This window comes from Dromiciops gliroides, chromosome 3 (assembly GCF_019393635.1).
Source record: "Dromiciops gliroides isolate mDroGli1 chromosome 3, mDroGli1.pri, whole genome shotgun sequence".
Lineage (NCBI taxonomy): Eukaryota > Metazoa > Chordata > Mammalia > Microbiotheria > Microbiotheriidae > Dromiciops > Dromiciops gliroides.
In genome coordinates this window covers 585468309-585540397 of record NC_057863.1, presented here as the reverse complement: position 1 = coordinate 585540397, position 72089 = coordinate 585468309, and the positions used below count along the sequence as shown (strand labels likewise).

Sequence of the window (72089 nt, the reverse complement as noted above, 5' to 3'; positions counted from 1 at the left end):
CCTTTCTGAAGGTTTGATTGGTATCCTTAATTGCAGTCAAATGTATGCCCACTCTGGTGCTTGTTGGCTGTAGGGATACCGTGGTGAATGTTTAACAAAAGGATCTCTTGGAAGGGTTGGGGGAAGGAGGAATGTGCCCACCACACACTAAATTTAATCTGCATTTTTTTTTTTTTGCAGGGCAATGGGGGTTAAGTGACTTGCCCAAGGTCACACAGCTAGTAAGTGTCAAGTGTCTGAGGCCAGATTTGAACTCAGGAACTCCTGAATCCAGGGACGGTGCTTTATCCACTGGGCCACCTAGCTGCCCCCTAATCTGCATTTTTAACATTTTCTAGATTACCTTTCCAGTCTATTCAAAGAAAACCATAAATCAAGCCCTGATTTGTAGCATCTGGGGATTTATGAAATACAAATGCTCACGCTGAAAATTTAACAATTGACTCTTGAAACCATGTTTTACCTGGTTATACCATATCCCTAGATGTGTCTGACCTAGAGCCCAAGATCAGCAGTGCAGAAATATATTAAGCCCTTGCTACTCAACCATAGGAACTTAATACCAGGGTGGTGGGTGACTGCTTAAGATACATAGAAAAAAGGCACCAAGCCAGGAGTTCTTAACCTTTGTATTATGGGACTCTTTGGCAATTTGGAAAAGTATATATGGGTGCCTTCTCATCATAATACTTTTAAAGGCATAAAATACATAGGATTACAAAGGAAATCAATTATATTGAAATATAGTTAACAAATTTTTTTTTTAACATTCAGGGACCCCAGGTTAAGAACCCCTGCTTAAGGCATTCAGAGGTGGGTTAGATGAATGGACATAGATCTTTAACTGGGTCTTTAAGGATGGATTATGTTTCTGGGAGTTGATGTGTTCAGTGGAAAGTAACTGATCAGTGTTACTGGAGAAGGGAGATTTTGACAGTTCTTTACATATTCATTTTTATCAATTTAATTTTTATAAATAATTTCATTTAAAATTAAAATTTTATTTTTTAAATTATGAACTAAATAAACACCAATGAAATGAACATTTCAATGTACAAGTTCAACAGAAAATGGTTTCACATAAAACTATAAATCTCCAATATTTACAGCTGTTAACCTGGAAATTTAGGAAAACAATCACTATAGGAGAAATAAGGTCTTTAATTGGGGCAGAAGAACTATAGCTTGTGGTATTGCAAAGCCAAAGCTAGGAATACCCAAAGATGGGAACTGAGGACAGGGTTTTTATGGGGTAACAGAACAAAAGGGAACCAAAAGATTGCTCCAGAGTCAAGTACAACTACTTAATGTAAATGAACCTTTAACAAAAGAAACAATAGAACTGCCCCTAATTTAAGTATATATGCTACTAACTCTAAATAGAAACTATTTAATGTAGATGAACTCTTTTACATAATAATCTTAAAGGCCGGGGAGTAAGGTGGGGAAACACTGGGAGAGGAAAAGTTGCTTGGAGGTGGGGGAGGTCCATAAGTCCAACAAGTGTGTGGAAATGACAAAGACAGTCAGCCCCAGGCAATTCACCTGCCTGGGGAGGGGGACTGGGTGGGGAATCAGTAAATTTTTAGTTATCACAGCTTTTTAAAAAAGTATATAACAAATTGAACATGTTGCTTTCAGTTGTCTTGTTTGTCTTTCTTCTTCATGTCTGAATATTTTAAAAATGCTTCAATAACCCCTCTTCCTTCTTTCCTCCAATAATCCCTCCCCTCCCTCCTCTTTCTTTTCCTCTCTTCCTCCCTCCCTCCCTTCCTTCTTTCCTTTTTTTTTTTTGGTTGGGGCAATGGGGGTAAAGTGACTTGCCCAGGGTCACACAGCTAGTAAGTGTCAAGTGTCTGATGTCAAATTTGAACTCAGGTCCTCCTGAATGCAGGGCCAGTGCTTTATCCACTGCACCACCTAGCTGCCCCTTTCCTTTCTGTTTTCTTTTATTTCTTGCCACACTATATTGGTATCTCTCTTCTAAGTCCTTATCCCTTCCTCCAGTGAAAAAAGAAAAAACACAATGCTTTATAACAAAGAGACATAGTCTGGCAAAACAAATCTACAAATGTGTCATGTCCAAAAATATGTATCTCATTCTTTTCCATGAGTCCATCAGTCTTCTATCTGGAGGTGGGTAGCATGGTTCATTATTTGGTTAGTCACTGCACTAATCAGAATTCTTGAATCCAAAGCTGTGAGAAAATGGGTGGTTGTCTCCTCTCGATGAGGATATAACAGTCAATCATACTCCTCCTGACCTGTTTGTAGGACCAAGGTCTTAGATCCTCTCCTCCCCCTCAGGCTAACAAAATCACGTGGTTCAAGGAGCCCTGGTCTTAATAAGGTCTGCTCTGGAGTTGTGTCCATATAAGGAAGTATAAGGTCCACTCCTGAGTTGTGCCCATATGAGGAAGAGGGGTGGGAATACTGCATTCTGATTAGCTAGTTTTTGTGTGTAGATTGTAACCCTTGAGTAATCGGACCAATGATGAAAAAGGGGAGGGTCCACACCCCAGAAGTTCTCTGGGGCACATCAAGGAAACTTCTCCTTGAGAAACTAAATCAGAGGATAGATAACACCTAGAGAGATAAGCTGAACCAAATCGGACTGAGCTAGCTTTGGATTCCTACCCTTCATTCTGGTCTCCCTTACCTTGGGGAGATAAATTTGGGTGTGGCTTCCGCCTTTGGTTCTGAAGAGGGATCTGTAGCCACCCCTCACCCAATTCCCCCAGCTACCACCAGTGGGGGATGGTCCTCCCTCACTAAAGGAACTTTTCACGGGCAGATAGTCCACCCCCATCAGTCCTCTATAAAAGTACCTTCCAGTCTCCTGTTCAATGAGATTTGGTACCTCTGAGCCATGTGCTTTATGCCAATCTCCCCATGAAAAGTCCAAGGATTTCTTTCATGGTTTCCCTCTCCCCACCCTTCCCTTCCCTTGCTCCTAAATAAACTACCACCTTATTCTAACTACTCGTGTGTGCAAGAGGGTGTAATTCTTTAAAGAGGAATTCCTAAGAACCCCATCCCCTACCCCAAACCTGTACCCCATTTCCCCCCATATCAACAGTGTCTGAGGCAGGATTTGAACTCAGCAAGATAAATCTTCCTGACTCCAGGTCTGGTGCTCTATCCACTGTACCACTTAGCTGGAGGGGCAGCTAGGTGGCACAGTGGATAGATAGAACACTGGCCCTGGAGTTAGGAGGCCCTCAGTTCAAATTTCACCTCAGACACTTACTCATTTTGTGACGCTTGGCAAATCATTTAACCCCAGTTGCCTTAAACATCTCCAATTGTCCTCATACATATCTTGCCACTGGACCCAAATGTTTCTGGAGGAGAGTGAGGCTGGTGACTCTGCACAGCTCTGCCTCACTTAAATCCAATTCACTGCAAGTTGTGACATTACCACAATGTCACAGTCCTCTTTAAGAACAAAGGACAAACAACAATGAAAATTCTTAAGAGAGAATTAAAGGGGCAGCTAGGTGGCAGGGGATAGAGCATGTGCCCTGGAGTCAGAAGGACCTGAGTTCAAATATGACCTCAGACACTTAACACTTACAAGCTGTGTGACTGTAGGCAAGTCACTTAACCCCAATTGCCTCACAAAAAAAAAGAGAGAGAGAGAATTAGAAATAAAGAAAAAAAAAAGCTAAGCAAAACTAATGAATTCCTCAACCAAGTATGCAAGTTCCCACACCCAAAGATGCTCCCTATCCACCCTCCCCCCTTTCAAAGAATGGAGGGAGGTGCATTTTTGTGACGACTTTGTACAAATAAAAATTTAAATAATAATAGCTGACATTGATAAAATTATTTACAATTTGCAAAGCACTTTACATACATTATCTCATTTGATCCTCTAAACAAACCCTGTAAGGTAGGTGCTATTATTATCCAGATTTTACAGACTAGGAACCTATACCTCAGAGTGACTTGCATAGGCCACACAGCTACTAAGTGTATGAAGCAGGATAACCATCATCATCTCTAAAACACTTTCCTCACAACCCTATAGGTATATATAGTGGAAGAATTATTAGCCCCATTCTGCAGCTAAGGAAACTAAGGTTCAGAAGTCTTGGGATCTAGATCTTGGGATCTAAATCAGCCTAAAGAATAATTTAGTCCTCATTTTACAGTTGAGGAAACTGAGGCTCAGATAAGTTAAATGATTTTCCCAGGGTCACATAGTGAATGTTGGAGCTAGATTGATGAAAATAGTGTTTTATGAAGATTAATCTGGTAAGATGCATTGGTTTTTGGTGGGGAAAGGGTGAGGAGAGAGTGAAATTAGGTAAAATGAAAGTCAGCAAGAGGAATTTAGATTAGGCATCAGAAAAAACCAAACACACATACACATACACATATACAAATACATACAGAAAGTTGAGAATCCTTTGAGTTCTCTAAAACCCAGAGAAAATTTCATTTCTTTGGGTGGGAGGAGGTCATTATTATCTGAAGTCACAGGATAAACTGGATGGTCAATAGAGAATTTTGAGTTCTTTGGTTCCATAAAATAAATATTTGTTCAATCATTAACTATAACCTTAGGCTGTGATGTGACTCTGGGCATATTGGGGTCTAGAGATGGAAAGAAGGGAAAAGGCCTGATATGGGGTCTGGTTGGTGTGATAACCAGGTTGAGGTGGGTACTTCAAGTGTAATTTGACCTCAGGCCTAATATGAGACAGTCAGGTAGCACCTGGAGTGAGGAAGACCTGAGTTCAAGTTTGACCTCAGATACTAGTTTATCTGTTTGACCCTGGGCAAGTCACTTAACCTCTGTATGCCTCAACCCTAAAAAGGGGATAATAACAATGGTAACCACTTCCTAGGGTATAGTGAGGTTCAAATGAGATAGTATTTGTAAAGCACCTTAAGTGCTATGTAAATACTACCAAAGATGGTGATGAAACAGAATGTGATGGATAATATAGGGGATGAGCTATGAAGGAGCACAGTCAATAGAGGAACTCAAACAACAGGTCATTTATGATTTGACCCTTTCTGAGTTGTCAGTTCTTCATAACTTCTAGAGACCCCAGGGCTACAATCATTGTTCCCTAAGATCCATTCCTGATAATTGGCTATGGCTACAGCTTCAGCATCTGGACTAAAAGGGGATTTGGGAGCTTAAACAGAAGAGGAGAGAGGATTCCATGATCTATAAAGAGTTTAGCTTTTGCTTTTATGGAGGGCATAAGGGGAACAGAAAGAGCGCACTAAGGCAGCACAGGGAATCTCTCTAGTCCTTAGTAGCCACATATGGCCAAGGTCCCAGCAACCCCAAGCCTTTCCCCACTGCCCCTGCTGACCCTGAAACTTGGGAATGAGTGAAAGATCTTGGAAATCCTAGCTATGAGCAGTACCAAGAGAAGGGACCCTGCCTCAGAGAAACTTAAATTGATCAGGGTCTTGGCTGAGAGGAGCTCTCAAATAGAAAGTACTTAGAAATGAGGAGTCTTGTCTATAGAGAACCCTAAGTAAGGGGAACCTAGTAATATTCCACCCTGAATTATGTATGGTGAGTCCTTGGATAAGAGGGCTTGACCATGGGGACTCATGAATGAGGTCACATACAGAATTCTGGAGAAGTTATTATAATAGAAAGTACCACTGAAAGTAGAAAAACCACTGAATTTGGCATCAGAGTACTTGGGTTTGAATCCTAGCTCTGCCACCTAATCAATACCTCTGTAATGGTGGGCAGATCACTTAACTTCTCTAGGATTCACTTTCTTTATTTGAAAAAGAACACTGAACTAGAGAACCTTCTAGCTCAAGATCCCATGAGCTCTGTGAATCCAGAATAAGCAAACACTAATCATGGGGAGCCCTGAGTGAAAAGGCCCTTACTTATTAGGATGAGAGGTTCTAAGTGGGAAGATTTGTGGTGTGATGTTTAAAATCTAAATTGTGGTCACCTTAAATTAAAAAGCTTCAGTACCAGTCTTTGGGCATTAAACATTTATTAAAGCAAACAGATATTTACAAGAAGTTCAGAAAGTTAAGAAAAAGAACCTATTTAGCCTAGAATTCCAGCCTGGTCTGGGTTCTTCCTCAAGTCTTCCTCCTGCTTAATCAGGAACTGTCCAGCAAGCTGACTGTGGAAGCTTTTTATAGTTCTGGAACAGAGGCAGTCCTTACACACTGCTTCAAGCTGATTGGTTGGCATCATCCAAATCCATTGGTTCTGAAGGTGTTCTCAAGGTGTGATTACAATCCAGTTAACTTGAAGTAGGCTAATCAGCAGTTAATCACTCTCACTTGATTCAATCAGTCTAGATTAATCTCCAGGTGGGTCTTTGAGTATCTGCTAAATCTCATTATTTCATCACTGTGGTGTTTGTGAACACTGAGTAAGGGATTCTGTACTGCAGGATGGTATAGTGGGAAAAAGGTATTAGATTTGGAATCTTGGAAACCCAGGTTGAAATCCCAGTACCTATCTATCACCTGTGTGACTACAAGTCAATTCATCTCTTTGAGTCTTGGTTTCTTTATCTGCTAAATGAGAAGGGAGTCAGACTATATTACTTCTAGGTTCCCTTCCACCTCTAATTCTATGATCATATAAACATAGTAATAGGAAACTCCAAGGTGACTATAGATACCAAGCTCCCTGAAGCAGCTAGATAGCACCAAGGACAGAGCACTAGGCCTTGAGTCAGGAAGACTGAGTTCAAATTTGATCTCAGACACTTGGCTGGATGACTCTGGTCAAGTTCCTAAAACTTTGTTTGACTGTTTCCTCATCTATACAATGGGTATAAAAATAGAACCTACCTCCCAGGATTGATGTGAGGGTCAAATGAGATCACATTGGTAAAGGGCTTAGGGCACACAGTAAGTACTTGATAATTGTTTATGCCATTTTCTTCCCTGAGGGGACCTTGGCTAAAGGGAAGCTTGAGAATCAGGGAATCCTGACCTTAGAGAGTTCTGAGCGGAGTGAGGGGCCCTGAGCAAGAGGGCCCTGGTTATAGAGAGGGGACTTATCGAGAGGGCTCTGGCTGTGAGGCCTCTGAATGAGAGGGCCCCTGGTGGGGAGGGCATTCAGAAGTGGGGAATCTAGTAAAGAGGAACTCTGATACGAACCTTAGCGGGGAACTCTAAATAATGGGAACCTAATTATGGGGAACTTTGAGTGAGGGGAGCTCATATATTGGCTGTCTTAAATGAGGAAACCCCAAACATATCTCCACACACCTTGAGTGTGTGCACATGTGTTTGGGGGTGGGATGGGGGGGGCAACACAGAAGGAAAGGAATCTAACTATGGATAATTAGCACTGTATGAGGAGATGCTTCTCATCCAGGCAGAGTTAGGGAGGATTTGGAAAGCATTCAGAGGACACCAGCCCAAACTCAAAGTTCCTGCTGTGGGGCTCCCATTTTTCAATTCTCCCTGCCTACTTTGCTTCTCTGGGTACAACCAGGTCATGTCTCATCACTTACAGCAGATGGCAGTGCAGCACCACACGAAATCTGACTTCTCTGCGGCTTTGGGCAGCTGGCAGGGGGTCCCTGGGGTGGGCTAAGAGCTCAACCAAGTGGGGAGTCCCAGATGAAGGCAGAGGCTGCTGCAGGACACCAAAGGGAGGAAGGATTATCTGGCTTCTCCTGGCTATAGTCTCAAGAGGTATGGGGATCCAGATGTAATGACCTCGAGATGGTCTTGTATGCCTAGTCTCCTAAGCAATTTTGAGTAATTGCTATGCCAAAGTCGACTTCAATACACAGAAGCAAAAGTTAGCCTTATTTGTTCCCCTAGTGGTTCTATCTCCCAGAATTCCTCACAGTCTTGGCCCATGCAGCACAGACACTGTCACAGGCTAGCTAAATTAACAAAATCACAGAATTTCAGAGTTGGAAGGAAACTTAGAGGTTGTTAGGTGTTTGAACAGCAACAACCCTCCTACAATAAACCAGACAAGTAGTCATTTAGTTTCTCCTTGAATAATTCTAGGAATGGGAAACCCACTGTCTCCCAAAGTAGCTCATTACACTTTGGTACAACTCTGATTTTTAGGATATTTTGCTTACATGTCTTGCCTCAAGGCTCTGCCCACTACAAACCATTTTTCATTCATCCATCAAAGTCATTTTCCTGAAGTGCAGGTCCAATCATGTCATCCACAGATTTAATTAACTCCAGTGGTCTCCTATTGCCTTCAGAAGCAAATACAAAATGCTCTATTTGCTCTGTTATAACCCTTCATAACCTTACTCCCTCCTACCTTTCTAGTCTTCCTATACTTTATGTCAGTGACACTGGCCTCCTGGCCATTCCATAAACAGACACTCCATCTCTAGGCTCTGGGCATTTTCTCTGGCTGTCCCCATGCCTGAAACACTTTCCTCCCTCTGCTCTGACTACTGACCTCTCTGGCTTCCTTCAATTCACAACTAAAATCCTACCTTCTACAGGAAACCTCCAACTCTTCCTTATTTGAGTGTCTTTCCTCAGCTAATTATTTCCTATTCATCCTGTATATAGCTTACTTTGTATATATTTGTTTGCATGTTGTTTCCCCATTAGATTATAAATTCCTTGAGGTCTGGGACTGTTTTTTGCCTCTTCTTGTAACCCCAGTGCTTAGCACAGTGCCTGACACATAGTAGATCCTGAATAACTGCTTAGTGACTGACTAGGGCACATTCTGACTTTGTGATCCTGGGCAAGTCACTTAACCTCTGTGCTCTAGGCAACTCTCTAAGATGCTAAATTGCAAAGCAGGTGTTGATCTACTTGTACCTGAATTGGTAGGAGTTTCATTAGCTGGTAGTTCCCTATTTAAATGAAATCATAGATCCAGTTGCAGTCCCACTAGCCTTTCCCTTACATAAATCGTAAATTCAGCACTTATCACAGTACCCGGCACATAGTTGGTGCTTAGTAAATATTTATTGATTAAGTGATTGAAATTCTCTAGATTATGAGCTCCTTGTGAGTAGGGACTGTTTTTTGTCTCTTTTAGTATCCCGGTGTCTGGTATATAGCAGCATTTAATAAATGCTTACTGACTGACTGACTGGCTGGCTGGCTGGCTGATTGAAATCTTTGTCTCTGATATTCCTGTATTTGCTTCTAGTTTCCTGCCCTGTGACCAAACAGAACATATCAAATCCGTCTTCCAAATGACAGCTCTTTAAGTATTTGAATATAATTATGGCATCATATCTACCCTGTCTTTTCTCCTCCAGGTTTAATATCTTCTTTCCTGTCATCAACCCATCAACAAATATTTATTAAGCCACTAATGTGTGCTTGGCTCTATGCTATGCTTTGGAGATAAAAATACAAAGAATAAAAACAGGTGTATTCTAAATGAACTTGCATTCTACTGGAAGAGACAGGAAGTACATATAGTACTTGGAAAGCATATATATATATATATATAAAAGCACATGTGTATATATAGCATATATAATATATACATAAAGTTAATAAATATACACATATATGTTATATATTTGTTGTTCAGTCATTCAGTTATGTCTGCTTCTTCATGACCCATGGACTTGTTCATGGGGTTTTCTTGGCAAAGATACTAGAGTGGTTGGCCATTTCCTTCTCCAGTGTGTCCCCATTTTTGCAGATGAAGAATAGAGACAAATAGGGATTAAGTGACCAGTCCAGGGTCATATAGATAGTAAGTGTCTGAGGCTAGATTTGAACTCAGATCTTACTGATTCCTAGCTTGGTGCTCTATCCACTGCACTATCTAGTTGCCCTATGTTGCCCCTATGTTATTTATACAGACATATATGTACATATATGCAGTAGTTTATATATATATATATATATACACACACACACACATACATATATATGCTGTAGTTAAGAACAAGGTACTATGGGAGTGAGGGCACTAGTAGTTGAAAGATTTCATGTAAAAGATGGTGTCTGAGATGCATCTCAAAGGAAGAGAGGGATTCTATGAAGCGAAGATGAAGAAAGAGTACATTTTAGGCATGGGAAACCACAAGAGCAAAGGCACAGTGATGGAGAAGGAGTGTTGTCAGAAACAGAAAAGGCCAGTTTGGCTAGACAGTAGAATGAGGAGGTGGGGGGCGGGGCAATAATGTCAGAGGCTGGAGAGTTATGTTGGACCAGATTGTATAGGGCTTTAAAAACTAATAAGATGACATGATCTGAAGTGAAGTGACTTGTTCGTGGTTAAGTGGTTTGTAAGTGGCAGAGTCAGGATTCAAACTCAGGTCCTTTGACTCTGGTTCCCTTTGCATCAAGTTACCTGTATACTTGATCATCTCTGAGGTCCCTTCCAAGCTGTTATAGCCTGGGATTCTGGGAGAGTGTAAGGGGCTAAAATTCTAGCTATACTATCTAAAATCTAATGAGTGGTTGCCAATAAATTATAAACTTTAGCAAGAGTATTTTTATTTATTTTTATTTTTTATTTTTTTGTGAGGCAATTGGGGTTAAGTGACTTGCCCAGGGTCACACAGCTAGTAAGTGTTAAGTGTCTGAGGCTGGATTTGAACTCAGGTACTCCTGACTCCAGGGCCGGTGCTCTATCCACTGCGCCACCTAGCTGCATCCTAGCAAGAGTATTTAAGTGTTTAAGTATAATTAAAGAGCATTAGGATCAGAGAGAAAGGTTAAAATCTAACTATTTCTAAGAGACCCCATCATCTGACCCAACATGGTGAGGTCAGGAACCAAGAGGACCCAACGCTTCCTCCTTCCTCCCAGAAGCTTACTGTGAAAACTAGGAACATCCCCCATCCACACACACACATCCACACACACACACACACACACACACACACACACACACACACACACACACAGCTCCAAGCTAATTGGCTGGTAGCTTTGATAGACAGTACCCATAAGCAAATGTTACTTCCTGATGCCAAGGACCTGACCGCATGGCTTGCCCTCAGATGCCTTCTCCTCATGGCGGAGCTTTCCTACAGTAACTCTCCAGCAGGTGGCAGCACTCCAATCATTACAAGAGGCAACAGAAACAAAACCAGGCATGACATAATAAGGTCCTGGATGATGGTGTTGGCTATATGGACAGAAAGCAAATATCAATATCTGTCATCTGAGAGATATTTAGTATAATAAATATAATATAAAATAATATGATATAATAAATCTGAGGGATATTTTGAAGACTCCATAGGATTTGGTGATAAATTGGTGTGTATATCTATATCTGTCTCTATCTCTATCTCCATAAATTAGTATGTCAGAGAGTACCAGGAAAAGTTCCTGGGAGTTGTATTAGCTCAAAATGTCCCTTCCTCTCTGAGGAGAGACCTTAATGATGATGCTTCCTTTGTTTTAAAAAAATAACAACAACAACAGAAATCATGGAAAAAAACTTTGATTCTTAATTTACTTTGACCCTAACTTATATGATTTCTCATCTATCCAGGTGAAGTTAAGCTTAGCTTGGATCAAAATAGGAACACATAGAATTCTGGGTAGGGTGAGGAAGAGAGAAACAGCAACAGTAGATTGAGCTAGAACAATAGTATTGGGGGTGGAGGTGGGGAATGGAATTAATACATGCTTCCTTTGTTTCTAGCAGAAGCCCTTGTGATTATTACCTTACTTCTTAGGAGCTGTAATTACCATGTATAGTAAAGTGGTATCAGGACTGAATGTCTTTGTCCAAGCATATCTCTCTCAATGAGAAACAGTGTGGTATACTAGATAAAGTGATAGACCTGGCATCAGGATGCCCAGGGTTCAAAACTCCCAACATTTAACATCCACTGGCTACATGATTCTAGGCAAGTCATTCAGCCTCAGTTCCTTTATCTGTAAAATGAACCTAATAGTAACAGTATTGCCTACCTCTTAGGGGTGTTGTGAGGATTAGATGAGCTAATGTTTACAAAGTACTTTGTAAAGTTTGAATTGCTATATGAAAGTCCATTTTTGTTATTGTGAGGAGCTGAAATTCCCAATTCCTAAAAGCATAGCCATACTTTGTATCACATTCCCTTTGTCCCAGCTAGCGATGTAGCTGAGGTCTCTTCACAGTCCATATTATCTAATCTGTCACTCTGTTACTCCCATGATCCTGACCTTGTCCCTCCTAGACCCCAGTATTACACCCACCTCTCATATCTGTTCCATTGCAGACCCTGAACAGATAGCTTCCGGATTCTGTCACTGCTCTAGATCTCATCAAACCTTAGTCCCCAATACATTCTTTTGTTTGTTTGTTTGTTTTTTGTTTGTTTTTGTTTTTTTTTTTAGTGAGGCAATTGGGGTTAAGTGACTTGCCCAGGGTCACACAGCTAGTAAGTGTTAAGTGTCTGAGGCTGGCTTTGAACTCAGGTACTCCTGACTCCAGGGCCAGTGCTCTATCCACTGCGCCACCTAGCTGCCCCCCCCAATACATTCTTATATTCCCAGTCCTAGATTCCTCAACCAAGACCCTTCGGGTTCCCTGTTCTAGAACATTCCAGACCCCAAGTCCAAGCCTCATAGGTTATCAGGTCTACATCTTATTAACCTCTATATTCACAAAACAATGAACCTCCAAAGAAGATTTCACAGAACAATGAATCTCTATATAGGATAAAACCTTATCCCCCTGCCTTCAGAAATGGATGTTCTGTGTATATATAGGAGGTCAAAGACAGCAAAGTTTCATATATATTCGAACTGAATGGCTCCTTATATTAGAATAATAATAGCAATACTTTTGTGATAACTAAAAAACCTGGAAATAAAGTGGTTTCTCATTGGCTGGGAAATGGCTGAATAATTGTGGTATAGAAATGTAATGGAATATTATTACATAGAAGAAATAAAAAATACATAGTGTTCAAAGAAACATGGAAAGACATACATAAACTAATGCAGAATAAAGAAAGCAGAACCAGAAAACAATATATGGATTGAATACAATAATAGAAGCAAAAACATCATTAAAAGGCAGCTGTATCCTAACTAATTGCAATGACTAATCTTGGTCCCAGAGAATGGATGATGAAACACACTTCTCTCCTCTTAGAAGTAGGGCAGAGGGCTTTGAGTAGGAAGTTTTATATATATGGTTGATATGTTGGTTAGTTTTGCTAAACTGCTTTTCTTTAAGAGAGAAGCTTCAGTGGTTGTGGGTGGAGGGGGAATGACATAAGCCAGGAAATGATCGTGGTTTAAACCACTAAAGGCATCAATAAAACTCAGGAAAGATCCAGAGATGCACTGAGAAACCCAGAGAGAGGTGGATGGCCCCTCCATCTGCCCCCTGCCACAGGCTTATACAATGATAGCTGGCTGGTTCTTAGAAATCTCTAGACAAAGAGACTCTACTGTCTCTGTGAGACAGTGAGACTCTCTTTAAACATTGTCAAGACATTCTTCCTGCTATGTAGCTTAAAATTTTTCTTGCTGACTCCCTTATCATGATTCCCACAGACCTGGAAGGGCTGCTAAGAAGGGTTTTGAAAGGAGAACAGGCAGAGAGTTGCTCTTGGGAAGTTCTGGTCTGTGTAGGGGTTCAGGATGCCTTGCTATATGTAGGGCTGAAGGGCCTACATGTTTCTTCACTAACTTCCCACCATGTCATACTTCCCTCTCATCCCCAACATCACCATCATTCTATATGCCTTTTTATCTCCCCATCAGTCAAGATTTATATTGTCCCCTCACCCCTTCTACCCTTCCCTTTTAGAAAGGGTATAAGGACAGGAGTGGGAGGGATTGTACCCCTGTTGGAGGGGCACAATATTCAATGACATTTCATCATAAGACAGGAGCTGTTCAAAAAGTGATACTATTAATGTCTCTCTCACTTCCTGAAGGACTCAGGGGGCACAAGGCCTGGACCTTACAGAGTTGTTACTTTTCTATATTGACTAGGGACTTCTAGAGTCCCCAAGGCTATACCAATTACTCCTACATGAACCATTCCTGCTAATTGTCTATGACCACAGCTGCAGCCACCAATTTGAAGGGCACCCAAGAGGAGGGGGAAATAGGAGTGAGCATTCCCTTGTCAAAAGGGCTCAGCAATTGCCTCCTTAGGAATTCTGAGGGGGATAGGGAAAGCTGGCTTGGGGAGCAATGCGAGTTTGCCTAGGTTTTGGTGAAAACAGGTGGCTAGTTTAGCTTCCCCCTGCCCCAACTCCCTTCACCTTTGTGACCCCAAGTTTGCTGGACCTGACAGTGGTTGGGAATCCTGAATGAGAGAGCACCCTGGTTTATGAAGAACCAGGAAGGGGTCCTGGACACGGGGAACCCTGAACGGGAGAACTGTAGTCATGGGGGGTCCTGAGCTAGGGGACATTGGTTGAGAAGCCCACCCTGAGAGGACTTTCAACATGTGCAGCCCTAGAATGTAGGAGGCCTTGGTTACAGACATTCTTGAGGTGCCTTAGACTATGAGCAGCCTTGAATAAAAGACCCTTCATGGTAGGAAATGATGACTGAGAATAAGGCCCTAGTTGCAGAACCCTAAAGGAGGGGATTCCCTGACAGGAAGTCTGCAGTGAAGGATCCCTGGACATGGGCAGCCCGGTGCCAGGTCACAAGCTATGCTGCAGCTGGGTGGCACATGGGTGGAGTCCTGGGCCTAGAGTCAGGAAGAATTCAATGAAAATTCAGCATCAGACACTTTCTAGCCATGGAATCTGGGGAAGTCTCTTCACCTCTCTCTGCCTCCATCTTCTCGACTGTAAAATGAGAATAATAGCACCTACTTCCCAGGGTTGTTGTGAAGACCAAATGAGATAAGATCTTTAAAGTACTTAGTGTATGACACATAGCAATGACTTAATAAATTCTTGATCCCTTATCGCCCCCATACCTCCTTCCACTTCCCTGAGTGAAGGGATACTGGCCATAGGGAGTTCTGAGTAAAAGAACTCTGACTGTGGAGAACCCTGGAGTGTCAGTCCTAGGATGAGAATATCTTGGCTTTAAGGATTCCTGAGGAGCCCCTGGATTTATTTAACTCTGAGAAGCCCAAGAGTGAGAGCATCCTGAGCCTGAGGAGCTCTGACTGACTTGGGAGGGGTTGCTTTTAGAGATCTCACTCTCAGTGAGGCAGCCCTGGCTGTGAGGACCACTGGGTAAAGGGGCTCTGGTTTAGGGAGGCCTCAGAGAGGAGGCCCTGGCTGTGAAGACCCTGGCTGTGAGGACCCTTGAGTGAGGCAGCCCTGGTTATAGGGATTTAGAATGTGGGGATCCTGGCTCTGGAGATTCTAGGTGGGGGATCTTGGATATAGGGAGCTTTGAATGAGGGGACCTGACCTTTGGGTATTCTGAGGATGAAGAATCTTTTTTTTTTTTTTTTAGTGAGGCAATTGGGGTTAAGTGACTTGCCCAGGGTCACACAGCTAGTAAGTGTTAAGTGTCTGAGGCCGGATTTAAACTCAGGTACTCCTGACTCCAGGGCCGGTGCTGCCCCAAGGATAAAGAATCTTAATAATAATGAGGTTCATGGAGAATCCTTGGTCAAAGGGAATCCTGAGTCAGGGAGGCTCATATATGTACAGACTTAGTGAGGAAACTCTGAACATGGGGACCTTTGAGCTGAGGGTGAAGAAGCTGGCTATGGCCAGTATTGACATGAGGGGACCGTGGATGCCTCTCACCCAGCCTGGGTTAGGTAGTATGTGGAGAGCATGTTAGGGCTGTCAGGTCAAACCCCAAACATCTCATCTGTAGCTTGCTCTCATTTCCTAATCCCTCCCCTCCCCATAACCCTCCCCTTTCCATAATGAGGTCATGTTCTTTCACTGACAGCAGATGGCAGTGCAGCCTTACATAAAGTCTGACTTCCTGGAGTCAGTGGGCAGGTGGCAGACGGTCCCATGGGCTGGACCAAGTTGAGGCCCCAGGTGAGGTGAGAGTCTACTCAAGGAGAGGCCAAGGGGAGGCAGGATTATCAGACTCCTCAACACTCCCCTCCCACCACAGGGACGCCCCCCCCTTCTCAACTTCCACTCAGTGGAGTCTCTAGGGGAGGTAGAGCCAGATAGGAAAGCACAAAGCCCATTCCTTCTGCACAGTTACCTAAGCTGCCTGTTACAGCCCCAAACACAGGCCACTCCAGACTCCTACATAGACTTAGGACCCATTATGGTCCAAATCCTTTCCTACCATACTTTGTCATAAACCTGGTTCACATGCCCCATCTCTACCCAGGCCCTGTAACCACTGGGATAATGTCACATAGTTCAGGCTCTGTTATGTCCCAAACTACATCATTACCCAGCTACTGTAACATTTGAGACCATGTCATCGCTAAACTTTCCATCCTATCCTGGGCTCTATAACGAGTAAGAACATGTCTCAGGCAAGGCCCAATCATTTACTAGTCAGGTCCTATAACTTTTTTTTTTTAACCTTTTATTTATTTGTTTGTTTATTTTTGGTGAGGCAATTGGGGTTAAGTGACTTGCCCAGGGTCACACAGCTAGTAAGTGTTAAGGGTCTGAAGCCGGATTTGAACTCAGGTCCTCCTGAATCCAGGGCTGGTGCTCTATCCACTGCACCACCTAGCTGCCCTCAAGGTCCTGTAACTTCTAAGACTATTGCAGCATCCAGGTCCGGTTATATTCCAAACCCTACTGCTACCTGGGTCCCATAACATCAGACCACATCACAGCCCAGATTTGTTCTTATCTCAGGTCTCAGATAGCCAGCCTTAGCTTCCAAAAGCAATCAGACCCCAAGACCTCTGAGGCTCTATCACACTGCAGACTCCAGCGCCCAACAGTACTGCAGAGACATTCCAGGCTTAGTTTGTAGCCCAAATACCAATCTACCAAAGGCCTCACTGTCCCCCAGTTCCTTCCCCCTCTCTGGACCCTATCTGAGCCAAATCTATGGAGCCAATGATTCCTAGGATAGAGGAATCTATATCAAACACAAATAATCCATAGTTGGGTATTTTGTGGAACATTAATAAGATCCAGATGCTACAGGAAATACACAAACCAAGAGAAGAAGACAGAGTCCCTGATGTCTACATGTTAAGGGTTAAAATTCTAGCTAAACTGTCTAAAATATCTAATGAGTGGTCGCCAATAAATTATAAGCTTTAGCAAGAGTTAGACTTTTAAGCATTTATTAAGGAGAATAAGAATTTGGTAAAGAGAGAGAAAAAGGCCTAGATTTCTATCTATTAAAGGGAGAGCACATTTCTAGCTCCCTTCTCCACCAGAGTCCAGAGGAAAAGAGCGCGAGACTGAGCGCCAGTCTCTTCCTTCCTCCTCCCACTAGTCCGCGTCACTTCCTGACTCCTGAAGAAAAGACTCCTGGTCTTGCCCTCAAAGACCTTCCCTTCATGGGCAGAACTCTTCTACAGTAAGTATCCAGCAGGTGGCGTTATTCCAATCGTTACAGTCCCCCCTGTTGTTCCTCAAGAAACAAAATGTTTCCTTGACGGAACAGTAAAAAGAATATAATAACTATTGCTAACTAATAATATGTGAACAACAATATAGAAAAGGAAGAGAGGAAAGTTTTGTTCAGAGGGGCAATTTTTTTTTTTTTGTCCTCATGAACCGACGCTTTGACATTAGTCTTGCAAAGGGAGGGCCTCTGCAGAGAATACATGTTACAGATGGTGTATATTATAACAGAAAGAGAAAAACAACAACAAAAACAACAAATCAAAACTGTTCATTTAAAGTCTCTGAAAGTCTTTTCTCAGATGTCCTCTAGGTGTAGTCGTGGAATGGAAGTCTTTTCAGGGGTTGAGGTATGGATGCTGGTAATCAGCCAGGAAAACTTCCTACAAAATTGAGCTTAACACAACTTTAAAATAGCTTTGTCAATAATCAAATCAAACAATGAAAGTTCTCAAAAACATGTCTAAGGGAATTCAGAATCTTAGTTGTTACACATTAAACATATAATAAAACAAAAATTGAACCATTCTTTAAAATTATAATATTACTATAGTCCCCCCTTATGGAGGGTATTTGAGAAGACAATTGCTGCGATATTAATTTTTAAAAATAATTTTTATCTTTGTTTCATCACTTTTTGCATCATCTGCCTAATTATCCTCATGCCATTATGAGAAATTAAAAAATCTAATATAATTGGTAACAGGTGTCAAGGCCAAATTCAACACTGTATTTATCATGACACCTGAGATAATTATGGGGGTTACCATAAAAGAACAGAGAAATGATGGGATATGAGCATTCCCACACTTGAGCAATATGTACTGCCCATGCAGTATGCCAGGCTTAAAATAGGTGGATGGAATATATGTCCATGCCACCGAACATATTGGAGGAAACTGAGTCAGACTTAATCAGATGCATGGGATTGAGATGTCCATGGCATCAGGCATATAGGAGGGAGCATAGAAGCCAGGTGTAGAAGTGAGATGGGTGGGATCAATACTTCCAGCCATCTGTACAATATTGTGGGGAAAAATAAAATAAAATATTAAACCAAGAGAATCCAACCTCAACATTAGTCAAAAGCCGTTCCCTCGGCCATACCTTGACTTCATGCATGTCTCCCCTCATGTGACAGTTCAGTGTCTGCTCTTGCATGTATTCCTCTTGTGATTGGATGGCATCTTGGCCAACTGGCATCTGATAACTCAGAATAAAGGCAATTAATGTTTTAAATGATAAGTTCCCATAATTCCAAGTCTCATATGGATTTAAAAATTGAGGATAATAAATGATTGCAAAAAATGTGAATACATCTTGACTCAGAACACAATATATAATTATGCAACAATTTCAAATAATACCCCTTTTTTTTTTAACTTAGTATACAATTACTTTTTTGAAAAATCTGAACATATTTAAATACAAGTTAAAGCACAACACAATCTCAAAGAAAACTTTTACAAATGTTCCCCTCTTTTTTTTTTTTTTTTGGAATATGCTTATCAAAAATAATACTTCAAGAATCAATTTACACTTGCCATGGCAAACAATTTGCCAGGGAAATGCTTTAAAGAGTTTGATCAAATAATCAGTTGAGAAAAAATAACAAAAACAAACAACTCAGAATATGGGAGCACAATACTCCTAGAATTAACATTGTATAATAAAATCAAAACCATCTTGCAATGTTTCAAAATTAGATAGACAAATGAATAGAAGAAAATACACATGGAACAATAAAAGACAATGAAATTCAAACTAAGGAAATCTAAATGAATATGAACTTAATATTAATAAGAGTATTATAAAATATAAACTTGATCACATGACTATAAAAAGCTTTTACAAATATTCTCCTTGTTTTAGAAACTAAGTATAAGACACAATCTCAAAAGCATGAAAATCTCTATGAAAATAAACCCATACCATTAATTTCAAAATGTATATATAATAGCATAGAAATCCTATGTAACCTCTGAACTGATACTATTACTCTGAGTGAATTCAGAACACTTTTGATTCCGGTATCTAAAATCCCCAATACTCATATCAATACCTTGCTGCTTACTTCTACATTTCTGTAAAATATATACCCTTCCATGGCAAAAGAAGCAGAGTCTTGAACTATGTTGATTGTCATTCTTATTCAGCTTAAGTTTTTCTTCTTTAACCCCTCTATATTGTCTGTCAGTCTTTTCACCATACAAATGCTTTATAAGATTACTAATTAAAGACAAAAGCAGGTTAGCAAAATTATGAACAAAACGAGCATATCTGGAATTTAAAGGGCTTTCTAAGGTTGTCTCAGAAGCACAGCCAGGCTGGGGAAGGGCTGAGCCTGAAGCTGCAAATGTAGTTAGAGAAAGTTGCGCATGAGCATCAGATCTCTGGACTTCCCAGGCAGGGGAAGCTATGGGCTTGGCCATAGGAGGAGTAGAGGGTGGGGTCTGGAGAGGAGGGGAGGGACCAGAGCAATTTGAATCAGACTTGATTTTGAACTCAGGCCTGGATTCCTCTTCCCCCACTTTGCCTCCAGGTGCTAGGGGATTAAAAGCTTCTAGAGGGTGGGTCATTGCCTCCAGGCATGCAAAATTAAAGCAACAATTACTGTTAGAACTGGGAAAAGCTGCTGGAATCTCTTCAGGTTTCTCTGAAAAAGCATGGTTGGGAGAGGGAGAGATATTTCCTTGTGTGAGTAAGTTGCTGGCTCTTTTAACAAAAATAAAAAGAAAAATAGAAAATCCACAAAAACAAAGCATTAACATGATCTTATCTCCCATTTGTCTGGTTAAACAGACTAAAATCAAAAATAGGGTAATTAGGGAGTTTAAAAGGTCCATTCGAAAAAATTTAAAGGGAAAACACAGTCAGTGCGCCAGTACTTAGCAGTTAAAGGGAGAGGGAGGGGAAATTTCTTACCCAACCAGAAGATCAGAAGACTGAGGGTTAGCTTTCCTCTTCGTGGTCAGCCATCTGTTAAGGGTTAAAATTCTAGCTAAACTGTCTAAAATATCTAATGAGTGGTCGCCAATAAATTATAAGCTTTAGCAAGAGTTAGACTTTTAAGCATTTATTAAGGAGAATAAGAATTTGGTAAAGAGAGAGAAAAAGGCCTAGATTTCTATCTATTAAAGGGAGAGCACATTTCTAGCTCCCTTCTCCACCAGAGTCCAGAGGAAAAGAGCGCGAGACTGAGCGCCAGTCTCTTCCTTCCTCCTCCCACTAGTCCGCGTCACTTCCTGACTCCTGAAGAAAAGACTCCTGGTCTTGCCCTCAAAGACCTTCCCTTCATGGGCAGAACTCTTCTACAGTAAGTATCCAGCAGGTGGCGTTATTCCAATCGTTACATACACCTTACAATAATAACCTAACATTTAGATAGCACTTCCTATGTGCAAGGCGCTTTGCTAAGTGCTTTACAGTTATGAGGAGACAAATATTCATGAAGCAATGGTTAACACAAGACCACAAGCTAGAGAACCTGGGTTTGAATTCCAGCTCTATCATGTACTAAGTATGTGACCCTGAGTAAGTCCTTAACCTCTCTGGGCCTCAGTTTCCTTATCTCTAAAATTAGGGGATCAGACAAGATTGTCTCTAAGGTCCTCCTATTTCTAAATCTATTATTTTTATTAATGGAAATGGAACTTGAGAATGTGTATTACTATCTGCTTTGCTGCTGCTCCCTAAGGACCACTGGGCTTTTCCATCTAATTGATAACCAAAGCCTCTGATATTTGTTATCTCCCTCACAGGGATTATCTCACTTTTCTACTTGTATCCCCATTACTTTGTACATAGTCAGTGATTATTATTATTATTATTATTTTTTTAGTTAGAATAAGGTGGTAGTTTATTTAGGAGCAAGGGAAGGGTGGGGGGAGGGAAACCATGACAGAAATCCTTGGACTTCTCATGGGGAGATAGGCACAAAGCACATGGCTCAGAGGTACCAATCTCCTCGAACAGGAGACTGGAAGGTACTTTTATAGAGGACTGATGGGGGTGGACCATCTGCCTGTGAAAAGTTCCTTTAGTGAGGGAGGACCATCCCTGACTGGTGGTAGCTATGGGAATTGGGTGAGGAATGGAGGACCATCCCCTACTGGTAGTGAATAATAATGAAGACTCAATGAACCTTTTTTCCTTTTTTTTAAACCCTTTTTTTCCTGGGGCAATGAGGGTTAAGTGACTTACCCAAGGTCACACAGCTAGTACTTGTCAAGTGTCTGAGATCGGATTTGAACTCAGGTCCTCCTGAATTGAGGGCCTGTGCTTTATCCACTGCACCACCTAGTTGCCCATAGTCAGTGATTAATAAATGACTTATCATTCACTCATTCATTTTATAATCCTACAAACATGTTCTAAAGGGATAAACTCGGTGGTTCTGACTCAAAATTCCTCTGATAGCAATTCCCCTTCCTTTGCATGGACTGAAAAAGGTGGATTCCTTCTTTTCTTCAAGATCTTCAGAGATGTAGGTGCTGGCTTTTTACTTCTTCAGGTCATAGGTAGTGCCAGAAGGCAAGATCAAAAGCATCGTCCAATTCAGCCTCTGCCTCTCCTATTATGTCTACATGCCAACTTTCAACCATATTTATGTACCCTAAAGTCCTCATGAGATGCAGATTCCCTTCAATTTCCCCTGCTTATATGCACCAGCATTTGTTTAGGGCAAAACACAAATTCCTTCTATGAGTCTTCCTTGCTATGGAGACCTGGCCTTATGTTTGATGGTACCATCAAGGTCAGCCTGTACATTGTCCTTCTGCCATCTATGCTAGGTTTAGCTGCTCTAAGTTAGTGTGCTTACCCTGTACTGGACCCTCATGAATCTCATCTCTTCTTGTTTACTCCTCAAACATATTTCCTGAAATATGTATGTGTTTGAGGTAGAAAGGAAATGGGGTGAGGACATGGCCTTTCTAAATTGAGGTTCCCACATCTGCAATGGATTACTCAGAACCCAAGGGTTCAAACCAAAACAAATTAATAAAAACATATTCAAATAATCAGTGTTTTTTTTTAAAGCAATGGTATATGTATTGTAATGGGTAAGTAGAGGCTCTCTTCCCTTTTCTCTAACATTCTGGATTGGGTATCTTTCCATGGAACTGGGACCTCTTCTATAGGATGTATGCTCTGGCCCCTTACTAATGACATGAATGACCCAGCAACAGACAATAAGTGACAGCATTCACCCAGTCACTAAATGGTAGTGTATTTGCCTAGACTTTTGTAATAGCCTTTTTTTTTTTTTTGGATGAAGCAATTGGAGTTAAGTGACTTGCCCAGGGTCACACAGCTAGTAAGTGTCAAGTGTCTGAGGCCGAATTTGAACTCAGGTCCTCCTGACTCCAGGGCCAGTGCTCTATCTACTGTACCACCCAGTTGCTCCCTTGCCTGGACTTTTGTAATAGTCTCTTTTTTTTTTTTTTTAAAGTGAGGCTATTGGGTTAAGTGGCTTGCCCAGGGTCACACAGCTAGTAAGTGTTAAGTGTCTGAGGCCGGATTTGAACCCAGGTACTCCTGACTCCAGGGCTGGTGCTCTATCCACTGCCCCACCTAGCTGCCCCTGTAATAGCCTCTTAATTAATCTTCCTACTTCTAGTCTCTCCCTTTTCCAATCTGTGTTTCACACAAATTCCAAACTAATTCTCAAATTTACAGGCTTTACTTCCCTACCCCCAAACTTTTGGTAGCTACCAATTGCCTAGAATTTCAAATACAAGCTCATTAACATGTCAGGCCTGTGCTTTAGAAAAATCGTTTTGGTGGCAAAGTGGAAGAAAGATTGTGATGGGGGTAAGATGTGAAGGCTGGTAGGTAGGTTGGTAACCATGTAAGTAGAAAGTAGAGAATGTATGCAAGAGATGTTGTGGGGCAGAAATACTAAGATAAGGCAACTGACTAGATATGTGGGATGAGTTGGAATGAGAAGTTTAGGATGATGCAGGTGGTCCATCTGGGTTACTGAAAGAATTGTGGCAATCTCAATAGTAATAGGGAAGTCTGGTAGAGAGGTGGGCTTTTGGAGAGAGCTGAGTTCTGTTTTCAACATGTCAAGTTTGAGAAACCTATGAGACAGACATCCAATTAAAAATGTCCAATAGGCAGTATTGTAGGACTGGGCCTTAGAAGAGAGTCTAGGGCTGGATGTATAGATCTGGGAGTCATCTTCATAGAAAGAATAATGAAACTCTTGGGAGTTGATGAGGTCATGAAACTCAAGCACCTAAAGAGAAAAGAGGAGAGGGCCCAAGACAGAACCTTGGGATATCCTTACAGTTAAGGGGTGAGATATGAAGATAAAACACTAAAGGATACTGAGTAGGAACACTTAGAGAGGTAGGAAAACCAAGAGAGCACCATGTCATAAAAATTCAGAGAGGAGATGAAGTCTACTTCAAATAACAGCCTCAAGGATTCATGGAATCATGATATTTAGAACTAGAAGATCAGCTGGTCTAAACTCATCATTTAACAGATGAGGAAACTGAGGCACAGGCAGATAAGTGACTTGCCCAATATCACACAGGTAGTAGTCATCACAGGTGGCATCTGAATACAGATCCCCTGATTCGAGAGTCACTGTACCATAGCTGTACTTGGTTCACTAGAAAAAAATGAACAAAGGGGCTCATTTTTAGCAAAAGTTTCATTCCAAAGTGCTGAATTTGAGCTTTGTCATTGCCAGCTTAGCCCTGAAGGTGACTGAATTTTCAGCTACAGCTGAAAAAGACCAGCTGTTAAGTTGTAGAGGGGTAGCCACCTGTATCACTAGAGACCTGCCCATATACACAAATTCATGGCTCCTTTAAGAATTGAAGTAAGTTTGTGCCAACTGTGAATCCAAGAGGGAGATAGAAAATAAGACTATTTGTGACTGCAGCCATAAAGACAGGTCCATCCCCTGCACACAGAGCATGGAAAGGATTGATCACCATTAGCAACAGGAAACTTAAATAAGGAAGGCAAGCTGCAGCTGGGGGAGGAGTGGAGGGAAGAAAGGGGGAGGAGGATTATTCTGTGAGGCTTTCTGCTCCAAGGGCAAATTGGAGGGTGCCTTCTCAGGTTCCTCCCCTTTGAAACTGGATGGTCTGAGTCACCCTGCTGGCCTAACTCTTAGGTTTTGCTGGAATAAATGTCTTCACCACAAAAATGGGCCGGGTATGAGAAAATACAGGATGGGGGTGGGGCCAGAGTGAAAGAAAAGGCACCTAGTGTCTTCCAATAGGAAAAAGTGAGTCAGTCAAGGGAACAGCTGAATTCCTGCACTGTTTATTCTGTTAGAAACAAGGTCCAGCCAAGCTTTAAAAGCAGGAGTAGGACCAAAGTGGGAAACTGGGATATAAAGCTCATATATTCTCTAGCAATTAGCATATACAATTGACATTTTTCATGGTGTAACTAAACTGTTACTGATCCCAGAAGGGTTGGGGGGCATTTGCTTTTTCCTTCTAAAAGGGCTCCTCCTAGCAGCTGGTACTGGTAGACCAGGTTCAGTCTTGGAGGAGCCTGGCCTTTGAAGAAAGGCACCAAGCATTTTCCTCATACTCTCTGGCTCTGTGTGCCCCCACTTCCAGAAACCCAGGGAATATCACTTAAAGCATAGGTTTGGTTCTTATCTAGAGTCTTTTATAAGTTATTGCTTCATGTTTAAGTCTTTGTTAATGTGTGCTTGGAAATCTTTTGTGTGTTAAGCATTTCTTTTTTTGTAAGGGACAAAACAGATATTTTATACTTGATCTACATTGTACATTAAGTACCTTTATACTCTCCTTTGAGGCAGTTAGTTGTAGCAAATGCAAAAGAGGTTGACCGCTGAAGTGGCTGAGCCCCAAGGTCAGTGGATATTTGGATTTGGTGTAAAATGTGAGTGCAGAGCCAAGATGAAATGTAAAAGGTCTAATGGGCATTGCCACTACTGCTTTATGTTCTGGTAAATTTAGCACTGTCCTCCCAGCAGATTGTATCAGTAGTTATACTGAATTTTTTCTGTGATGCATGTTTGTGAGTCCTTAACATTTCTTGTGTGTGTAGGAATAAATTACTTACCCCATATCCAATTCCTATTGTTCATTGAATACCTTTTTATTCCCTCCTATCGGGGGAGATCCTAGATATAAGGCATAAAGAAAACCATCCACCCTGGAGTGCTTGGGTGAGGGATTTAAAGTAAAGAGTTTTAGAAAAGAGAGGCTCATTTCACTAGAATCAGGCTCTCCCTGGATTGAATCTGGTCCAAATGGCATGCCTGAGAACAGGACAGGGAGTGGCTTTAATACTCCCATTTCCTTTGGAGGCCAGTTGTGTTTCTTAAGGTTAGAGGTGTAAGAGGCATAATTTGAACTTGCAATCTTTTACTCCAATTGTACCATGCTACCTCTGGAGAATCTTTCCCCCTAACTCATCAATATTCCATCCAGTTTAGCAAATATTTATTAATCACCATGGGATAGTCCCACAAAACCTTTATGTGTGAGGGGAGGGGGAAGGGGCAAGTCTTTCCTGCAACATTCTGCCTCTGCTCAAGACCCATCCCTTTCTTACTGTATGATGCCACCACTTTATTGAATTTTTTTTTTATGCCTGCAGATAGAAATTTCCATCTCCCGTGCCACATTGCTAATTGGTGCCTCCCTGCCTGGGATGTCAGAAGTGGGAAATCAATCATGTATGCCTGCTAGAACTAACCCCACTCTAGCTTAATCACTGAGCCAGCCAGATTTATTAATGATTGTGGACTTAGGAATCCAATCTGGGGAACTGGAGGGAATAATGATTAGAGTTTAGTGACACCTGGATGTAATAAGACCAGAGGGCAACTGTTCACAGGACCATCCTGGGCTCTCTTTTTCTTCTTGCCATGACCTAAAGATCAATGCACCTGAGTCTCGGGTTGTAGCCATAGTTCTATTACTTCCCTGCTATGCTTTGGAGCTGCTAGCCCAGCATCTTCCCTTATTTTATTGCATTTGTCTTCCCAGTCTGTGCTCTCACACCTGGGTGTTACCTTCTTACGCCTCAGGCCTTCCTTTGGGCAAGTTAAAATGAGCCAAACAAAAGCTTTTTGCTGCAGATTCACTGGCTGGTCTAATTTTTCTGGGAAGCTTTTAAAATCCCATGGCAACCACAGTAGACTGGGGCATGCCTACAATGTACAAGAAAGAGCCACTCTCATAAGGACCTCTTCGCCTCATGCCTGAACTATTGTCATGGCATGTCAGTGGGTCTATCTGTTTCAAGTCTCTTCCCACTCTAATCTATCCTCCATTCCTAGCCACTAAAATGATTTTCCTAAAGCACAGGTTCAACCATGTCACTCTCCTACTCAATAAACTCCAGTAATTCCCTGTTGCCTCCAGAATCAAATACAAAGTGCTTTGGCATTCAAAGCCCTTTTTAACCTAGATAGCTTCTGAGCAGTCTTCTTATACCTTTAACCCCCAACGTAGGTTCTTTGATTCAGTGACACTCCCCTCCTTAGTTTTCCATGAACAAGGCACTCCATCTCAGCTCTGGGAATTTTCTCTGGCTTTCCTCCATGCTTAGAATGCTATCCTTCCTCCACTCCAACTACTGACCTGCCTGGCTTCCTTTAAGTTCTTAATACGATTCCATTTTTTATTGGAAGTCTTCCCCAACCCCTCAAATCCAATGCTTTCCCTCTGTTAATTACTTTCCATATATCCTGTAGGTAGTTTGCTTTTTATATATCTTACTGGATGCTGTCTCTAGATTGTAAATTTCTCAAGAGAAGGGGCTATTTTTTGCCTCTTCTTGTATTCTCAGGGCTTAGCACAATGCATGGCACACTGTAGGTAATGAATAAATGCTTATTGATTGATTGAACTTGGGCACTGGGGAATTTTCATTTCATTTCTTCAGAATCTCTGATGTGGGCATTCCCATTCCCTTTGCATATTGTAACACATCCATACTGTCTCATTCTATTTAATTTGTATCTATGATTTCCTATAGATGATTCACAGAATATCTAGCTCTTTCCCTCTAATTATATTCTGGGTCCAGCTCATTGTCGATCTGCAATGCCTATCCTACTTATATGTACTAATGGACTGATCACTTTGCCATATGCCATAGTCTGGGCCACAGTCCATTTGTTTTGTTTTGTTTTCTAATAAATTATCAGGCTCATCTCTTTTGAGTAAACATAGATCTCATTCAGGAGACTCTTCAATGTTCCATGGCTTGATATTATCAGTATAAGGTCAATCATTCACATAAAAGGATCGTTTGGATATAAAGTCCAAATAAGGCCTAGGTTCTTTAGAAACTAATAGATATGCAAATTGGGGACTGGGTGACGAGGAACCATTCTTTATAAGCATATACACCATGCATGGACTCTGGATCATGTGCAAGTATTCTATGATTATTCTATGATTGTTTAATACTTAGGTGGGTAAAGAAGTCGGCCTCTATGACTGGCTGCTGAGTTGGAAATTGAACATGCTTTAAAAAGATTTCCACATGGGTAAATTGCTCTCTTTTTTCTTTTCAGGCAAGGACTGTTAGCCTCTAGGTATGGAGAGAGAAGCACCAGTAACCTGCTTCCTGCCCTTCCTCCTCCTGTCTCTCTTATGTTTATTCTTTCTTGTTCTGAAATGAAGAAGTAAAGGAGAAGGGATAAACTAGGTTGTGGCTCTGTGAGCATTAAAAGGTTGGGAGAATACTAAGGAACTAGAAACTGGAATTTATGCTAGAGGGTACTAGTAGCTGAACCTGGTAAGCAATGGCCTGTTTGACCCAACCTAGCAGTGGCTCAAGAGCGGCCAAGCTGGAGTGTCTTGTCCATGAGCTATGTTACATTCAGAAATGAACTAAGTAGAGCGAATGCTTTATAGCAACCACCTTAGGTTTGAACCCATTTTCCCTATTGTACAAGACGGTATAGGGGAGACTATGCCTGCCCCCACTTAAGGAAGATTTGCTTTCTATATCTTCTCTCTTTTTTTTTTTTTGCGGGGCAATGGGGGTTAAGTTTCCCCCAGAAACTTCCCTTTATGCTTCATCTTTCCCTTTTAGAGTATGAACATCTTGAGGGCAGAGGCGATCTTGCTTGCTTGTATTTGTATCCCCAGAGTTTTGCATGACGTTAACTATTTAATATCAATTAGCTATTCCAAACAGGTTATTTATTGAGAAGATACAGAGGGGGTGGCTAGGTGGCACAGTGGATAAAGCACCGGCCCTGGATTCAGGAGGACCTGAGTTCAAATCTGGTCTCAGACACTTGACACTTACTAGCTGTGTGACCCTGGGCAAGTCACTTAACCCCAATTGCCCTGAAAAAAAAAAAGGATCTGACCTAGACTAGGTATAATGGGAGTAGAAAAGAGGGTACAGATGTGAGAAATACCAAATGCCACAGAGAATGGAGACTGAAAAAAAAGGCCACTAGATTTGGCAATGAAGTCACTGAGGAGCTTGGAGAGAACAGTTTTGATAGAGTGGTGATAGGGAAGAGGAAAACCAAATTGATTGAGGGTAGAGTTGGGAGAAGAGTAGGAAATGCAAAGTTTAATTCAAGATTTCAAGCCTGGGTGATTGGGAGGTCCGTGATGCCATCGAATAGAAATAGTCAGTTGGGGACATATAGCATTTGAGATGTCTGTAGGACATTTGGAAATATAATAAGCCTGTTTAGTTGTCGGAGGCAAGAGGGAAATCAAGGAGGAGATAAAACTGCTGCTAGGATACATGAGATAATGATAACAGAAAAAATATTTTTTCAACTTATTTGGCTTCTGTGAATGATAGCCATACTGTGAAGTTTGTAACAGAAATGATTAACAGGAAATTGGAGCACAAAGTAAGTGAAGAGATGGTGAGTAAGTACCTACTACTATTAATTGGAGATGACAATAATAGAAGGCATTTGTGTAATACTTTCAGCTTTGTACTTTATATGTGTTATACCATTTTACAGATGGGGACACTGAAGTTGAAAGAGGTTAAGTGAATTGCCAAAGATCATACAGGTGCTAAGTAAGGTGGTAAGGCAGGATTTGAACTCTCCAAGTTTAGCACTCCAACCACTGCTCCACCTAGCTGCTTGGTAATTATTTTTATTACCATGATCAAATGAGACACATTTAGCAGAGTACCTGGCACAAGGTTGGTGCTTAATAAATGTTCCCCTTCCCTTCCAGGGTTTAAAGAAAGAAACAGTCATTGTTGTTAATATTGTACATTTCTATTCCAAATTATGTTCAAACATTTAATAAACATTTTTTATTAATAATAATAGCTAACATTTACATAAGCACTTACTACAGGTATACCTCAGTGATATTAAGGGTTCAGTTCCAGATCACTGCAATAAAGCAAATACAGTGAGACATGTGCAATTTTTAGTTTTTTAGGGCATATAAAAGTTATGTTTATACTATCCTGTAGTCTATTAAGTGTACAATAGTATTATGTCAAAACACATACATACTTAATTTAAAATACTTTATTGCTAAAACAAAATGCTAACATTATCTGAACCTTCAGAGAGTTGTAATCTTTTTGCTAGTGGAGGGTCTTGCCTTGATGCTAATGGATGCTTACTTGACCAGGGTGGTAGTTGCTGAAGGTTGGGGTGGCTGTGGTAATTTCTTAAAATAAGACGGCAATGAAGTTTGCCTTACGGACTGACTCTTCCTTTCACTTGAATACTTAAAGAGCATTTTAGGGTTATTAATTGGCCTCATTTAATATTGTGTATCAGGCAATAGGGAAGTCTGTGGAGAGGGGTGAGAGACAGGGAAGGCCAGTTGGTGGAGCAATCAGAACACACAACATTTCTTGATTAAGTTCACCATCTTATATGGGCTTGGTTCATGGTGCCCTCAAATAATTACAATAGTAACATCAAAGATCATTGGTCACAGATCACTATAACAGATATACTAATACTGAAAAAGTTGGAAATGTTATGAGAATTACCAAAATGTGACACAGAGACATGATCTGAACACACATGATGTGAACTGTTAGAAAAGTGGTGCTGACAGACTTGCTCAGAGCAGAGTTGCTACAAAGCTTCAATAAAAAAACAAACTAATATTTGCAAAATGCAATAAAGTGAAGCCAGATAAAATGAGGTTATTGCCTGTATGTGCCAGGCACTGTGCTAAGTGCTTTACAATTATTATTTCATTTTATCTTCATAACAACCCTGGGAAGTAGGTGCTATTATTATTCATTCCCATTTTACACATGAGGAAACTGAGGCATACAGAAGTTAAGTGATTTGTCTAGGGTCATACAGCTAGTAAGTGTCTGAGGCTGGATTTGAAGTTAGGTCTTCCTGGTTCTGCAGTGGATAGAGTGAGAGAGGCTTAAAGTCAGGAAAACTTGAGTTCCAATCTGTGGGACCCTGAGTGAGTCAATTAATCCTGTTTCTCATACGTAAAATGAACTGGAGAAGGGAATGGCAAACAACTCACTCCATTATCTTTGCCAAGAAAACCCTAAATGGGATCATGAAGAGTCAGACACAACTGCATAACAACAACTCTAACCATTACACCCCCCAGCTGCAGCATTAACACCCGTTACGTGCAAGGCACTGAAGTAGGCTCCTGAGATACAAAGAAAATATTGAAACAATCATTTTCTTCAAAGAGCTTATATTCTACATAGGGGAATAAAGCTTATAAGTGCACAAAATGCCTAATAAAAGGCAGAGAGTGATGGGAGAAGGGGTGTGTGTACAGAACGCAAAGGATTCTAGGAATATTTGAGGAGGGAAAGAACATGGTCAGTTGAGAGAATCATGGAAAGCTACATGAAGGAGGTGACAATACAACTGAGACTTGAAAATAAAGATTCTGAAAGGCAGAAATGATTCATTTCATTCCAGGCATGGGGAACAGCTTGTGTGAATGTGTGTACAGAGGTGTGAACATCTAGGAGGCCAGTTTGTCTGGTAAATAGTACATGAAAGGGTATAATGTGAAATATGACTGGGAAGGTAGGTTGTAGCCAGATTGTTAAGGGCTTGGAATATCAGGCTCAGTGGTTTTAATTGTATCCTACAAACAATAAGGCTTAGGATGATTACTTTGGCAGCTGTGGGAAAGATGGATTTAAATGTCTTAAGGTTTACAAAAACATATCCCTGTGCGTAGCTAGGTGGCTCAGTGGATAAAGCACCGGCCTTGGATTCAGGAGGACCTGAGTTCAAATCCAGACTCAGACACTTGACACTCATTAGCTGTGTGACCTTGGACAAGTCACTTAACCCCCATTGCCCAGCAAAAAAACCCACCACCAACAGCAAAAAACATATCCCTTACCTCCTAGAGTAAATATTATCTTCATTCTACACATAAAGAAACTGGGGTTCAAAGAGGTTAAACGACTATCATGGCACTAAGGATCTACTATTTGAAAGGCACTGTGCTAGCCCTGCTGTACACAGGATGACGGCAACAAGCCCAGACAAACTCTATCCCAGGAAAATTTTTTAAAAAGTAGGCTCAAGGGACAGCTAGGTGGCAAAGTGGATAAAGCATCGGCCCTAGATTCGGAAGGACCTGAGTTCAAATCCAGTCTCAGACAACTGACATTAGCTGTGTGACCCTGGGCAAGTCACTTAACCCTCATTGCCCTGAAAAAGGAAAACAAAACAAAACAAAAAGTGGACTCAGTTTTTTCATTTGTAAAAGGAAGGTCTTCATTTAATAGATAATCTCTAAATTTTCTGCCAGCTCTAAATCTAGGATACTAAGTTTGCTGAACCACTGTCATCGATCTTTGAATAATTGTGAAGAATATGAGATGCCTCAGGACAGAGACCGGCAAACTTTATTCTGATATTCCAAAAGAGGAAGAATCCTTAAACTATAGGCCAGCAGCTTCATTTTTGGCAAATTTCTAGAATCTATTACTAAATAGATATTTTACAAACCCTTAGAAAGGGAAGTGGTGACTACTACAGCCAGCATGGGTTCATCCAGAACAGCTCATGCCAGACTAATCTTATTTCCTTTTTTGGACAGAGTTACTAGGTTGCTAGATGAGGAGAATATAATTAGGCATAGCATAACTGGATTTTAGAAAGGCATCTGACAAGGCCTCTCATGACATCCTTCTGAAAGGAGATTGAGAGATAAGGGCTAAATAATAGCACAATTATAAAACTTTGGAGGCATCTGTACAACCAGACACAAAGAATGGTGATTAATGATTGAGGTCAATTGGGATGGAGATTTCTAGAATTTTTCAGAGTTGTTATTCATCTTGTCTTGTTTAATATATATATTTGTATTATTATTAATTTTTTTTGGTGAGGCAATTGGGGTTAAGTGACTTGCCCAGGGTCATACAGCTAGTAAGTGTTAAGTGTCTGAGGCCGGATTTGAACTCAGGTCCTCCTGAATCCAGGGCCGGTGCTCTATCCACTGCACCACCTAGCTGCTCCACTTGTTTAATATTTTTACTGACATAGATGAATATATAAATGGCATGCTTTATTAAATTTTTAGATGTCACGGGAAGCATTACTAATATGTACATATATACACACCTATACATCTCTATAATATATAAATATATCTATATACCTAAACATATATGTCTCAGAGGTGAAAAAGAGACAATGCATGTATATATACATACATAAACACAGGTACACGAATACATGCACATGTATATGTATGTACATACACAAATATGTATATACACACACACACACACACATATACCTACACATATATCTGTAAGCCTGAGATCAAAAGAGACAATGTAGTTCACTGAGAAAAACTGCTAGATTTGGAGTGAGAATTTAGCTTCAGATCTCAACTGACACTTCCTATGTGAGAGCTCAGGCCAGTTCCTTAACCTCTCTGGGCTTCAGTTCCCTCATCTGTAATATAAAGTTCTTGGATTATATTGGGGGTCCTTAACCTAGGATTTATGAACTTGTTTTAAAAAAATATTTGGGGGGCAGCTAGGTGGTGCAGTGGATAGACCACCGGCCCTGAATTCAGGAGGACCTGAGTTCAAATTCGACCTCAGACCCTTGACACTTACTAGCTGTGTGACCCTGGGCAAGTCACTTAACCTCAATTGCCTCACCCCCCCCATATATATATATGTGTGTGTGTGTGTGTGTGTGTGTGTGTGTGTGTGTGTGTGTGTATGGATGCAATATAATTGGTTTCCTTCCAAATGCTGTGTATTTTAGTTTATGCATTTAAAACCATTACTCTGGGAAGAGGTCTACAGGTTTCACCAGATAGCCAAAAAGGTCCATGATACACAGACAAAAGATTATGAACCTCTGGATTATCCTTTCTAGTTCTAACTCCATGATGACCTCAAGATTCTGACAGGTAGAACAAAAGGCTAAAACTAATAAAATGAAATTTAATAAAGATAATTATAAGGGTCCTATGGGGGTTATTAAAAAATTAGCTACACAAGAATTGGATGGAGGAAGTATGACTGGACAGCAATTCATGTGAAAGATACATGGGTCTTAGTGGACAGCCAGTTCAATAGGAGTCAACAATGTGGTACAACAGTCAATAAAGTTAATTCAATTCAATTCAACAAACATTTATTCTACAATCTGAGACTCCAAAATAGAAGTGGCATTCAGACTGAGGGAAATGATAGACATAGGCGCTTTTGTACTCAGATCTGGTTAGCTCAGCTCTGGAAAATTGTGTTCGGTTTTGGGTGCCATGTTTTAGGAAGTAGAAACAAATTTTTATAGATTCAGAGAAGGGTCCAAGACTGGTGATTGGACTTAAAAGTTATGTAGATGAGGATCAATTGAACAAACTGAGGATGCTTAGAGAAGATTTTTAGGGGTGGGGAGAGCCTGAACCTAATCTTCAAATATTCAAAGGGCTGACACATGGAAGGAGGGATTAGTGTTTTACTTTTCTCCAGAGGAAAGAAGCAACAAGCTGAAGTTAGAGGGGAACATTTTAATTAGATATAAGGAAAATATTCTTAACAATTGTCCCAAAATGGGATAGGCTGCCTCAGTTTGTCCATCACTTAAGATTTCTAAAGGCTGGATGTCAATTTACCAGAGATATTGTAAAGCAGGGTTATTGTTCAGGTACTGGTTAGACTAGATAACCTCTGAGGTAGCTAGGTGCTATAGTGGATGGAGCTCTGGATCTGGAGTCAAGAAGACACCATTTCAAATCTTGTCTCAGATACTTCCTAGCTGTGTGACCCTAGGCAAGTAACAACCTTTGTCTGCCTCAGTTTCCTCAACTGTAAAATAAGAATTTTAATAATACTACCTACTTCCCAGGGTTGTTATGAAGATTAAATGAAATAATACTGTACTTGTAATGTGTCTGGCACACAGCAAGTGCTTAATAAATGCTTCTTCCTTAGATTTTGCAAACTGTAAGGTTGAAATTCTAGGGAGGGCTGTATTAGAAATAGATTTGAAGGGGCAGCTAGGTGGTGCAGTGGATCGAGCACCGGCCCTGGAGTCAGGAGTACCTGAGTTCAAATCTGTCCTCAGACACTTAATACTTACTAGCTGTGTGACCCTGGGCAAGTCACTTAACCCCAATTGCCTCACCGAAAAAAAAATAGATTTGAGTCACCTACTTAAATTTGGTAATATAAGCCATAGATGTTATGAAATACCAGAGAGAAAATGTAGAAAGAAGAGGGTGAAGGAAGATTAGAAGATGGAGACACAATGCACAATGTAGATGGAAAGAACTTGTCATCTGTTTTCGGAGAATATGGATGTGCATTAATATTCTACCACTTACTACTTTTGTGACCCTGCCTGGGCAAGTCACTTAATCTCAGTTTTCTCATTTATAAAAAGAGGGGGTTGGACTAGGTGACCTCTAGGTTGCTTCCAGGTCTAAATCTATGAACTGTGCTGAATAAAGGGAGATGAATCTGGAAGGATATCAAATACGATGGAGGGGTTGAGGATGAAGACTAAATTGAAACAAAACCACTAGATTCTGATGAAAGCTAATTTGCATATGCATTAATCTTTCCATAGTACCAAACCAGGGTTTCCATTCCAGTTCGCTGTTCTTTTTCCAGCCTTTTTCTTCATGACTGTACTCAATAATTTCTTTTCGAAAACCCCAAACTGTGATTTTCAAATCTACCTATATTGCCCCAGTCTCTCTGCTGATCCTTGAATCTCCAACCGCCTTTCAGACATCTAGCACTGGATTTCTAGTTGTTGTTTAGTCATTTTTAGCCATATCCAACAGTTTGTGACCCTGTTTGTGGTTTTCTTGGAAAAGAAAGGTTTGCTATTTCCCTCTCCAGCTCATTTTACAGATGAGGAAACTAAGGCAAACAGGGTTGAGTGACTTGCCAAGGGTCACACAGCTCGTAAGTGTCTGATGTCAGATTTGAACTCAGGAAGATATCTTCCTGACTCCAGGCCCTTAATTCTATCCACTGAATCATCACATCCCGATAAGATGTGGAGTAGACATCTTAAAACTCATTATATCCAAAATGGAACTCATTTTCATCCCCCTAAAGCCCCAGATCCTCCCTCCTCCCTCCCTTATCACTGAGGGCAATAATATCCTCCCATTCTTTCAGGCTCACAACCCAATAGTTATCCTGGACTCCTCATTCACCCTGACCCCCAGTACCCAGTCTGATGCTACAAGCTGTAGATTTCAAGTTTACAACCTTTCTCAAGGAGGTACACTTTTCTCCTCTGATACTGCCCACCCTCTAGTGCAAGCCCTCATCACCTCATGCCTGGACCATTATGATAGCCTGCAGATAGGTCTGCCTGCCTCCAGGCTCTCCCCACAGGAATCCAGCCTCCATTCAGCCAATTAAAATGATTTTCATAAAGCCCAGGTATGATTATGTCACCCCCCCCCCCCAATTTGATAAACTCCAGTAGCTTCCTATGGCTTTCAAGATCAAATACAAAGTGCTCTTTTGTCCCCTCCTACCTTTCCAGTCTTCTTACACATACTCTGATCCAGTGACACTGGTCTCCTGGCAATTCTAAGAACAAGATGCTTCATTTCTCTATTCTGGGCATTTTCTCTAGCTGTCCCCTACACTTCCATCATTTTCCTTCCTCTGCTTTGACTACTGAACTCTCCGGATTCAAGTCCCACCTTCTACAGGTAGCCTTCCCAAACCCTTATTAAATCCAGTGTCTCCCCTTAATTATTTATCTTTTATTTACCCTGTATATAGTTTGCATGTTGTCTTCCCCATTAGATTATAAGCAGGGATTTTTTTTTTGTCTCTGTTGCTTAGCACAGTGCCTGCCATCGTAGATGCTTAATAAACATTTTTTGATTAATTGACTTATCTCCCTTTTCCAATCATCCATTTACTTTGTCGAGGTGGCCTGGTCACAAGCCTGGGGTTTAGTGGCCCAGTTAGCCATTTTAAGACATCCAATAGATCAGAAAGGTTGGGGCAACACAGCTATGAGGCTGTGGCATCAAGGCTGGCTTTTTTTCAGTGAAATAAAGAATTCTTTTGGCTACAACCAGTGCTGGAGATAAGCATTTCAGGATGTCAATTCCAAACAGAAAGGATGAGACTTCAAAAGAAAGACTAAGTGGCGGGGCAGCTAGGTGGCACAGTGGATAGAGCACAGGCCCTGGATTCAGGAGGACCTGAGTTCAAATCCAGCCTCAGACACTTAACACTAGCTGTGTGACCCTGGGCAAGTCACTTAACCCCAAGTGCTTAACCAAAATTGAAAGAAAGAAAGAAAGAAAAACTAATTGGGAGCACAACCACATCTTAACACAAATGACAATGTACTGGATGGGAGAAGAAATTAGCCTATTAGGAAACTCCCAAGAGGCCCAAACGGTTATCACAGACTGGGGTCTGAGTGATAGATAAATGAACAAATACACAGTAACCAAACTTTAGGAGTGGTGGAAAAACAGCTCTACAGCAATGTACTGCAACGTCTGAGCAAGTCTGAAAATGCCCCAGCATGGGCTGGGCTTCACTCCCTAAAGAGCTATGAGGCTCTTGCCTGGTCCGCTTCCCCAGGGAACCAGAGCATTCCTCCGCCCCTGGGCCTGCAAGGGTGCCAAAGAATTTGAGTGGGAGGTAAGAAAGAGGCACAGACATACGGGACAGCCCATAGACGTCCCTGGAGGATCGATATGCCGGACAGCTCTTAGGAAGGCACAGAGGGAATGCAGAGCAGAGGGAACAGCTGGTGAGCCAGTCAGTGTGGCTGGAATGTCAAGCATGTGAAGAGGAATAACATAAAAGTAAATATGGAACGGCGGCTTGCCGCCCCCTCCCCCCACATGGTTCTTCCGACGTCGAAAGTGGTCTTTGGGGGTCGGGCCTCAAATAACGCTATAGCCCCGAAGAGTCTGGTCTCCCTGAGTTAGCACTTCGCCCCTTAGGAAGGCAGAATTAGAGGGAGATGCTGATGCCTGCAGCACCCAAGCAAGTATCGAGGGCGCAGGCTGCTGCCCAGGGCGTGGCCGAGGGAGGAGGCATTTTCGGGGCCAGGGCCCCCTGCTGCCCGCCCCTCTCGGCGGGAGGAGCCCGCAGGAGGAGGGAGGGAGGGTTGGCTGGGGCGTGGCGGCTGGAGAGAGGGCAGCCCCTAAAGACCCCGGCCCCGCCCGTCTGAGTCACGGACCCCGGCCCTCCAGCTGAGCTCCCCGCCCCCGGCGGGAGGAGCCCGGGCAACGGCTAAGCAGCGCACAAACGGCGGAGGGAGGAACGGGACGGGACCAGATCCGAGCGGGCTCGGGCGTGGGCATCTCGAGGGGCCATGGGGGAGGGCGTGCCGGCGGCTGAGGCCGCGGAGCGCGGCCCAGTGCACGCGGTGACAGTGGTGACGTTGCTGGAGAAGCTGTCCACCATGCTGGAGACGGTGCGGGAGCGCCAGGGTTGCCTGGCCCGGCGGCAGGGCGGCCTGACGGGTACCGTGCGCCGCATCCAGAGCGGCCTGGGCGCACTCAGCCGCAGCCACGGAGCCACCAGCAACACGCTGGCCCAGCTGCTGGCCAAGACCGAGCGCGTCAGCACGCACGCCCACGCCGCCCGCGAGCGCGCCGTCCGCCGCGCGCTCCAGGTGCAGCGGCTCGAGGCCAACCACGCGCTGCTGGTCGCCCGCGGCCAGCTGCACGTCCAGCTCTTCAAGGTCAGTGGGGGATTCGACGTAGGCCCCAAAACCTAGACTCTCGGGGCTCCCCCTGCTCCCTTCGACCGGGCCCACATTCCTGGCTGGGCCTCGGCCCCGGCCCGCTAGTGTGCAGCCTCAAGCCCCACCCATGTAGTCCTTCGGTGCCACGCCCACAAGCCTTTGACCGAGTAGCTGCTGCCGCCTCCCATGCCCCGCCCAGACCCATGCTGTAACTCCACGTTGGCATAGACTGAACCAGAAGCGATTGAGGTCTGGAAGGGCCTTTGGGGGTCTTGGAGCCCCGAGCCCTCGTTTTACAGACGAGGAAGCATCTCCAAGAGAGGAAGGGACTTAGCAAAAGACAGGCGATTAGATAGTGGCATTGGTGAAACTAGCATCCAGGACTCGACTTCTTGGCTTAGTGCTTTAAGCTGAACACCTGGAGTCCCCAGAATCTTTGTTCATGGATTCATTTAAGATGATCCATGAGTTTGGATGGGAAAAAAATACATCTTTATTTGGTTTCCTTTGTAATCCTATGTATTTTATGGGTTTTAAAACATTCTGAGAATAGGTCATTGGGCTTCACTGGAATGTCAAAGGGATCTATGCTACATAAAAGATTAAGAATCCTCGCTCTAGGGGCAGCTAGGTGGGGCAGTGGATAGAGCACCGGACTTGGAGTCAGGAGGACCTGAGTTCAAATTCGGCCTCAGACACTTAACACTTACTAGCTGTGTGACCCTAGGCAAGTCACTTAGCCCCAATTGCCTCACCAAAAAATAATAATAATAATTTAAAAAAAAAAGGAATCCCTGCTCTACAGTGTTGTGGATGATGACATACCCAGGCTTGTATGGGACATAACTTCTCCCAACTCTCCTCCTCCCATCCCTATATAGGAAAAGTAATGGGAAGCATTATTCTTTCCTCTCAACAGGTTTTCCAGGTTATACTGCTGTGAGTAGCTTTCTACCCAATACAGACCTTCCTTTGACTAATTTAGACTGCCTTAATAGAATTACTTGGTTAAACTTAATGACTTCTAGGAACTAAGTGGAGAACTGAGAAGGCCTAGATGCCTGCTTATAGTTAGCTGCATTCACCTTTCCCTAGGGCTTTCCTGCCAGACTATATCCAGGTCTGGGCCTGTAGAAACAAGGGAGTAGCCCAAGATATGCCCGAAATATTTCCGAGGCAGTAGTAAAGCTTTGGAGGGTTGCAACAACATCTTATTGAATTCGTGGGTAGTTCAGAAGGTCAGTCTTGCTTGTGGAAGTGACATCTTAAACTACTACAGTAAGACGTTGTTGCTGGGGAGATAATGTTCATTGTTCTTTACTTTCAGGAGGAGGCAGAAATCCCAGCCAGAGCCTTTCAGAAGGAGCCAGAATCTACAGAGCTAGAAGAGAAGGACCTAGGACCAGAGGTCGTAGAAGAGCCTGAAGAAAGGGAGAGCTCAGATGAGGAGCCCTCGGAATCGAGGGCAAAGCGTCTCCGGCGCACTGGCCTACAGAAGGTGCAGAGCCTTCGAAGGGCCCTGTCTACCCGAAAGAGCAAGGGTCCTGCCCCACCTCCACCCACTCCCACCAAGCCTCCCCGATTGGGCCCAAGCCAGGGCACTGAAAGTCAGCCTGAGGCAGAGATAGTGGTTGAAGCAGAGCCAGGCTTGGAGCTAGAGCCAGAGCCAGAGCAGGCAAGGAGCACTGTGGAAGATCCAGAAAGCCCTGAGGCCAGGGAAGCGCCGGCGCTTCTGGTAGAAGGTGCTGCCTAGTGCTGCCTGCACACTTCTCTGTGCCTTTATCTTTACCGGCACCAGCAGTTGCCAAGCAACAGACCCCAGTTACCCATAGAGCATCTATAACCAAAGAAAGAACTCATCTTTTATAGCTCTCCTCACTCCCTCCCTTGCTTCCAAGCTCAGCCCTCCACTCCAAAGTACTAGTCTAGCTCCAGGCCACCCCATTCTAGACCTCAAAGACCAACACCATCACCTTCCCAAGTGTGCTCAAGATTAATAAACTAATTTCACTAACTACAAGTTTCATGTAATTGAGGAATAATACTTCATAGAACAAGGGACCATCTGGAAAATAACAGAACGGTTCATGATATCCCTTCCTAAAGGTCTCTGCAAGCTTTTATCTCTCCCAAGTCCCTGGTAAGGAACTCCAAACCATCACAGTGAAAGAATGGTTCTCTGTAGTAATGAGAGGTTTTGTTTCTCAAAGGGAAGCATAGGAGAAACAACCAAGCAAGCTGGGGGACAGAACTGTGACTGAGGGAGTAGGATCATGGAATCAGTGTTATTGTTGGAGGGGATTCAGAGGTTATCTAGAATGTGTGCCTTTCCTCTCCCCCCATTTTGTACATGAGGAGACTGAGGCCCCTTAAATGACTTGCCCAGGGTGTGTGATGATTAAAAAGGTTCAAGAGACATAGTTTCTGGGTAATTTAATCATTCTATTAACAAAGTCAGCATGTTATTAATAAAAGGATGGTCATTTGACCATCTCTCTTAGGCCAAGGACCCCTAATGGCGGTGGGCTCACAGTTTACATACACTTCAAAGAGTAAGTGTACCTGAGGTGTCCTAATCAGCTCTGATTGGTCAATAAGAGAATGAATATTATCATGAAAGGTGGGCTATATATTAAAATGAAGGTCTTGGGGTATGTTACTTAGGTCACCCAAATCTTGAGTTAAGGAGACTTGTCAATATCATATCACCTGCTCTGAGAAGAGAGAGAATTAACACTTCCCAGACTTGTCTGAGCAAACACAACGAGCAGGAATACACCCGTTAGCCCAAACATCACATTTCTTTTGCTGTCAGATTAGATCTTGACCTGAGTAGATCTTTAAGAAAGACTTCCCACAGTGTTGGTTTCTGGATGAGGAAGTAGAAAAGGGGAAAAATCTTAGTCCTAATACAATAATTAGGTTTTTTGGGGGGTTTTTTTGTGGGGCAATGGGGGTTAAGTGACTTGCCCAAGGTCACACAGCTAGTAAGTGTCAAGTGTCTGAGGCCAGATTTGAACTCAGGTCCTCCTGAATCCATGGCCGGTGCTTTATTCACTGTGCCACCTAGCCACCCAATAATTAGTTTTTAATTTTTTTTTTTAGTGAGGCAATTGGGGTTAAATGACTTGCCCAGGGTCACACAGCTAGTAAGTGTTAAGTGTCTGAGGCTGGATTTGAACTCAGGTACTCCCAACTCCAAGGCCAGTGCTCTATCCACTGCGCCACCTAGCTGCCCCAATAATTAGTTTTTAAATAAAAGAGAGCAATCATTTCTCACAGTGGGCAGAAAGTGGCAGATAGAGGATTTGGACCCAGGTCCTCAGGCTCCCAAGTTCAGCAGTCTTTCCATTACACCATGCAGGTAAATAAAGGAAACAAATAAAAGAAACTACAGGAAGAAAAGACACTTGCAACATATGGTAACAACATTATCTTGTAGGTGCTAACAGTAGAGAAAGGCTTGCAAATCAAGATTTTGGTTATATAAGAATAACTGTGAAAGCTTATTGGACCAGTATTTATTAACTGATTAAGCTAGGCACTGGAGGAGTTACAGAAAGACAGCCTCTACCTTATGGAATGAGGTAAGACACAATAGTACACAGATATCACATAGTAAATGGATTAGAGAAGTACAAACTAAAATACCATGTGAGGTCTAAGGGTCACTAACAAATGGGGGGAATCAGAAAAGACACCATGAAGGAGATGGCTCTTGAGTTGAGGTTGTATTTTAATCCAACAAATTAAGGAGAGGGTGGGCGTTCTAAAAACAGGAAACAGCAGGAACAAAGACTAGAAATGAACAGTTTTAACCTGAAAGTCATAAATAGAAACAGCACTGACCTTAGTTTTGATTACCTACTCATCTTGGTAGTCTATATCTATTGCAAGTATGCAACAGATTAATTAATTGATATGCAAAAGGAAAGATTAGGAGATGTCCCTAGAGAACAGGGGATGGGGAAAAAAAGAAAGAAGCCAATGTGGGACCATAGGGAAAGACGAAGGAAACCGTCCAAAGGAACAGAAGTAGTTGATGGGACGAGAAGTCTGGCAGGACAGGAGATGAAAGAAGTCAGTTCCAAGATTTAAAGGCATGCATCCTAACTCTAGTACTCTTGCCATTATATAAAGCTGTCTTTAGAAACAAGTCTTAAACTAGCAAGGATGGTGAGATTCCTGGATTTCTCTGAGGAAGAGTTTAGGAGGTCCTCAAGTAATTTTAAATGAGAGCAACTAAAGTTAGGAGACTTAGGATTTGTGATTCTGACACGGACTTCTGATAGTTTTCAATAAAATTGGGTATGGAGGCAGTGAGAGAATGCTACCAATCATAGTATTTTCCTCATCAGAAGACATTTCCTCACCCATAAAAGCTAGCTGACCTTGAGAAAGGTCAAGTAAGATCCATGAGTTCCCTAAACACAAGTGGAAGTTTACTGTGCAGATCTTGTTTTACACTATTCCAACTCAACTGAAATCTACTATCTGCTAGCCCCACCTAAGAGCTTGTCCTTACAAAACCACAAAATTCCATTGATGGATAGGTTGGTTAGATGTCAGCTAGATCAGTGTGTTCTAGCCCAAACTATGCTGTGGATCAGTACTCTGCCAGAGACCCCATCTGCCCTTTCAGTTCTCATTTGTCTTCACTGGCAGCAGAAAGTAAAAGGGAGATAGAATTGTGTGGTGGAAAACATGTTGGATTCGGGATCAGAACATGCGGGTTTAAATCCTAGCTCTGCAACTTCTGTGGGATGAATTATTGGATGTATTGTTGTGTTCTCCCCTGGGCAGACCACATCCTGAGTTGTGTGTTCCAGTTCCTTCCACCACATTTTAGCAAAGACTTGTTAAGCTGAAGTGCCCGGGACAACAGGGATATGCGACACTATTCCACACAGTGATTGGTTAAAAGAAACCAACAGGCAATATGAAGTGTTTACTATGTGCAAGCACTGTGTGTTTTTTTTTTTTTTTTTTAGTGAGGCAATTGGGGTTAAGTGACTTGCCCAGGGTCACACAACTAGTAAGTGTTAAGTGTCTGAGGCCGGATTTGAACTCAAGTACTCCTGACTCCAGGGCCGGTGCTCTATCCACTGCGCCACCTAGCTGCCCCAAGCACTATGTTTTTTGTTTTTCGCTTTTTGTTTTTTTAAGGCAGGGCAATGAGGGTTAAGTGACTTGCCCAGGGTCACACAGCTAGTAAGTGTCAAGTGTCTGAGGTCAGATTTGAACTCAGGTCCTCCTGCCCAGGGCCAGTGCTTTATCCACTGCAGAACCTAGCTGCCCGCAAGCACTGTCTTAAGCAACAGGAATATAAATACAAGCAAAAAGACAGTATCTGCCCTCAGAATTTACATTCTAATGGATGGCAGGGAAGACAAAAGAATGAGTGGCACTGTAGAGAATGTCCCAGAAAGTCAGCCATGCAGCCTGGAGAGGAATGAAGGCACAGCTTGTCTGGGCTTCCTCCTTAAAATGTAAGTTATTAGAGGAACCAGCCAATCAGAGAGAGCTGCCACAGAGGTAGACTTTAAAGGTATGAAAGCCCAGGGATAAAGAAAGCTTCCAAGGTGAAGAGCTTGGGATATTCAGACTGGAAAAAAGATTCGGGATGGGGGGAAGACATGAAATGTGTGTTCATATGTTTGAAGAAACATCATGAAATAGTAATTAAACATTTTTTTACTTGGCCTCAGAAGGCAGAAATAGGGTCAAGAGGCAGAATTGGCAAATAGGTAGATTTTCAGCTTGATATAAGAAAACTTCCTAACCATTAGAGCTATGCAGAAGGGCAATGAGGGTAGGGCAAGGGAGGGAGTGGCCTTGGTTTTGGAGACAGAAGAACTGGGTTCAAATACTGGCTGTGTTTACTACCTACGTGATCTTGGGCAAGTCCAAGATCCTCTCTGGGCCTCAATTTCTCCATCAGTAAAACAAGGGAGGTGGATTAGATGCCCTCTTAGATCCCTTTCAACTCTAAATCTATGATCCTATGATCCTTTCCAGCCCCCAAAGACAAGGAAGCACCAGGGAATTATTATTATTTTTTATAATTTAAAAATATATATTTTAAACTTAAATACAAAATGAGAAAAGAAAAAAAAAAGCATTGCCATGTTCTCAGCAGAACATTGGAGAGGATTCAATATAAAACAATCAATTGCATTTCAAGAAAACCTATATAATAAATACTACATATTGCTGTTAAAGCTTCCCAGCTTTTCTTTGCTTCCTTGTTGATTTTCTTTTGTCTTTGCTGTGCACTTTTCCCCCTCTGATATTTTGTGTTCTGGACTGCTTAGGCAGCCTGGTGAAGCCTATGGACCCCTTCTCAGAATAATGCTTTTAAATGTATAATATAAAATATAGAGGATTAAGAAGGAAACCAATTATATTTAAATACAGTTACCAAAATGTTTTTAAAAGCAATGATTCTATGTTACCCTGGACAAGTCACTTAGCCTTCATTGCCAAAAAAAAAAAAAAGCAATGATGTTGGAATATAGTTATCAAAATATTAAAAACTCCAATTTCACAAATTCCCCTGGGCCCTAGGTTAAGAACCTTTGTTTTACAGGGTGGAACTTGGAACAAGATAGGCTTTTTTTTGTTTTTGTTTTTTGTTGTTCATTCATTTGTTTGTTTGTTTTGCAGGGGATGAGGGTTAAGTGACTTGCCCAGGGTCACACAGCTAATAAGTATCAAGCATCTGAGGCTGGATTTGAACTCAGGTCCTCCTGAATCCAAGGCCACTGTGCCACCTATCTGCCCCCAAGATAGACTTTTAACATAAAATTGTGGGAGATGGGTGAGCTCTATCCTGAAGGTTGGGGTCTATTTTAGGAAGGGGATGCATGCAGTTATGGGCTTGCCCAACCTCAAAGCCATCCCAGAAAGTACAACTGGGTCCATAAGAAGATTTTCCTAAAACCTAGTTTAGCAGTAATCTGAAAGTTTCCTCAAAAAGCATTCTTTTTTCCAAGGTTGCTTCCCCTTGTTCCATGTAAAGAATTTAGCTTTCAAGTCAGACAGAGACCTGGGAAAGATTTTAATTTAGAAAGGCCAAGGTCACCCACTGTATGCCAGGCAATCACCTATCATCTTGACCTTTGTCTTGACAATGGATTTCAATGACTCTAGAGGTGAGAGGGAGGCTGATCACTTTACATAGCTTTGCCTCAATTAAGTCCAATTTGTGTATAAGTCAAGATGTCACCCTCAAGATGTCATTGGTCCTCTTCAAGAATGAAGGACCTCGGGGCAGCCAGGTGGTGCAGTGGATAAAGCACTGGCCTTGGATTCAGGAGGATCTGAGTTCAAATCCAGCCTCAGACATTTAACACTTACTAGCTGTGTGATCCTGGGCAAGTCACTTAACCCCAATAGCCTCACCAAAAAACCAAAAACCAAAAACCAAAAACAAACAAAAAAAGAATGAAGGATCTCCACCACAAACTCTAGACAAATTGCTAAGAACCTTAACTTTGTAAATAACTAATCAATAGCTTAAGTCAAAAAATACAATTCACAGAGTGATTCTCTGGAGTTCTGAGTTTCTCTACAACTGCTCTGGGGATGAAGGGACACAGGCAGCCCCTGAATTTTAGAGATATCTATTCATCTAATAAGTACCATAACTTCTAGGCTCAAGATTTTTTTCTTCCTCTTTATACTGTTATCACCACATCCTTGAGACAGCTAGGTGGCACAGTGGATAAAGCACCAACCCTGGATTCAGGAGGACATGAGCTCAAATCTATCCTCAGATACTTGACACTTACTAGCTATTTGACCTTGGGCAAGTCACTTAACCCTCATTGCCTAGCAAACCAAACCAAACCAAACCAAAACAAAACAAAACACCACATCCTTGCTCAGAGGCAGTTAGGTGGTAAAATGGATAGAGCACTGGACCTAGCATCAGAAAGACCTAAGTTCAAATCAGACCTCAGCTGCTTACTAGCTGTGTGACCTTGGGCAAGTTATTTAACCTCTAGAGAGGGTTAATGAGGATAACAATAGTACCTCCCTCCCTGGTTATTGTGAGGATCATTGTCACTATGGAAGTATTGCTATTATAATAAAATAATAATTATTATTATCCTTGTTTCTGAACATTCGTTCCCAAAAGTTGTCTCTTCCCTTCTCATTCAGAGCTTTTCTCAGATTCTTCTTTCTGGAGTCTATCCAGAGTAGGTCTGGGGGAAGATCACACCACCCCCAAACACCTGCTTCAAACAACTGCCTCTCCCCAAAACAAGTCTCCCAAAAAAGAAATAGAAAAGAAGGGAAGGGCAGAAAAATCCAACACTCCTTAAACCACATTACATGCGTAGGCACAGTGACGAGCTTTTCTGTGATATTTGTAGGCTTGCTCTAACGCACATATGATATCTGTGCTACCTTACATGAGTCATGGATATTCCCACATGGTTAATACCAAACGGAGATCAAACTTTTCTATGTAAGAATCTGGGAATGCTGAGGAAACTGAGGATATTGGCTCCCATTAGGATTTTAATTAAAAACCTTAAATAACTCATTAAGTTAAGACATTAAACTAAATAACTCATTAAGGCAGTTAAGCTCTTGACATTAAGGACCTTATTCAGTCTCTACAACAAGCTTGTAAAGTGTGTACTGCAGGTATAATTGTTCCTCTTTTACAGATGGAGAAACTGAGACTCAGAGAAATTAAGTCAATTGCCTACGATCACATAGAGCTAGGGAAGGAAGGAAGGAAGGAAAGAAGGAAGGAAGGAAGGAAGGAAGGAAGGAAGGAAGGAAGGAAGGAAGGAAGGAAGGAAGGAAGGAAGGAAGGAAGGAAAGAAACATTTAAGCCCCTGTTATGTGCTAGGTGCCCTGCAATATTTTCTAATTTGATCCTCACAATAGATAGATACTATTGTTATTCCCATTTTATAGGTGAAAAAGCTGGGGCAGGCTGAGGTGACATGCCTCGCCCTGAGTTACACAGCTAGGAGGTGTCTGAGCCTAGATTTGAACTCAGGTCTTTGTATCAGTCCCAGCACTCTATCCCCTGCTCCATACAGCTGCTCCAGTGAGTACCAAAGGCAAGAGTTAAATCTCTCCCTCTTGGCTCTGATTCCAGTGGTTTTTCTGCTATCCTATGCTACCTGGCACAGTGAAAAGATTGCCAGGTTTGGAATCAAGAAGACTTCTCGGGGACAGCTAGGTGGTGCAGTGGATAAAGCACTGGCCCTGGATGCAGGAGGACCTGAGTTCAAATCCAACCTCAGACACTTGACACTTACTAGCTGTGTGACCCTGGGCAAGTCACTTAACCCCAATTGCCTCACACAAAAAAAGACATCTCCCTGAGTTAAAATCTGACCTCAGATATCTACTAGCTTTTTGACCTTGGGCAAGTCACATAACCCTATATGTCTCAGTTTCTTCAACTGTAAAATGAGCTGCAGTAGGAAATGGCTAGCCACTCCAGTATCTTTGTCAAGAAAACCCCAAATGGGGTCACGAAGAGTCGGACAAGCCTGAAACAGCTGAACAACAAAAATGCTCCCTCCCAAGCTTTGGGATGCCAGTGGTTTAGCTCAGTGATATATCTGCTACCTGCCATTGTAGGTCACATTCATTCTACTAACTATAGAAGAGAGGAAGGAGAGATGAAATGATAGTTGCTAGTGTATTTTTTGTGGAACATTACAGGTAATAAGTAGTTGTAATTTTGATTCCTGAGGACATGGTCAAGGAACCCTTAATGCAGGGCTTCTTAGCCCTGTTCTGTGTCATACTCCCCTTTGGCAGTCTGGGGAAAGCCTAGGGACCCTTCTTATAATAATATTTTTAATTACAGAAAATAAAATACATGGAACTACAAAGGAAACCAGTCACATTGAAATATAGTTATCCACAATACTTTTTAAAAGTTTGTGGGCCCCATGGTAACAACCCCTGTATTAATGAATGTGGTGTGAGGGATGTTATGGAGAAACTTCTCCAGGAAATGGAGTTGTCTTGGGAGAAAGGAGGGAGTTGCTATTATTCATCTAGTTTGGGTGGGTACCTGGAGTGGTTTAGTGACTTGCCCAACTTCTTAGTGGCAGAACTGAGATTCAGACTCAAATCCTGTAACTTAACGTTCACTCTGCACTGCATTTAATGTGCCTTCCTGTTACCATTACTCTGCCTTCCTTCATGGAATCTTATGAGGAAACTAGCAATGTTTCAGCTCTCCAGGTCTCTTGCAAGCATCAAGGCCCAAGGCCTTGAGTACCAGGTATGACTGGAAGCTGAGGTCATGTTCCATGGGTGATATATTTTCTGAGTATGTGTAATCCCCATCTCTGTCCTGGAATGAGTAAAAAACTCTGGCTCTCAGTATATATGGATGTAGTCATGCCCTTGGGTGGCTCATCCTCAAGTGTTCATCAACTCCAACACTCATCCTGACCTCCTTGTTACCTTTATAGTCTTAAACACTGGTCTTTGGAAAGAGAAAGGGCTAATATAACCTTCTAACATCATAGGACCAGGGATAGATAGACTAGACTGATGGCTAGCAAACAGAGCCTCTGTCAGTTGACATGAAAACCCTTTTCCCCTGCTACTACCCAGTGATCTCTTATCCCTATCTCATTTGGCCTTACCCTTGTCCCATTCAAATCTGTTTCCACTCTGCCTTTCTATTGTGTCTTCCAGATCCCCTTTATTTCTTTTTTTTTATTATTAAGTTTTTTTTTTTTTAGTGAGGCATGTTCCGTCAAGGAAACATTTTGTTTCTTGAGGAACAACAGGGGGGATTGTAACGATTGGAATGACGCCACCTGCTGGATACTTACTGTAGAAGAGTTCTGCCCATGAAGCGAAGGTCTTTGAGGGCAAGACCAGGAGTCTTTTCTTTGGCGGGGAGGAAGTGACGCAGACTAGTGGGAGGAGGAAGGAAGAGACTGGCGCTGACTCTGGGGCTCTTTTCCTTTGGACTCTGGTGGAGAGCGGAGCTAGAAATGTGCTCTCCCTTTAATAGATAGGAATCTAGGCCTTTCTCTCTCTCTTTACCAAATTCTTATTCTCCTTAATAAATGCTTAAAAGTCTAACTCTTGCTAAAGCTTATAATTTATTGGCGACCACTCATTAGATATTTTAGACAGTTTAGCTAGAATTTTAGCCCTTAACAGGCAATTGGGGTTAAGTGACTTGCCCAGGGTCACACAGCTAGTAAGTGTCAAGTGTCCGAGGCCGGATTTGAACTCAGGTACTCCTGACTCCAGGGCCGGTGCTCTATCCACTGCGCCACCTAGCTGCCCCTGCGCCACCCAGCTGCCCCCTTTATTTCATGAATAAGTTGTCTGACACTTCTCCCCTTCATTCTTTCACTCACAGACACCTGGCTCCTTCTAGAAGGTACTGCATACTTTATCACCATCTCTGATACTGAATGACCCTTCTACTGGACATAGAGAAAGAGAAGATACCCTCCTTGTTCCTCACTACTACTCACCACACCTTTCCTCTAAAGCCATTCCTCAGCAATCCCTCCTCCTTTGAAGCTCATTACATCACTTATATTGCCGATTTCAGATCCTCGTTGCTTTAAATTTCCAGCCTCCATATCCCTTCCTCCTTTCTCAAGGAGTTTAGCATCTGATTCACAGTGCTTCTTTCTACCTCAAACCCTGATCTCCTATTTGGGTCCTTCAATATACATATTCTTGTCAACTTGAGCATTCTAGACTCCCCAACTATCAACCTCCCTAACTCCCAGGCCCATCTCAGATACTCACATGGATGGTCATACCTTACATCTCATCATCACACATAAATCGACTATCTCCACAGTTCTGAACTCTAAAATTACTGTCTCTGCTCAAAACCTTCCATCCTTTCATTTATTCCTCTGCATAATTCCTCCTAAAACTATTCATTGTCCTTGCAACTTCTAGCCCCTTCATCCTTGACTGTTCTTCCAGTTCATCCTGCTGCTTTGGCCTCATATTCCTCCTTCACAGCCTCAATACTCTAGGATTTGGAACTGTGAGGGACTTGAGAATTTATTTTGTTAAACTAATTCTTTTTGCTATTGAGTCAACTCAGGCCCAGAGAGGTGGTCACTTGCTTAAGGTCACATGGATAGTAAATAGCAGAGCCAGCCAAAATCAAATTTATTGATGCCATATCAGTTTTCTTTATACATCATCAACCAGTTCAACTCTCTGCCTTTTGAAAGCTCCTGAATATTTTGCCCCCTTGTTCTATCCCTGACCAACTGGAAATCCAGGCACATATTAAGATATGTGTTTTCTTCATTCCTCCTTCTATGTTACCAGATATCCCTGAAGAATTTCACAGAATTGTGCTGATATCATTAGCTACAAATATACACTATTTAATTTCAACTTGGTTTTCACTATTGTACTGAAATCTTTGTATACTTCCCTGGTTGATTTTCTATTATGTTCCCAGAAATGGATATTCCAAACATTGCCTTTTCTGAATTCTACCAAGTAGTTAGCAGAGCCCCAGATTTGAATCCAAGTTCTGTAACTACCAATACAGTTCTTTTTCCAATTCATGATGACAGAAATAGACATGAACATAACATATCTGTAAAGAATTAATTGTTATTTGAGGTTTTTATGCCTCAGCGTGCACTGACCTGGGGCTCTGCAAACCGCATGGTGCTCCACCCATTGGTTGTAGCCGTTGCCATGGCGCTGGCACCTCGCGTCATCACCGCTCACTGACGCCTACATGGGCCTGGCAAAATTATAATGATTGGAAGCCTACTGAGGGCACTCATGTGACTGTCAGAGTGGCCATCCCATTGGCTGGGGCTCTGTGGGGTTTTTCTGGGATTGGGGGAAGAGAATTGGGCATTCTAGCTGGACATTGGAACGACAGGAGTTCTGCTGTGTATTCTCAGCTGATTCCTGGGTGGTGGTATCTTTGCAGGTATTATAATTTCCCTTTCCCCATTTTATTTCCTTTCCCTTGATCCTACTGATCCTGTTTGTGTTTTTTTTTTTAAGTTCGTTCTTGTTAAAATAAATCTTGTTCTGTTTTGAGGGAGGCTGCTGGTCCCCTTCCTTGCCCCAATATTGCGGCGAGCCACTTAGCTAACACTCCCCAATTAAAAATTGGTCCCTACATATCAAACTATTCAGAGCTTGGGAAAGGAAGCTTAGATCTGAAGGATTTTGTCCGTGTTTTAATTTTTGCAGTTACTCTAATGGGGTATATGGGGTCTTCAGAAAGGACTAACATCTCTTGTGTGAGAGCTTTTCAGGGCTCTTTATCCACTTTTGGTGTCCATCTGTCACCCAAATCTCACGTGTAGTTCCAAGAGGCTGTGGCATGCACAGCAGCCACACTCTGGAAAAATCATCTCTGCAGACAGGCTAAACCAGGTTAAGAGTAACCTACAGGCTTCAAACCCATTGGTAAGTCAGGGGATATCTACGCTAAGCATGTGAAGAATTCCCCCATCAGAATGTATAGATGAGAACAATTTGTTCCAACAGCCATGAAGGGGGTAGAAGCAGGCACTTGTGGAGCACTTAGAGCTTGGTCAGACATGGAAGATACCAAGGTCACCCACTGAATCCTGGGCCATATTGTTAGTTGTCTTGACTTTTGTCTTGCCACTGGATTTTCATGACTCTGGAAGAGAGAATAAGGATGATGACTTTGTGCAACTCTGCCTCACTTAAATATAGTTCATGCGCAAGTTGAGGCATCACCAATAACGGTCCTTTTAAAAAACGAAGGACAAACAACAATTATACGTCCACAACATCCCTTGTATCTATCCTCCTCTCTACTCACGTGTCCACCATACTGGTTTAGGTCCTCATCACTTCTCACCTGGACTACAACAGTAGTTAGTCCCTTGTAGCCTTCCCTAGGGGAACAGGCATAGCAGGAAATGGAAGGTGCATGCTCAGAGGAAGGTTTTGATGGTCAAGACTGAGTCAGCCAATAAGCATTTATTAAGAGCCTATTTATGTGCTCAGCACTGTGCTAAATCAGGGATACAAAGAGAGGTAAGGCAGATACTCTAGGAGCTCACAATCTATTGGGGGAGACAACAAGCAAACATACAAAAATGTTATATACAAGATAAATAGGAAATTGTTAACAGAGAGAAGGCACTAGAATCAAAAGGGTTTGGGAAAAGGCTTCTTGTAGGAGATGGGATTTTAGTTGGATATTGAAAGAATATCCAGCAAGGCAGGGAAGTCAGGAGACAGAGATGAGTAGAAAGTGACAGCAAGTGAAAATTCCTGGAGTGAAGAGATAAAATGTCTTATTTGTGGAACATCAAGGATGCAAGTGTCACTGGGCCGAAGAGTATATGGGGCTTGGGGACATAAGATAGAAGAAGACTGGAAAGAGGGGATATGTGTTTGTGAGTTTATGAAGGACTTTGGATGGAAAAAAAGAAGATTTTTTTGATTTTGTATTCGGTCCTGAAGGTGACAGGAAGCCAATGGAGTATGAGTATGGAGGCGATATGGTTGGACATACATGTTAGGAAAATCCTTTTGATGGCTAAATCTGGAGGATGGATTGAGGTGAGAAGAGAATTATGGCAGGGAGACCTCCCTCAACAGGCTTTTGCAATAATCTAGCTGTGAGGTGATAAGTGCCAGCCTCAGGATGATACAGAGGAGAGAAGGCAGTAATTCAAAAGGTGTTGCAAAGGTGAAATCCACAGACCTTGGCAACACATTGGATATGGGGAGGTGAGAGATGGCAAGGTGTAGAAGATGACACTCAGGATGTAAGCTTTGGGGACTGGGAGGACAGTGGTGCCTTCAACAGTAATAGGAAAATTTGGACACAGGGAGGCTTTAAAGGGAAAGATAATAAGTTCATATTCCTAATTGATCTTTTCTCCAGGGTTTTGCCTCTCTAAGCCAGCCATCCTCCACCCAGTTTCCAAAATAAATTTCTTAATGCACAGGGCATGCCCATATTAAATCCTTGTTGAAAAAATTCAATGACATATTGAGTTTTAAAGCCCTTCACAGTCTGGCTCCAATCTATCTCTCCAGATTTATTTCAGCTTACTTCCTTTCACACATTCTAAGTTCCAACCTTACTGACCCATTAACCGTTTGGTGAACTGGATACTCTTCCCATTTCTGTTCTGTTGCTCAGGCTGTTTGTTTGACTGGAATATACTGGATCCTTAGAATCCTTAGCTTCCTTTATAGGTTCAGTTCAAATGCCATCTCCTACTTTATGTTCTGTGTAATGCCCAAGTATACTTCCTCAAGTTACATTGTATTCAAGAGGACGGGGGGGGGGGGGGGGGGGAGAGTGTTCGCGCAGCTAGGTGGTGGAGTGGATAGACTTGGAATTAGAAAGACTGAGTTTGAATCCTGCCTAAGTCAAATCCCTGTTATATCTCAGTTTCTCATCTGCCTTACAGGGTTGGTATGGCGATCAAATGAGATAACATATGTGAAATGTTTTGCAAACTATATAAAGAGATGTATAAATATTATTATTTATAATTATTATTAATAGTTGTTCTCAAAGTTAAGAAGATCTGGGTCTACATCCTTCTTTGACACATACTAGCTATATGATCCTGGGTAAATCAATTCCTCAGTGCTATTGTTAACTTTCTAAGATTATAAATTGCAGAGATGTATCTTTTCTGCTCCTTCCCCTAGCACCCAGCCCAGTGACTTTTTTTTTCCGGGTCAATGAGGGTTAAGTGACTTGCCCAGGGTCACACAGCTAGTAAGTGTGGTCAACCTAGCATGCTGGAGGCTTTCCTTAGTTTATTTTGACATCACAAGAAATCCTAATAGAGTACCTGAGCAGCCCACCAATTATTCCTCATTCTTCTATGTAACCAGCCATCTTTTTTTGCTCACACTTTTTCCTAATGAAACCATTTATTCCAGTCCTTCAAAGTTCTCCATTTTTTATATTTTGCAGCCCACTCACACCTACCATGTACCTCTCTATTGCCCTTCATGTGATAGTCATTTTAAGTTTTCTATGATTCATAGCCATTTGACAATACCATTAGAATATTGTTTTAAAAGATGAGCCTTTGATTTGGAGAGAAATTTGAAGTCATTCAAAAAGCTTAACAATTTTCTTTAGGCAATACTGCATGTTTTCCTCCTACTTGATTCTGGACCTGCCCAATTCATTGTGTATTTGTTTTCTGTCCAAATATATACAACGATGAACAGATTGCAAAGATTTTTTATGACAAACTTCTTTCCAGCCCCCATCAGGGAGAAGAGAGCCACTACATTTAGACTAGTCCATTTGTACTGTGTGTCCCAGGGGTTGGCCTCTACAAGTTGTCCTTTTAACTGTATATCATAATCTTGACAATAGCCATTTTTTCATCCATTTAGTTTTTGCAGTGTGGGTGGTTAGGACAAACACTTTTCAGTGTTTGCATGTCTCTTCTGGGTGGCTCTGAAGTGTTCCAACACAACAACTTCTATAAATAGGAAGATCTGGAGGATCTTATAATTCACAGGGAATCCCTCTTCAACTTGGACTCTATACTGAATACATCTTTTTATGTACCAGAAGGTTATCTCCATTGTCATATCTCTTAAGGAAGTCTGAATAATTTTGACACATGAATGGGAGATATTTTGTTGGAAAAAAGACAAATAAGACATTTTATCTCTTCACTCCAGGAATTTTCACTTGCTGTCACTTTCTACTCATCTCTGTCTCCTGACTTCCCTGCCTTGCTGGATCATATAATAGTAAAGTTGTGGTCCACTATAGAATTTTGCTGGTGAGATCCTTCCCATTTCCCATTAATACACTCATCAAGAATTCCCTTGATTCATATGTAGATGATGCTCATCAACATTTTATGCAGAGTATAGATCAATATGTGCTGGTGTTCTTTCAGTCACTTTTTTGTATAAATAAAATCTAAGATATTTCTTCACCCCTTTGGTATCTTCTTCTGACATCTTGTGAATTAATCCCTCAATACTCTCACAATTATGTTATTTCACATACACAAAGGAGAAGATCTCGGTCTTGGTTAATTTCAGTGTTGTTTCTACCTTCTTTCAAAGTATATCTATGACTATGATATTAGAGTTCAAGTCTGGGAACTCTACTGTTCTTTTAAAAAGCTTGTTATGAAAATCTGTGCAGATCTTTTCCATTTTTCTTTGATGATTCTCCTTCCATTTTCATCTTTAAATGCCCTTAGGATAATTTTGTTTATTTGGGTCTTTTGTCAAGCCTGATTTAACCTGATTTTATCCTCTGCTGCTTCTGTTTTATGAGATGTTACTCATATTTTTTCATCATCCTTCACCATAAGATTTTACAAACAAGCTTATTTTCTAACCAAATTTGCTCTTGGCTACCAAATCTCTTGATTTGGCAAGTAAGTTAACCATTATCTGACTAAAGCCTTGTTCATTTCTAGCACACTCAAAAGCACCTGTCCAGTTTCTTTTCTTTTTTTTCAGGGCAATGAGGGTTAAGTGACTTGCCCAAGGTCACACAGCTAGTAAGTGTCAAGTGTCTGAGGTCAGATTTGAACTCAGGTCCCCCTGAATGCAGGGCCTGTGCTTTATCCACTGCACCACCAAGCTGCCCCTAAAGCCTTATTTTTTTGTTTTTTTGGGGTTTTTTTGCGGGGCAATTTGGGTTAAGTAACTTGCCCAGGGTCACACAGCTAGTAAGTGTTAAGTGTCTGAGGCCGGATTTGAACTCAGGTACTCCTGAATCCAGGGCCGGTGCTCTATCCACTGTGCCATCTAGCTGCCCCCTAAAGCCTTATTAATGGCAAGTGATTGACTGAATAAATTACAATATGAAATTATTGTAGTACACTGTAAGTATTGTAGTACATTTTAAGTATGTCTATACTTAAACAATTTAAATGGCCTTTTGTTGGCACATTCTAAATAGCTATTGAATTGAATTAAATTGAATTGAGTTTTAGCCTTGAAGCATCGAGGAGGAAAAAGGGACAATCCTATTTCTTCTGGCCAAAAAGAGTGGTCTAGTTTTCTGGGATTGAGACCACTTCTAGATAGGATGAGGATTATTATTGGCCAGTAAACTATTGAACAGAGGACCGAATTTTTATACCCTTTGTACTCTTCCCTTGTTAACCTTCTACAGCTTTGTCTGTTGCTTTTCCTACATACACTTATCTTCTGATCTCTCATCCCTTTGTCTTAACTGAAATTACTGATTTTCCCCCTGACCTAACCTTCCTGTTTAACTCAGAAATTATATTATTTATAGAAAGCCCACTTGGCTTTTCTGACTAAAATTTGTGAGTAAGTTGTTGTATCAAACCAAATTGTAGGGTCGAACTCCAAACCTCTTAGAATTTACATATAAAATGTCATCAGCTGTGTTTGGCTGTATTTTCTCCTGGCTAGAGCAGTGAAAACAGAAAGAATGCAATAAATGTGAGTTGTATTGTGTGGCTTGAATTATAGGGAAGAACCAACAGTCAAGTGCTGCAAGACGATCCTACTGATTAGCCCATGATTGGTGTCCTTTTTTCTAAAGGATGAAACCACTGAAAGAATTACCATCTGTGGAAAAATTCTGAAAGAGGGCCCTCATGGGAACCCATTGGCTCTCTTCCACTATTTCTTTTCTAGACAAAATAATCCTTTTATCTTTCATAATAATGGAGATCCTATTTTGGAGGGTGGGGGTGAGAGAGTCAATGGGCCATAATGCTTACAGTATTGGTTTTAGAGACAGAAGACTTGGGTTTGAGTTGAGCTCCGATGCTAGTTGTATGACTATACAAATCACTTTGATCCTCCCTAAGCCTCAGATTCTTCACCTGTAAAATGGGGAGGGGGAGTAAAAATACTTGTCCTACCTACCTCACAGGGTCATTTTGAGGGAAACAATTTGTAAACCTAAAGAGCTGTATTGTCTTGAATGAGATAATTAACTTTGAACCATCTGATGGTGATGGATTAGACCCCTAACTCTGGCCTCTCACAAGTGTTACTGTTTCTAAGTGGAAGGATCATAGTAACATTATCCTCACTCTTGGGTAAAAAAAATTAAAATATGTCCAACTGAGGATGAGTTAAAATGATCATATTGGAATATCAAGACAAAAATTTATTTTAAAAATTAATTTTTTTTCAATTAACAAAAATCTATTTTCCTTTCTTCTTAGCTACCACTTCTATTGAAAAAAAAAGAAAATTAAAACCCATGTAACACAAATTCTCACATTGGTCAAGTCTAAAAATTATAGCTCTAATTCTGTAACCTGAGTCCATCACCTTTCATTATTGGTTTTCTAGAATCATATTTGGCCATTGTGTGGATCAGAGTTCTTATATCATTCAGAGTTGTTTGTCTTGACATTGTTATTATTGTATAAATTGTTCCCCTGGTTCTGTTAACTTCATTCTGTATCAGTTCATATAAGCAAATCTTTCTAGGTTTCTTTGAAACTATCCCTTTCATCTTTTCTTATAACACAGTAGTATTCCATTACATTTCTCTAACTCAATTTGTTCACCTATTCCACAATATGTGGGCACCTCTTTACTTTCCAATTCTTTGCCACTACAAAACTACTATCATCCATCCATCTATCTATCTATCTATCTATCTATCTATCTATCTATCTATCTATCTATCTATCTATCTATCTATCTATCTATCTATCTATCTATCTATCTATTTATCCCTAGCTGTCTATTTACACACACACACACAAACGCACACATATATATGTATACAGTATTTTTGTACATATAGATTCTTTTCTTCTTTTATCTCAGGAGTAGACCTAGTAGGAGCATCACTGGGTCAAAGAATAAGCATACTTGAATGAGCATAGTTCCAAATTGCTTTCCAGAAGGACAGAACTCCATTATTAAGTGTGTTAGTGGCTGGGACTACTCTAGAGGGAATAGGATTCAAATAAGCATGGGAAAGCTTACAAGCTATTAAATGACCCTTGAGCAAAAGCAAAATCAGAAACTTAACTAAAATAATTGGAACAGAGATGAACAGAGTGGGTGACCTTCCCATCTAGAGAATCTGGTCTGGAATAGGGAATAGCATGAGAAGCCCTGAGAACAAGGTACCATGAATGGGGTTTTCCATAGTAAATTGCTCTTGCTTAAAGAGTTAGGAAAAACTGGGTTAAACTTGTCTCCCATAGTTACTAGCTGTGTGACCTAGGGCATCCTTTCTGCATCAGAGGTTTCTTCCTCAGATTTATGTATTAAACTAGACCATCTTTTGCCTCAATTCTTACCTAGCCTTTACTGAATGAACATTGCCTTGGATGAATTGAGACCTGGGTAATCCCTTAGCTTAAAAATGCCAGGGTATCCCACTACATTTGGGGCCATCTCCAGTAATGCTCACCTATGTCTTGACCTGGACTCTGATGACTTTGGAGGAGAAAGTGAGATTGATGACTTTGCATGGCTCTTCATCACTTAAATCCAATTTACTTGCAAATCAAGCAAGATATTGTCCTTCTGATGGCATTGGTCCTCTTCAAGAATGAAGGACCACCACCACCACCACGACCACCAACTACAACCATGAGTCATAAAGAAGATGTAGTTCTCCAATGGGGGAAGGAATTCCTGGTATGTGTGAGTTTTTAAAAACTGTGTTCCAATATAATTTTTTCTTTTTCTTTTTTAAATATAATTTTTGGTAATTATATGTATTCTATTTTATGCATTTTAAAAACATTATTATGAAAAAGTGATCCATAGCCTTAGGAAGGATCCATAGGAACAGAAGGTGCTATCTCACAAATATTTCTTAGACATCCTTGAGAATATTCCCATATATACATTGATGAGCATAAGAGGTAACAAAAGCAGAATAGGCAGGCAAATTGAGTTTTTTCTCAGGTGTCTTTCCTTAGCTTCTGTTCTATAGTTCTTTCTCTAACTCTTTTTTGGTATTTTATCTTAAGAGCCAATGGCAGTTGAGCAAGTTGGACCCGTAAAGAATCCAACTGCCTATAAATCCACAAATCATATGCACTGCTCACTGAAGGATGCTGATTAGACAAGTATCTGAAAAGAGAAAGGAAAACTGGATTTCTTCCAAATAGCCTTTGTCTTCTCCTTTAGTCCTCTACTATAGTTCAACTAATCTCATACATTATGGAGGTCATACCTAAACCTAGACAGTATTATACCTATAAACATAGGACCATAGAGCTGAGAAGGTAGTTTATTGAAAGGCACCTTAGAGTTCATCTAGTGCAACCCTGTCATTTACAGATAAGGAGACTGTACCCCAAAGAGGTAAAGGGACCTAAGGTCTCATGGGTTGTAAATGTCAGAGGCAATGATTAAGGCTCAGTACAATGGGTGCCAAGACAAGGATATTTTATTCTGGCTCTCACTATGCATGAACCTATATAGAGAGTGTGACGGGTAAAACTAAATGTGTGTGGTCACCTTACCTGTCCCCAGTGCGAGGAAAGCTAGCTAGGATTTACATAAAGAGGAAGACACTTCTACCACATTCCTTAACCTCCTCCCACCTAATACTGTTCAATCTAAAGTAAAGTAGGGATGAGACTGGAGAAGTGGAGGCTGTTACCATCATCATCTCATCTCTCCCCTCTTGCCATTGCTATTCATGTGGCAAATGTGGTGCAGAAGATGTGGCAGGAGCACAATTGGGGTGTGTTGGGGAGAATGATGAGTGCTAGAATGGGGAGCTACAAATAGAATTTTATCAGCCAGTTTAGAACAATTTTGGTTTTTTAAAAATCTTTTGCATGTCATGGACCACTTGGAAAGCTAGGGAAGCCTGTGAATCACCTTTTCAGAATAGTGTTCTAAGATGCATAAAATAAAGTGCATAGAATTTTTAAAATCTTATATTGAAATATTTTTTAAAAGTTCACACATTTCAAGTAAAGAACCCCAGGAAGTAGAACCCTTCCCTAAGGCAAGACCTGCTTAGCTTTCAAGTCCTAATCTTCCACAGGGATCTTAAGTGTTTCCAATAGTAGGCATAAATCTGTCAAAATGAAAAACTTAACACTGGCAAATGTCCACAAGAGAGAAAGGGTGATCAGACATCAGCAGGAAAGCAGAATAAAGCAAGAATCCTTTAATTCACTGGGATTCTGGTTGTATTTTAAAAGTTGTAATTTGTTTGAAGTAAGATGTTCTGTCTTATACTGAAGAAATCAAGGGTTACTGCCAGCATATTGTATGACTTTTTTTAGTATACTTTATTACAGGACACTGTTCAGAGTTGAACAAGATGTACAGGATTGGATTTGGTTGGTCTGCATCTTCGAAGGGAACTTCCAGACTGGACGAAATCACCAATCCACTTGAGCTAAGATATCCTTTTTTTTTTTTTTTAAAGTGAGGCAATTGGGGTTAAGTGACTTGCCCAGGGTCACACAGCTAGTAAGTGTTATGTGTCTGAGGCCGGATTTGAACTCAGGTACTTCTGACTCCAGGGCCGGTGCTCTATCCACTGCGCCACCTAGCTGCCCCTTAAGATATCCTTTATTAATTAAACCATTTCCTATAGTTAAGCAAAGATGTTGGTTACTTTTGGATAGGATGAAAAGATATTAATTCCCATATGAGACAGCTAGGTGGTGTAATGAATAGTACACTAGGTCTGAAGTCAGGAAGACCTGAGTTCAAAACCAGCCTAAGAAACTTACTAGCTGTGTGACCCTGGGCAAGTCATATAACCTCTGCTTCCCTCAATTTCCTTAACTGTAAAATGGGGATAATAGTACCTGCCTCTTAGAGTTGTTGTGAGGATCAAATGAGATCATATTTTTAAAGAACTTATAGCACTGCCTGGCACATAGTAGGTATTTAATAACTGGTTGTCTCATTAACCCCCATGTCTCCTAATTTTTTCATACCAAAGACTAAGGCTCAGCCAACACTTCTGTGTACTGATAATTCAAGACAAAAAAATGTTTTATTGAGTGTTTACTATATGCAAAGCACCAGAGAGTCTTATGTTACAAACCTTAATGTAACAAATACTTATCTATCTTTAAGGGAAACAGTATAACTCAAACTTTGATTCATGAATTTCTTAACTTTTCTTCATCTGATGTGGTTATAAAATATATCTTTGTGATCGTTGTGCTATGAGCTGCTGAAAAACAACACCAAAGGGGGACATATCACAAAGAAAACCAAGATAAATATCTAAAAACTCAATCAAAAGAGGATGAGAATGTTGTTCATGATCAAAATGAAGAGACACTAACTCTCTGAAGCAATGTGAACGTTGGGACTGGAGGATAATTAGGAAGGGAGGGGGAAGGAGGAGGATCATAGATCTAAAACTGGAAAAAACTTTACAGTTTGCCATTCAGTCAACAAGCATTTATTAAGTGCACTGGGGATACAAAGAAATGCAAAAACATGATCGTTGCCCTCAAGGAGTTCACATTATAATGGGGAGGGATCATCTAATCTAACCCCTTTATATAGATAAGGCAACTGAGGTTCAAACAAATCAAGTGATTTGCCCAAGATCACAACAGTATGAAGTGTCAGAGGCAGGATTTGAACTCAGGTTTGGTGACATCAAGTGTACTGCTCTTTTCACTTGACCATGAAGTGTCACAAGGCAGAGGAGAAATTCAATTAACATGTATTAAGTACCTAATATATTCAAGGCACCGTGTTGGGCTCTGGAAAGATGATAAAACAAAAAAACCCCACCCTCAGAGAGCTTACATGCTATGTGGGGCCAGAGGTGGGACAGGATACAACACACACAGACACAAGTAATCACAAGATATGTACAAAGTAAATACAAAGGAAGAATAAAATACTGCATCAGAGGAGAATATAATGTCCTGCAGAGGTGATGGATGTGGTGCCATTGTTCCTTTCTGGTGCCCTGGTAGTGCTCTCCCAACATCACTGCCAATGCCTAGCTGGCAGGGCTGAAACAGGAGAAGGGAGAATCAGACTCCTGCCCTTCTGTCAGAGCCAGAAAACTGTTCTAAGTGCTTTCAATAACCGCTGTCATTTGTTTTCCTCCTAGTAGAAGTATTAATGACAGTGTGAGTTGTGCTCCAGCTGAAGAGAGTCTACAAGCATTGATTATTTGTTTACTACGTGCCAGCTGCTGTGCTAAGCTGGTGTGAGTCCATCCAAATGGTTTGGACGAATAAGTGACTTCGGCCAGGATGCATGGTGCTGAAGAGCGGTGCCAACGTGCATGGAAGGTACTGCTGTGGATATCCACCATTTGGCCTCGCCAAGGTATATCTGCCATTGAGGTGAAGAAATGTCCTTGGCCTGGAGAAAAGATGGGCAAAATGACAGGATCCAAGAACAGGGGTTCCTCGTCAGTGGCCATGAAGCCGTGTTTGAGGATAAGAGCTTCAATGTTGCTAGCCTAGGGTTAGGGCAGGCTCCCGGCCCCAAGGGGTTGGCTAGAAGACTTCTGAGGTCCTTTCCAGTTCGAAATCTAGGATTCTAGGATGCTATTTCAGTCTGCTCACTGTCCTTGAAACAAAATGCTCAGATCCACCAGGAATCCTTTGCCCATCCTATTCCTCCCTGTCATCTTCCTACCCCCATCATCCACCTTCTTCCTTCTATACATGTGTATCCAAACCCAAGCACCTTCTCCAGGAAAATCCCTCACCATTTCCTCCCACGTGACTGATTCCTTACATGCTACTTGTTTTGGCATGTAGTCATATACTCATCCAACAAACAGGGATCAAATGCCTACTATGTGCATGCCATCTTATACTGTTCTCTGATGGAGGCTGCATTGTTTCCCTAGTTATGACTATAAGTGACTTGAATTGAGAACATGGTTTACTCATAAGAGGAACTCAGCCTGGAGAAAGGCAGGAATCCACCCACAGCTATTAAGAGAATAAAGGCAAGGCGGGGAGAGGACACTGTTATTCCAGTAGAAAGGATATAAAGGAAGTCTCTTGTAAGGCAGCAAGGTGGTGCTGAACTGAGGGAAGATGGAAATTAGAATCCTGTCTCTGACACTTAACTAGCCGTGTGATCCTGGGTAAGTCAACTAATGTCTCTGGGCATGAGTTTCCTCATCTGTAAAATAAAGACTCTGGGTGACCTCTATGATGATCCTTTGCAGCATTAAAACTATGATCCTAAGTTTTTCATGCTAGGGCAGTAGGGATTTGTCTAAGTCTGGCACGAAGTAAGTACTTAACAAATGCTTTTTTTCTTTCCTTCTTTCTTCTTTCTTTTCTCCTCTCTCTTCAGGGGCAGCTGGTGGTGCAATGGATACAGCGCTGGGCCTTGGAGTCTGTGAGACTTGAGTTCAAAGCTGGCCTCACATCCTTATTAGCTGTGGGATCCTAGACAAGTCACAACATTTGTTTGCCTCACTTTCCTCAATTGCAAAATAGGGATGTTAGCACTTACCTCCCAGTGTTGTTGTAAAGATCAAATGAGATATTTGTAAAGTGCACAGTACCTGGCACATAGTAGGTGCTTAATAAATGTTTCCTTCCTTCCTATCTACCTACCTACTAATCCCAACATATAGACCCCAATGGAACCTGAGTAAGACTTTTTGTGATGGTAATCTGATGCTCCAGCAGATCAAAGGTAACACAGAAGGCACAAACACCCCATCGAGATGCTACAAACATGCTTGCACTCATATGTACTTAGTATAAGATTCTCCATTGAGAATACTTAATAAATGCTGTTAACTTTGTATACAACTGCGATGAACTGGACCACAGGATAAAGCCTACTCTGCATATCAGACATCTATAGGGAAAGATATGTGGAGTCTGAGGAGAGTTATGTGAAGCCAATGCATTTCTCACTCCCCGGCCATGCTACAACAGAGGCAGAGATTCCATCTAGCCAAGCCCTAAACAGAAGCCTTTCTGTTCCACATTGTCCATCACTAGCAACAACCACATCACACAAATGAATTAATTCAGAGTTCTCTTTCTCCTTTCCAACCTACAGTCCAGGGTCTGTACTACTAGTTTTGTGACCCTCGGGCAGTCACTTTTCTTCTTGGTGCTCTAATATGCATCTTGGAAGTGTTGTGGACCTTATCAATAAGACATTTAATCATGTACCTGATAGGTAGGAGGAAATGTTTAGTGGAAAGGGCATTGAAATCAGGAATGGGTTCAGATCCCACTTCTGACCCTTACTATCTTGGACAAATCAATTCCATTCTCTGAGCCTCAGTTTCCTCATCTGTAAAATAAGTGACAATATTATTGTTTCTACTATGCCAAAGCCCAGCTGTGACAACAGAATCTAGAAGGTCTTTCTGTGTTCGATGATAACCTTCCTTCCTGCGGATCAGAATAAATAAATCCAAGGCGTTTACTGGAGACTAGACTGGCATCTTCTGAAAGCCTTCTTACCCCTAGAGCAGGACCTTCCCTGACCAACTTGTCCTTGGTGGCTCCAGTGGATGGAGATATATAGTCTTCTTTAACTATCGCCTTATTCTGACATCAATTCTGTTCTCTCTCCTTCCCCTTTCTCTTGCTTGCTCCCTTCATTTGCCCTTCTTATCCAGCATAACATAATGGTTATAGACTTGTGGGCAAGAAGACCTGGGTTCAAAACCTAATTTAGACAATTACTACCTGTGTAATCTAGGGCAAGACACTTGACCTTTCTTCTTCATCTGTAAAAGGAAGGGGCTGGACTTGATGGCCTCTCAGGTCCATTTCTCAGCTCAAAGTCTAGGACTTATCTTTTCTTATGTCTTCTACCCTTCACAGTGCCACATTTCTATCCGCCCCCCCCTCATTTTTCCTAGTCTTCCCTCTCTCCCTCCCTCCCTGTCTCTCAGCTTCCCCCCCACCCCTTCCTTGATCTTCTTACCCCATCAGTCCTTATTAACTTCCTTCATCTCCTCTCCTATTCACCCTCATTCATACCTTTCTCTATCTCATCCTCTCTCACTCGCCTTGCCCAGCCACATCTGCACCCTTCCCCTTATTCTTTCCTCTAATTCCCTGCCCCCCCCCTCCCTTGGGTCTTTCTTCCTCTTTCCGCATGCTTCTCCAGAGAATGCCACCCATGGGCATGATTCATAATACAACAATAGGCTGTCAAACTATAAAGCCTTAGCTGGTGAACATCTAGTCCAACCCCCTCAATTTAGAGTTGGGAAAGCTGAGGCCCAGAGAGGGAGAGACCTGCCTAAGGTTACACAAGGAGCTGGTGGCTAAGCTAGACCCTAAGCCCAGATCCCCGGTCTCTTAAGTTTAGAGCCCTTTCCCCCTTGCACCAAGTTGCCTCTCTGAGTGTGACCATTGGGCAGGTCTGGCTCCCAGAGTACCAGAGTATCCTTTCCCTTTGAACTCAGGTACTCCTGACTCCAGGGCTGGCGCTCTATCCACTGTGCCACCTAGCTGCCCCTAAGGTAGATTCCTGTAAAAAGCTTTCTTCACTCCCCAACAGCTGACCAGCACTGCCCAGCCTTAGAATCTGTGCTGCCCTTCATGCTTCCCCCACCCAGGCCCTACCTGTCCTTTGAACCCAAGACCAGAAAGACTAGACCCGGAGTCAGACCTTGTTAGATTCCAGTTTCTAACAGTAACAATCTGTGTAACCTCAGGCAAGTCAGTCTGTCTCTAAACATAGAAGCTGGTACATAGAAGACACTTAATAAAGGCCTTTTAATTCATTCTGAGCCTGAGACTTGCAGCACATATCTCCTAAGTGTGACGTAAAGGCTAAATTGTGATATGGTTATGAGTTCAGACCCCTTTGCCTGATATTTGAGCTCCTTTACAGTCTGGCCGGGGCGTATCCCTCTCTGCTTTTGGTCCCCAGGGTGCAGAGCTCAGGATACCTCTTTCTGGATACCAGTGGGGAGAGTGGCCTTGGGCCCTGGATGAGCCAGTCTGGGCACACCATGAACTCTGTTTGGAGTATAAAACCTTGGCCCTAGGTTAAATTTTATCCTGGCAGCCTAGTGTCCTGGAAGCCCAAACTGAGGCCACCATCTCCCTTTCACTAAGCCATTGAAGGTTTTAAGCAAAACCAATGATTTGCTGGGAAGAGAAAATGCCAGCCATGTTTGTGAGAGATAGCTGAAAAAAAGCTAACATCTTCTTAACAGGCAAAAGGCCAAAGCAAGGGAGACTACAGTCCCCCTGCTGGACTCTGCCTCTCTCAGACCACATCTGGGGTACTATGCTGAGTTCTAGGCACACGATTTTTAAGGGCACTGGCAAACTGGATAATATCCAGAAGAGGCCAATGAGGGTGATGAGAGGAGTAGAGACCATCCCATTCAAGGCCTACATGAAGGAACAAATAAAGGCAACAGATGCACTTTGCCAACCTTAAAGTGCCACACAAATGACTGCTCATTATTAGTATCAAAGGACTGGGGTTGTTTACCCTGAAAGGGGCTTGGGGGAAAGTTGGGCACAGGCTCACTCTATTCAAGTGCTTGAAGGGCTGTCATGTGGGTAAGAGATACAGGTGGTGGCCGGGGTGTCTAGAGGAAGAGGTATCAGATGTGCACTGTGGGAAGTGGTGAAGAGAAGAAAGTGTTTGGTATTATAGAGATAGGGGGTGGGAGGGGAGACTGGGGGAGATCCCTGCCCTCCCTCCTGAGCCCCTTTCCACCAAGGGCCTGCTTTGGGGCTGACTTCTCCCCACACTCTAGGCATGAGCCTTTGTAGCTTCTGACCCTATAAGGAAAACTAGTGTCAGGAGCAGAGGCAATTTTTATCCCTACAGCTTCCCTGACATCCATGTGTCTTTTGTGTGTCTTCTTGGGCTCTGCAGTAAATGTCATCTGGGTGTTAGTGACTTGTGGCCTAATAGATATAGGGCCTAAATTCAGGACCAAGATGCTCAGTGCAGACTGGGAGCACAGCCCCAGGGTGGGTGCTGGGTCTGCCCTGTGCACCCAGGGTCAGTGTGACTGTGAGCTTCAGTGCAGGGGCAGGTGGGGTTTACTTCTCTGTCCAGAGGAGTTTCCAGTAGGTCACCTCCCCAGGTAGAATTATGTCATGGTAGGTATGGCTACTCCTTGTCCAGGGAGGTCTTTCTTGTCTTGGGGTACATGATTTCTAGGAGTATATCCATGATAAGACTGTTTAGTGCAGTGTGCCTTGTGGCTGTTTACAGTTTGGGGTCAGTGTCAGATTAGGACTTCCTATAGTCCCATGCCATCCTGGGGCAGGAGTGGAGAGGGAATCAGGCTTCCTATGGTAGGATATCCATTTTCCTCAAAACAGATGGGATCCTTGTTCCCCAAGGCAGGAGGGGCAGTGTTTCTCTGGGTTGGTTCCATGTCTTCCTAAACAAGACATGGACTGCATGTCTTAGGATGCCCTCAGCCAGGACCCAGTGTGCTGATAGTTGTATAGCTGAGACGAGACAGAGAGGTGGTTGGATGGTCAAGTTCATGGTCATCGCCCAGTCGGGGCCCAGCTCGAGCAACTCGGGCACGGGGTGGGTGGGGTCGACATCTAGCACAAGTGGCCATGCAGGCCTGCCGGAAACGCCGATGCATGAAGCAGTAGACAAGTGGATTGACACAGGCAGAGGCATAGCTGAGCAAGTGGATGAAAGAGATAGGGGCCCCTGAGAGGGCACGATGGGCACCTTCCCTGTCAAAGGCACGCCACGTGTTGGCACTGTACAAGGGCAGCCAGCACAGGAAAAACAGCCCCACAATGACCAACAGCATTCGTACCACCCGCTTCTTGGCTTGCAGCTGAGCCTGAGCTTGGGCCGGCCGTGAGCTCACTCCAGGTCCAGGGCCTCGGGTGTCCCTTCTAGAGGCAGTGGGTGTCAATGCTGAGAGTTCCATTCCAGATTGTTCTGAGAGTAGATTCACATAGCAGCCATCACCCTCATGGCCTGCAGATGCCCGGGCACTTGGCCCATTGGAAAGTGCTAAGCAGGGGAGGAAGGAATGAAATTAGGATTGATATATGGATCCAAAACCCCAGCTAGCCACCTGGTCTGCAGCTCCAAGAATCTTGGAGTTCCTGACATTTTAACTGCTCTCTGACTCTGTTCTTTCTGCGACCCCTAACCTAACCATGACCTTTGAGTCAATCTGTGCTGTATTGGAAGTCAGAGGACCTGAGTTCTGGGGTGAAAATGGTTCTGAAACTTACTCCGTGTGTGACCTTGGGCAAGTCACTTAGCCTCAGTTTCTTCATTTGTGAATGAGATGATTTCTAAGGACCTGGAGTTGTGAGTGGAAAGAGCTCTGGGTCTGGGGCCAGAGAACCCAGGCTCATGTCTCAGTTTTGTCGATAAGTGACCTGGGTACTTGCCTCTCTGAGATCTCCTCTGTAAAATGTCATTGGATGACCTCTAAAGTCCTTTCCCCTCCTAAATCTGTGATCTAGCCATTCCTCTTGGGCCCTAGCCCTGACCCGGGTCTCCACATTGCCTCAAAGCTACCTTTGTTTTTCCAACCCCGTTCCTCTTCTCCCCCTCCCCAGCAGCACCCTCCCACTGACCTGGGCTTGGCCCACCAGGTAATCCGCTGTGTCTGTGGTTGCCGTTGTGGCCCTGCTGCTGCCCGTGCCCGTGCCCATGGCTCTGGCTCTGGCTCTCGAAGCGGATCCCCAGGTAGAGCTCTCGGGAGATGAGACCATAAGCCACGGCCATGACTACACCAGGCACAAAGAACAGGAACAGCAGGAGCAACACAGACCTGTGGAGTGGGGAGGGGCCAGGTCATCCAGATAATCCTATCAAAGATCAGTTTACTGAGCCCCAAGACCCTCCCATTCCCCTACCCCCCCAATCAAAGCATGCAGGCACACCTGCCTCCTGCAGCATCCTCCAAGTGCTCTCCCCCAACCCTAACCAATCCCGTAACAGCTCAGGCACACCTGCCTCCTGCACCTGGGAACCACACATAGGGAATCACTGACGATTTAGGAAACGGCCTGGGGACTGGAACTTGGGGAGCTGAGCATCCCTGGCCACACCTTCAACGAGGCCCGCCCTCCGAGGTCTGAAATTTGCAATTTATTTACCTACAGTGATCCCAACTCAGTTGGGGAGGAGGAGGGAGATACAGAATCTGGGAGGGCATCAAAAGTTGCTTCTGTGGTAGGGGCTCAGTTCTCTGGGGCAGGTAATGAGGTGGCCTCAAGGCCGACACGGGGCGGGGGGGGGGCTCTGTAAACTAGAGGACTAGGGATAAGGGGTCTGACAGGATATGTTTCAGGGACCAGGGTCAGGGCATTTCTCTAGGCCAGTGGGGCACACTCGGAAGGGCACGGTGAACTGATAGAAGGGTGTCTGTCTCTAAGGAGGAGAGCTATTCCCAGAGGTTTGAGGCTTACCATGCCTGGCGCGCTCGATTGCTGGGCCAGCTGTGTGTGCACTGCAGCGCACGGGGGCTCACCGGCCTTACAACGGAGTACACAGGATAGGGTAGCATGAGCAGCCCAGACAGCAGCCAAGTGGCCACGATGACACGCACAGCATGGGAGCGCGTCTGCCATACTCGGGCCTGCAAAGGCCGGCAGATGGCGCTGTAGCGCTCCAAGGCAATGGCCACCAGGCTTAGGGTAGACACACTCACAGACACTCCTGGGGGAAAGAAGTGGGCAGAAGACATGATCACCATGACGACGGATGCCAAGGATAACTTCATATGACACTGAACACTTCCTGCACCCCCAACCCTAGATCCTAGGTAGGATCCTAAAGTTTACCCAACCCTGGGTACCCCAAGTTCCTACATACCCCTCTCCATCACCTCCTACACACCCCTCTCCTCTCCCTAGGACAGGTGATGGGAGCTCACCCATTAGGTAGGCGACAGCTTTGCAGACTACGGTGCCAAAGATGAAGGTGCCCATGAGGTTGGGCAGGAGGGTGAAGGGCATACACGCCACAGCCAGGAGTAGGTCGCTGACAGCCAGTGAAAGCAGGAAGGCATTGGTGACTGTGCGCAGGCGACGGCTCAGTCCCAGCACTGTGATTATCAGCATGTTTCCTCCCACGCTCAGCAGGAAAATCACGACATACAGGGTCACCCTCACTGCTAACTCCAGCTCTGGGACCCAGGAAAGATGGCAACAGAGGATGGTCAGGACTTGCTGGACTTGAGGTGCCTCCATCAAATATCCCCAGCCCAGGAGCCTTTCCTTCCAGCTCTAGGGCCCCACTCTGACCCTCGTCATTTTGAGGAAATCCCCATGTACCTCCAATGAAGTCTAGTTCTATTCAACTGAGAATTAAAACATCCTGAAAAAAAAAATGTGAGGCGTAGGAGGGTGGCATGTTAAGAAGCACTTCTGGCTATAGATAAAACACAGCAAAGAGACATCCTTCTAGGGAAATTAGACAGTAATAATACCACTTATATAGAGCTTTAAAGTTTGTAAAGGACTTTACATAAATCATCTCATTTGATTATTATAATCTCTCTAAGGGGTAGATGCTATAATTATTCCCATTTTACAGTTGAGGAAAAAAGTTAAATGAATTGCCCAGGGTCACATAGCTAGTTAGCTGAGGCAGGATTTGAACCCAGGTTACCAGCACTCTCTCCGGTGTACTACCTCACTGCTTTTTGGGGTAAGGTCTTATTTGAGAGAATCAAAAGCCTAACCATGAAAGAACCTTTTATGACTAGCAGGGACTAGTGTTCCTGCAGCTTTTTCCCTCTTAAATTTGCCATCTGTAGAACCCCAAGCTAGAAAGGAATATTCTGAAATCATGTCCTCCAGGAGAGGGAGATAGAGAGAAAAAAATCCTTCTCCCCTTGGGAAGAAATGTGCTGGGAGGCACAACCTTCCCTTCCAGAGTTAAAGAGCAGAGGTGAGAAGGCAAATTATCACCCTTGTGAGTTGCAAACAGGTAGTTAGTTAATGGCTGGGGGAAAGCCTGTTGGGTGTGAAGAACTAACTAGAACTAGGAATATGGCTTTTTCTCCACCAGAGGTACTAAAGATGACATGTAAACTGTCACCTTGCCTCACAGTACTTCATATTCTCTTATTTTCCTTTTTTTTTCTTTTTTAATGTTTTCTTTTTGGTCTTTATTCACTTTTGCAACATGGACAATATGGAAATATGTTTTCCACGACTGCACAGATATAATCTATATCAATGTGCTCACCTTCTTGGGGAAGGGAGAGCAGAAGGAGAAGGGAGGGAATTTGGAACTCAAAAATGATGAAAAATGAATATTAAAATTTGCTTTTACATGTAATTGAGAAAAATAAAAAAACACTCTTTAAAATGTTTAAATTCTTTAAAATGCAGAGAAGAGAATAGAAAGAAAACAGAGACAAGCAGGATTTCTTTGAAAGCTACAGGTTAAACTAATTATATACAGTACTTTAAAAGAAAGTTATAGGGGCAGCTAGGTAGCACAGTGGATAGAGCACAGGCCCTGGAGTCAGGAGGACCTGAGTTCAAATCTGGCCTCAGACACTTGACACTTACTAGCTGTGTGACCCTGGGCAAGTCACTTAACCCCAACTGCCTCACCAAAAAACCCCAAAGCAAAACAAAAAGCAAAACCCCAAAGAAATCTATACATGATAAAAAATCTATAGTTTCTACACATTCAAATCCTAC

General features: G+C 42.4%; 2 protein-coding genes across 2 annotated transcripts in view; one reads left to right on the top strand and one right to left on the bottom strand.

The window, feature by feature from the left end:
- The first annotated feature begins 37949 nt into the window (after positions 1-37949).
- CAVIN3 (caveolae associated protein 3) lies at positions 37950-40549 on the top strand. Its single transcript, XM_043996548.1, has 2 exons — positions 37950-38529; positions 39860-40549. The coding sequence occupies exons 1-2, from the start codon at positions 38158-38160 to the stop codon at positions 40283-40285; spliced, it is 798 nt and encodes a 265-aa protein (XP_043852483.1). The 5' UTR covers positions 37950-38157; the 3' UTR covers positions 40286-40549.
- Positions 40550-65367: 24818 nt separating this feature from the next.
- Positions 65368-72089, bottom strand: part of CCKBR (cholecystokinin B receptor) — an 18735-nt gene continuing 12013 nt past the window's right edge. The window contains exons 2-5 of the mRNA XM_043991129.1: positions 70307-70558; positions 69840-70089; positions 69003-69199; positions 65368-68424 (exon numbers count right to left, since the gene is read on the bottom strand). Of these exons, the coding sequence (XP_043847064.1) occupies positions 67859-68424; positions 69003-69199; positions 69840-70089; positions 70307-70558 (1265 nt within the window). The 3' untranslated portion in view covers positions 65368-67858. The remainder of the gene's footprint in view (positions 68425-69002; positions 69200-69839; positions 70090-70306; positions 70559-72089) is intronic.

Excerpts from the sequence above, each read along its gene's own strand:
- CAVIN3 (XM_043996548.1), top strand. The coding sequence starts at position 38,158 with ATGGGGGAGGGCGTGCCGGCGGCTGAGGCCGCGGAGCGCGGCCCAGTG. Across the intron at positions 38,530-39,859 it reads TGCACGTCCAGCTCTTCAAG|GAGGAGGCAGAAATCCCAGC; the intron begins GTCAGTGGGGGA and ends CTTTACTTTCAG.